This window comes from Zingiber officinale, chromosome 2A, assembly GCF_018446385.1.
Source record: "Zingiber officinale cultivar Zhangliang chromosome 2A, Zo_v1.1, whole genome shotgun sequence".
NCBI classification, from domain to species: Eukaryota; Viridiplantae; Streptophyta; class Magnoliopsida; order Zingiberales; family Zingiberaceae; genus Zingiber; species Zingiber officinale.
The window spans coordinates 157,527,829-157,599,917 of NC_055988.1; the positions used below are offsets into that span (position 1 = coordinate 157,527,829).

General features: G+C 37.5%; 3 protein-coding genes across 11 annotated transcripts; 1 reads left to right on the forward strand and 2 right to left on the reverse strand.

The window, feature by feature from the left end:
• Positions 1–6,567: 6,567 nt before the first annotated feature.
• Positions 6,568–9,237, reverse strand: LOC122042880 (pentatricopeptide repeat-containing protein At1g77360, mitochondrial-like). Its single transcript, XM_042603260.1, has 2 exons — positions 7,619–9,237; positions 6,568–6,851 (listed from the first exon to the last, which is right to left on the reverse strand). The coding sequence occupies exon 1, from the start codon at positions 9,128–9,130 to the stop codon at positions 7,619–7,621; it is 1,512 nt and encodes a 503-aa protein (XP_042459194.1). The 5' UTR covers positions 9,131–9,237; the 3' UTR covers positions 6,568–6,851.
• A 19,027-nt stretch (positions 9,238–28,264) lies between these two features.
• On the forward strand, positions 28,265–39,795 carry LOC122042881 (wee1-like protein kinase). Of its 9 annotated transcripts, none has more exons than XM_042603261.1 (10): positions 28,265–28,586; positions 28,672–28,732; positions 28,805–28,886; positions 33,529–33,792; positions 36,995–37,050; positions 37,170–37,279; positions 37,354–37,394; positions 37,470–37,615; positions 38,457–38,810; positions 39,414–39,795. In XM_042603261.1, exons 1-10 carry the CDS (start codon positions 28,381–28,383, stop codon positions 39,549–39,551), a joined length of 1,458 nt encoding a protein of 485 aa, XP_042459195.1. In that variant the 5' UTR covers positions 28,265–28,380; the 3' UTR covers positions 39,552–39,795. The 9 variants fall into 9 exon arrangements, with proteins under 9 accessions (XP_042459195.1, XP_042459196.1, XP_042459197.1 ...); XM_042603262.1 differs by having other exon boundaries at positions 28,805–28,883; XM_042603263.1 differs by having other exon boundaries at positions 28,820–28,886.
• A 17,678-nt stretch (positions 39,796–57,473) lies between these two features.
• LOC122042883 (pentatricopeptide repeat-containing protein At5g39680-like) lies at positions 57,474–59,922 on the reverse strand. Its single transcript, XM_042603270.1, has one exon. The coding sequence runs from the start codon at positions 59,739–59,741 to the stop codon at positions 57,654–57,656; it is 2,088 nt and encodes a 695-aa protein (XP_042459204.1). The 5' UTR covers positions 59,742–59,922; the 3' UTR covers positions 57,474–57,653.
• Between the last annotated feature and the right edge of the window lie 12,167 nt (positions 59,923–72,089).

The following is a 72,089-nucleotide window of genomic DNA, read 5'->3' on the forward strand; positions in this document are numbered from 1 at the left end:
TTAAAAAACCATGAGGATGGTTAAAAAGGGAAAGTTTAAAAACTTTCTTTTAAACCATGTGACCTAATTCAAATAAGAAAAATTTTATAATTTTAAAATCTCTCTTTTAAAACTTGTAGATATCTATAAAGAGAAAATTTTAAAAATTCAAAACACCCCTCTTAATTTGAATTATGTGGTCAGCCCCTTCATGAGGCATACGGTTGGCCGCCTTAAGGAGAACATGGCCAACCCCTTTGGCTTGGTCACCAAGCCATGGGTCGGCCCCTTCTTGGACACCAAGATGGGCTTTACATGGGTGGATATGAGGTATTAATGAGGCTACGACAGGGACCTAGAGGAGAAATTGGTTTTGGCCTCCCGATGAGCTCAAGTATCCTGTGTTCGCCCCGAACACACAACTCAAGTTCATCAATAATAACTCATTCCACTAGAGAGTTATTATTGCACTACCGCACCAATCTCAAATTACAATATGGGCTTCTTCTTATCGTGAGTGTGTTAATCTCCCTGTGTTTAAGATATCGGATGCCCACTAATTAATTGAGTTACTGACAACTCATTTTAATTAATGTCTTAGTCCAAGAGTAGTACCACTCAACCTTATCATCATGCTGGACTAAGTCCACCTGCAGGGTTTAACATGACAATCCTTATGAGCTCCTCTTGGGGACATTATCAACCTAAATTACTAGGACACAATTTCCTTCTATAATCAACAACACACACTATAAGTAATATCACTTCCCAACTTATCGGACCTATTGATTTATCGAGCTAAATCTCACCCTTTGATAAGTCAAAGAAATAAATACTAAATATATGTGCTTGTTATTATATTAGGATTAAAAGCACACACTTCTATAATAACCGATGTCTTGTTCTTTTATTTAGTCAGTATAAAAAGAAACCGCCTCAATGGTCCTACTCAATACACTCTAAGTGTAATTATATAGTCAAGATAAACTAATACCTAATTACACTACGACTGTTCTAATGGTTTGTTCCTTTCAATCTCGGTCGTGAGCTACTGTTTATAATTTATAAGGAACTGATAACATGATCTTCTATGTGTGACACCACACACCATGTTATCTACAATATAAATTAATTGAATAACTACACTTAGCATATAAATGTAGACATTTGTGACCAATGTGATTTTTTATTTCAAAATAAATGTTTACAAAAACTAGGCTTTTAGTATACATTCTAACATGACTGTCCGATTCTGACTTCGGATTCCCGACCGAAAACCCTAGGTCGAACCGACACCTACTGTTCTCTCACCGGAGAACGCGTCCTCACCTACTCTACTCAGGAGAGTTTACCTATTGCCAATTGATCCTCCAGACCAACTGGGCTTTTGCTCAACGCCCGATGCTCCAGGACTTTTTGTTGGACGTTCGCTCCACGATCCGCCTAGACTTTCACCTGGTTCGCGACATCAGGACTTTCCACCTAGAGTCCTCGACTCTAGGACTTTTGCCCGAAGCTCTCGACCCGCCAAGACTTTCCGCCTAGGGTTACCATCCCCTAGGACCTAGGGTTACCACCCCTAGGGTTTTCCACCTACCTAGCCGCAGCTAGGAGTTTTGCCTAAGTACACTTAGAACTTTTCTGCAAACTCATTTAAACATCTTAGATCACAAATGAGCTTAACTTTGAACCCTTTATCATTATCAAAATTTAAATTCGATCGTCAGATGTGACGATCCATGTTATAGCACCAACAAAAAAGACAACATAGTGTTTGGTAAGAAGCAAAGCTCGATTAGGAGCTACTAAGAAATTAAGTCTTAAAATCAACTATATATTCTTATGGGGAAGAGGTTAACCCATAATTGATTAAGAGTAATTGGAGCACTAAAAGTACCACGATTGGTATAGAAATGCAAGTGCATATTCTTTACAAACTGATTACAAGTGAGTTTCTGGCCACCAAGTTGTGTACTAACCAATGGGGTATTGGTCTATTTAATCAAGGCAGCCGAAAGAAAAGAACGTAGAAGGGCTTCATCTTTAGTTGAGACAGTGGTTTCACTATCAAGAAAAGCATATAGAATTAATTCATGACCTTGAATATTTAAAGAACATTAAACTCAAATATTTATGGAATGTCTGGAATTACAAATACTAGTGTCTTAATAAATACCAGATTTGTATCCTCAATGTCTTTAGAGATAACAATGCCTTTTTGTTTGCCTAAGGGATTAACATTGCAAGTATTTTCCTTAAGACTGGTTGTATCAGCCTCAAGTAAGTTCACTCGAATTTTAAGAATTGACACTTTAGTTTCAAGTAGCACATTTCTTATACTACCTCGGACAAAGTGAGCTATAGGAATAGTGATATTAAAAATTTGTTCTAAGCAAACATTATAACATTATTTCTTATAAATTTTACAAGCTCCGGGGATAAAACCCACAAATACAATAAAGAATATTGTCGGTTCCTTCTCTAAGTGTCCAATTATGAGGGCAATCACGTTGATCGGATCTTAAGTCTATTAAGTTTTGAGATATAAATTAGTGGTACATTAAGTCAAAGCCCTCGGTATGCATCAATTGTTGTTGCAAGTCAGTTAGATCTTGTTGAAAGAGAGGACTAGTCATTTCATATTTCTCAACAAATCCATAAGGATGCTACATGAATGAGTTGACTAATGTATAGTCCGAAGAAGATAACACTTCTTCAATATCTTTTACTGAAATAATAATGTAAAAAGAAGACGCATTAGAAACATCTATTTGTACTATTAAATCTAAGTTAGTGCATCCCACAAGCTTAGCTTCTCCACTGTAGAGATTCTTGCTATTTGAATATGTAGAAGATAAAATGTCTTGGTTCATTAGAGGCATAACATGTTATGGTGTTTGTATAAGTCTTTTTAGGCTTATTTTTCCTAAATGTTTTTCTCTATTAAGATAAGCCTTTTTCGCATTGCTCTTTCTTAAATAATAGGTTGTTTTGTTTTGTTTTTTTTTTTAGGTTTTGATAATATAGCAGGCCTCCATCTCCTATGTGGATGATTTATTTCATATTGTTGAGAAGTATATATTTGACTAAAAAACTATATTATTGATTTTTTAATTATTTTTGTATCTAGATGCAAGTATATTTTTCTTTAAGTTTGATATATGATGTATCTATACTCCTATATTGTCATATAGTACCGGTACATTTATACCTATCCGTGATTTATGGATTTCTTTACCAAGTTCTCCTGGTAATTTACTGAATAATCATTCTCCTAAAGCTATGTTACAATAATTACATGATACTACTGTAAGTGCTAGATTGTTATTACAAAAAGACTTAATCCAATTCTAACTGAATAACTGAAGTTGTTCTAAATTTCTCATCATCTCTTTTTGTCGTCAATCTAAACTTGTGTTTGCATCCCTATATGTTAAAAGTTTATGGATGATATAATAAAATTAGGTATGTTATTGCCTTGTGAGGCAATTCTTGTAACTTCATCTGGGAATTTTAATTTAAAAGATTCTTAGGCTGCTCTAGCTACATCTCTTGAGTAATTTTAATTATTAGCTTCTACAACAATGATTTTGTATATTTTAATTTTACTTCTCTAAGTGATAATCTATTTAAAATAATATTTCAATGAGCAAACAAATGATGAGAACCTCATAACACTCACTATATTTCAAATAAATATTATTTGATCACGATCTACCATATAAAAGCTAGCATGTAGCTTCTACAATGTGTAAAAACTAGTTACTAGCTTCTATAATATGTAGAAGATAGTTGCTAGCTTCTAAAATGTATAGAAACTAGTTGCTAGTTTCTAGCACAATGACTTTATATCATTTTGATTTTGCTTCTCTGAGTAATAATCTAGTTAAAACAACATTTCGATGAGCAAAACAAATATATAGACTCACTGACACTTATTACATTTTAATAAACATAATCATTTTTAATAAACATAATCTAATCATGATTAAGCTTGTAAAAGTTAACATGTAATTTTTACAATGTGTAGAAGCTATCGACTAACTTCTATATGTTGGGGATCTTGCGGCCGACTAGAAGGGGGGTTGGATAGACGCCCCCCCCCCCCCCAATTCGATAGCTTCCTACATATTTATTAGTTATGCAAGCAGAAATACAATAATACAAACACAAATACGAAAGCTAAATACTAAAGGAAAGAATGCAAACTAATACACATCGTTGTAACGTGGTTCGGAGATAACTTGCTCCTACTCCAAGGCTATCCGTAAGGTGGGCGATCCCTCAATCCATTGGTGTCCGGCTATCTTAAATCGCTCTTGTGGGTGGAGAAACCTCACCACAAACTCACCAAGACTTCTTGGATTACACAAGCACTTGAGAACTCTTGTGACTACTAATTAGACTTTAACCAAATCTAATTTCGTCACCTTTGTCGGTCATCTCAAGCTCCTTCTTATCGAGCTTATCAGAAAATAACCCTACTGTTTTACCGTTACCAGTCGACTGGTGTCAGCCCAACAACTCTCTACCAGTCGACTACTACAGTGCACCAGTCGATTGCTACAGTGCACCAATCGACTGCTATAGTGTCGTTAACTGCTATAATACCCGTTGACTGCTGTAGCCCCCCCCGGATTTTTTCCCTAAGTATAATCTCTCATACACTCGTACCCTCACGACTCACTTAACTTTTCTTTGCAGTCTTGATCTCTTGCTTTCAAGCCTACTTCCTTTGGCTCTCATCCCTCGAATGTATCCAAGCCCGCAGCTCGTCCTCAATGTCATCATTCGCGTATGCCTCGAAGTCGCTTCCCTTGACCCTTGTCCTTGCTGCTTTGTCCACGATCCCTCGGATGCTCTATCCTTTACCAGACCCGAAGCCAACAAACTGAGTTATATGTGTATCCTGCAAATCTACATACTCACATACACATATTAAATAATGAGAATAATCTTAACTTAAACCTTTTGTCTAAATATTAAATACATAGTCGCATGAAGTATTAAGATTACTTCAATACTATAAAGTGTAAAAGCTTATAGCGCTGAATCTATAAATATTTTTGGAATAAAATCATAGGAGAGATTCTCATTTAACTTTGTTTGACTTTTTTTAAGAAAAAAAAATACTAATATCATGTTTCTTTTAATTTAGGACCCCTTTTAATTTTTACCCAAATTTTAAATCATCAGCATTAAGGAGAAAATATAGATTATAAAAAAACTAAAATTTCAACAATGACCTAAGAGACAAAACAACTCTGTCAATAACAAGAAGTTACTATTTTTTTAAAAAAAATATTTTTAGTCATAGAGTAATGAGAGACCGAGTCAACTTTTTTTATTTCACTCACTACCAATCTAATATGTGTAAATCGAGAAGATAGGTATAATATAATGAGATCTAAATCCTTATTATTTAAAAAATCAGCCTCACATCTTATCATCATACCAATTTTCTACATCTCCTTTAAATACGGCAAAAAGATAATTTATTTATCTCAGTACCCTGTCAATCTATTTTTAATAAAAAAAAAATTACAAATGATTACTAATGATTAATACAAATGATCAAAATATAAAAAACAAATATACTTAAATACATCAAATTTTGATCCTAAAAATTTATATAACAATATCTCATATTTTAATTACCACATCATCTTAAGGAGACTTTTACGTCTCCTTTAGAGCTTGATGTTGAACTAAATAAAATAATGAAATTCTTCCAAATCAACACCCCGTGATAAAAATTTACAAAAGACATCAATTATCTTTATTATTATACAAAAATGTTTTTTATTATAAAACGATATTTTATATTAAAGACATTAAAAAGACATCCTAAGATTAAATTGCTATATAATTTTAATATAAGATTACCTTCAATTAAATTTAAAATAATTTTAATTAAATTAGAATTCTTTAATTATTATTAAAGTAATTTTACTTTAGGTTATATAGTAGTTTTAAGTGAAACTGTTAAAAAGTGATGGATTAAAAAATATTTTTTAAAATTAAAAATAATATGAAAAACTCTTTTTTATATAATAAAAATAGGAGATAACCTTTTTAATTTCCCCCCTATCTACATAATATACACTAATAATACTTTTTCATATTGTTTGCTTTGTGCTCTTGTGTTTTTTTTTTTTTTTGTTAAACGGGATACCCTCGAATCTGAGACGACCAGTCTGACCGGCAATAATTTCCGACCAACCACCAGTAATCCAGAAAGCACTCACATACTTTGTGCTACTGTTGTCATGAGCCCCGGAAGTTATGATTCGATTTTCAAAAATAATCTCTTGTAAAAAGGATAAAGTGGCGTTTAATAGATCTTTCCCGAAACCCATATTAATGGGTATATGGGCTGCCCTTTTTGCTTTGGGCTGTTGCTGCTCTGACTGCCTGATATTGGAAGAATCAATCTTCCACATAGACCCAACACTGCCCCATGTTGAGACGACTTCGCAGTGAAGATCTCTGGGCCTTATTTGCGAAGTAAAATCTAATAACATGTCGATCAAACATGTCATGTTATATATTAAATGAATATAACATCTACAATGTAAAGCAAGTACGATCGTCTATCATTTTCATCCAAACTTTCTCATTGACTCAAATAGGGTATCAAATTATTACTAACCAAATAACGAGCTCAATACAGATGTTTAAATCATGTAGCCGATTCTAACTATATGATAGGGATCAATACTCCTTGATGTGAAATGGTTAAAAAAAAACATGTAAACTTTCTGCTCACGGGTAACGTTTAGATCTTATATGAAGAATGGAGTTCCCCTTGCATTTACCCTCAAGAAGATGCACACAATACTAAAACGGTTGACCTGGATGACTGCTTCAAACTATAGTTGGAAGAAAAAAAAGTTTCAGAAATGAAACCAGCCATCTTATGAAATTTAGAAGCAATTCAAACAGACAGTACAGTACAACATTTATGTAGTTAGTCATGCAACAATATATTTAGGCAAAAGGATAACTGGATAAAGAATCTTCTCATTTTGCAAGGACGGCCAGTTACTTGCTTACCAGAGTAAAGATGATAGCATTTGTAACCAGTTTAACATGGCAATATAAATGAAGTATCCAGTATCACCACACAGCAGAAAGCATAATTGATTTATAGAAAAAAAAAAAAAAACCTAATGGTTCATTTTGTGATCAGCATACAATTCCACTCCACCAGGACTGATCAAGTTTTAACTGATACGTTGGTTTTCAATCATTTCACAGCTCCTGGAAATCTGCAGTATCTAACCTTGTGAGAAAATCTCTAATGCTAAAGTGAGATTCATTTGCATTGGTTTTAATCTTATGCCATGCAACGGTTTTTAATCTGAGCAAAACAAAGATTGCTGGAGTAATCCTTAGATTTTATAATTTCCATGATTACATCCCTGAGATAGGGGCAATGCTGAAGGATTGTGAATTAGCAAACAATTGGAATCCTTAACAGTTAACAATCAAGGAAAGATACTAAATTAATCAATCAGGAGAAAATTGAGAAACAAACAGTTAAAAGATGCAAAATAAAGAATAAAGTATCACTATCAAGTTAATTAGAAAACAAGATATGAGAGCTTCAAATAACTTGAGAATGCATTTTGAGTACCTAAGAGTACAAAGCACACTGACTATGAGATTTCCATTTCTTGAGGAGAGAATCATGGATATTCCCCTTACCAATTTTCACTAAACTCTGCCTCAGCTTGGACAGAGTAGACGAGTTCAACTTAATACCTCTATCAATCATATCCTCAGCATATTTACAGGCTTCAGGAAGCATGTCAGCATCCCGCAATTTTAAGACCAACATATTTCCAGTCTCCTCCAATGAAGGCAAGCCATTCTCAGCCATAATCTTCCAGACCTTCAGGGCCATATTGTAATATGATAAATTCCCGAAGCCGGCATTCATCAAAGAAACACAATTAGCTTCTGTTGGATAACACTCATTCTTAACCATCTCAGTGAATACCGTAGAAATCTCGTTCAGCTTCTTTTCCTTAATTAAGTACTGAAGCAAGACATTATAAGTACGTGAGTCCGGGAATGCGCCATAATTCGTCATGTCATCAAAGAACCAAAGTGCCACATCAGTCTGATTGTTGGAGCATAGTAGTGAGATCATTGAGTTATACATGGAGATATCAGGATAACATTCATTCCGTCCTATCAGCGCTTTCCAGATATTTAATGCTTCACGAGTATCATTCTTCTCAATGAGCACTTTGATGGCATTGCGGAAAAACTTCATCCCTGGAAAACACCTCTTTTGCTTCATCTTCTCTAAAAACATGAAGGATTCATGAAGATTATGAGAGCCAGACCGCACGAGGATAGTGAGAAAGGAGTCATAAGCCTGGACGTTGGCTGGATCCCAACCGACGGTGGCAATCATATCGTCGAACACCTCACGAGCAGACCGGTGATCAACATCAGCTTCACAACCTTCAAGGAGGATTGCAAAAGAGTCGACGTCAGGGGTCACGGACGTGCGAGCACGGTCGAAGAAGAGACGTGCTGTGGCGACGCGGCCATCGTGACAGACGGCAGAGAGGAGAGAGTTGAGGGCGGCAGTGTCCCTGGGCACGCCGTAAAGGCGCATGGTATCGAACGCGGAGAGGGCGTCATCGGGACGGCCAGCAGCGCAGAAGGAAGAGAAAATGGAGGCGAATGTGGCAAGTGAGAGAAGGCCCTCGGATTGCATGGAGCGGACAGAGTTCCACATGGCGTCGAAGAGGAGGTTCTTGCCGAGGAGGTCGACCACAAGGTTCCACGCGTAGGGTGAGTGTTGGTCGCTGAGGCAGCGGGATCCCGCCCAGCGGAAGAAGGCGACGGCGGCACCCGGCTGAGAGTAAGAGAGCTTGAGCACGGCCTCCACATCCTGCGAGGAGACGCGGACGCCAGCGTCGTCGAGGGCGCGATCGACGGAGGAAGGGTTGGAGGAGGCGAGGATCTCGCAGAGAAAACGAGTCTTAGGGTTCAAATCGGGGCCAGCGTCGAGGTAGGAAGGGAAGGAAGGCCGTGGCGGCGATCTACGATGATGGGCTTCGACTCCTCCGTGGTACCTCTTACTGGATTCGGGACGGTAAATTTCAGTCGCCGCCGGTCGCTTCGACATGGCTGTCCTCCCCTCGGCGCTCGCCCCTTCTCTCTACCTTCGCCTCCTTGGTCTTCGAAGCCAAGAGAGTCAGTGTTGGCTGGGACAGGGTCTTGGAGTGGAATCCGATCAACAAAACAGGCCCGATCCGATCTCAATTTTTTCAGTTAATAACATTTTCTTTAAATGCCGCCAATAAAGTCTTTCATTCCCAATATACCCTTAGCCACTTTTAAAAAATAAATAAATAATTGAGTGCTTAAATATGATTTTTAACAAATATTTAATATAGTTAATAAAAAATAAAATTCAAGACAAGTTAACCAACATTTATTTTTAAATATTACTGAGATAAATATCATAATGTTATGCTTGATAATTGCTAATAATCATCCAACCATGAACCTTATTTAATTTTAAATATCAAGCAAAGTATTTTAAATGCCATTGTAGTCACCTTCGAATATAGTTTTTCCTGGGTTGAGAAAAGGTTTAAATTAGATTTATTTATTTTTTCAATGTATGTTTACGAATTTAATGGCACATTAAAATTTAGTGCAGCCAAAGTAGGTGATTAACTCAATCATTTAAGGTCCCTGGAGCTTAAAAAAAATATTCCAAGGCATTCAAGAGGCCTTAAGATGAGTATTAAGGTGATAACTTAAGTAGAGAAGGCTAACTATATAGGTGAAAAGTGACGGAGTCACCTAGACAATGCTAGGAGCTCAATGCATTCATGAGACTTGCGATCTAACGGGAGACAGCCTCATGGGCAAAAAATGAGCTATAAAAACGTAAGCTCATAAGTGCATTGTGAGAGTCAAGATACCTATACCTTGGGTTAGGGTAGTTCTCGACTTAAGCAAAAGTTCAACTATTAGAATGATCATAGTTGTTGATCCAATCAAATAAACTTGGTTTTAGTTAACCAATGACTAAATCAACTAAGCATAGTCGACTCAATTTGATAAGCCAGCAAATAAAATATTTTGATCATAACTGAATTTATTAGGTAGTTAATGTTGGTGCAGGGAGCACTAAATGATCGAACCTGAATTTTGATAATGACAAAGGGTTCAAAAATTAAGATGTCTTGTGATCTAACAAATGTAACTGATTTTGTAGGAAAGTTCTAAGTATTTTTAGGCAAAAATCCTAGTGGATTCTAGGCAAGTGGAAAATCCTAGGGGAGGTAACCCTACGTTATGGAAAGTCTTAGCTGTAGTTAGGCAACAAAATCCTGGTCAAGGGGACTGGGCGAAGTCTTGGCGGGTCAAGGATATTGGACGAAATCCTAAAGTCGAGAAATCTAGGTGAAAATCCTAGGGGTCGCGAACACCAAGTGGAAGACTGGATTGGTCGGGATCGGATATTCAGCATGAAGTCTTGACGTCTCGGACAGTGAGTAAAAGTTTAGACTGTTTGGAGGACCAATCTGGCAAAAGGTAATTTCTCCTGAGAGGAGTAGATGAGGGTGCGTTCTCCTTTGAGGGAACAATAGGCGTTGGTTTGACCTAGGTTTTCGAAAATCTGAAAGTCAGAACCGAACCGTCTATAGACTGTCAAATAATTTATTATTCATATTTTATTGTGCTAGCTTTGTTTTGCAGGATATGTTTGATATTTTGGACTAACGTATCTTGCAGGGAACGAAAAGCACATAAAAGACTCGGATGAACAGTATTCAAGGCGCCTTCGGGGTTGTTGGAGGCATCTCGGGTGACTTGGCCAAAGGCTCGTGCGGAGAGGCGCAGAGGCGCCTTCCATGCACCTGAAGGCGTCTTGGATGTTGGTGTTGGTACGGTTAGCACTAACGGTTTAACTCAGGTTTTGATGAATGACAAATTAGGTTAAGTTAGGTTTGTCGTGATCTAACACTCTGACCGAGTGTGCAGGCGAAGTCCAGACAGGTCGACGGGCTGACCAGACGCTTGTCACGAAGTCCAAATGGGTTGACGGGTTGACCGGACATTTGGCACGAAGTCCAAGCGGGTCGAAGAGCTGACCGGACGCTTGGCACGAAGTCTAGCTAGGTCGACGGGCTGACCGAATAGCTCGCGAGAAATCTAGATGGGTCGAAGGGCTGACGGAATCTAAATCATACTCTTTATATTGAACTGTTAAACTGTGCTAACACTTTGTTTTGCAGGATACATATTATATATTTGCATCGGACTAACCTTGTCTTGCAGGAGAAGGAATTTCTGGAGAAAGGAGGTTCGGGCGCCCGGAAGGGATCCGGGTGCCCGGAGGCAAATATTATCCATATCGAGGAGTAGACACGTGGAGCTCGCTGGTTGGGCCTGCCACGTCACACCAGGGTGCCCCGAGCCTCATATAAAAGAAGGGTCAGGGGTGGAGCTTCTACAACAATGAAAATCTCTCAGACTGCTCTACTGTGCTCCTGCAACGCCGCGAGGCCACTCCGACAAAGCACTCTCTTCAATTTAATTCTTTTCATTTTGTCGGTATTTTCTTTTCTATCAATTCTTGTACTAAATTTGTAATTCCATTTTTCGAATTGATAGTGATTGTCCAACGAAAGTACTCAACGAGTACGGGCCTTGGAGTAGGAGTCGACACAGGCTCTGAACCAAGTAAAATTGGTTCTGTGTTAGCATTGTTTTACTTTTCCGCTGCGCTTACTCTTATCGACGAATTTTATAATCGATATTCACCCCCCCTTCTATCGAACGATCACGATCCAACAGTTGAATGGAAGGCATCTTCCACGAGCTTGAAGGTGCCTTCGAAGGGATAACTTTCACAGATTACGGAAGTTATCGTCTCCGATTTCAATTATTGTAATTAATTATTACACTTGTGATTCTCTGAATTGATAGTGAATTGCCTAGAGTAAACACTCAACGAGTGTGGGCATTGGAGTAGGAGTCATCACAAACTTCGAACCAAGTAAAAACAAACTATGTTAGTGATTGTTTTACTTGACTTATATTCCACTGCATTTTACTCGATTGTTTTTAAAAGAGTGAAAAAGTCACGAATGTTATTCACCTTTATTGGGATCTTTGTATTGGTGCAATTTGAGCGTGGGCAGAATGATGGTATACCATTGTTTTGGCGAAGTCGAGGTTAGAGTTAGACTCTATTTCTTTAAGACGAATTTGCCCCGCACACGATGCTCACGGAACACAGTAATCGTCTCCTAAGATACAACAACTTTATCTTGTGATAGCAGCACTGCAAATCACAAGACCTTCGAACTGAAGAAGCTTCTCGAACTCTCCAATGCAAGTATGGAATGCAATGCTTGCTTTGCTTGGAAGGAATTGAGTGAGTAAAATGAGGATGTGAGAGGCTTTATTTATACTAAATGAAGGGGATATAAGAACCTCTTGGTTCAATTAGATCTCATCCATCCATTTTGAATTGGATGATGTAGATCACATCTTTTCCTAAGAGGCACACTACCTCTTCATAAGATGTCACCCTTTAACTATCCAAAAGGCACTTAAATCTTTTAATTTCTCATTTATAATTTTTAACAATCTCTCACATAAATGAAATTTAATGCATGCATGTTATCACCTAAAGAGAGTTCAATCGATAAGTTAATGCATCGGGAGAGTTAGCTGTGGTTTTGAAACTTCCGTAGTGGAATGCTATCGAGCATACTAGGATGCGCAGTGAACGCGATGTCTTAAACTGCTCAGTTGTTTGTGTATACTAAGACAATAACACTCACACAGAGACTTATCTCACCTACTTTTGGTTCTCATGGTTGGTTCTATTTTAGCCATGGACACTATCTTGGATTCATGAGTGTTTCATTGAAGCGGTCAGTCTTCACACTCACATAGTTGACACTTCTATCAAGAGTTTCCTACCATACTCTACCTTATAAAAGTATAGAAGTCATTAAAAGCATACGCTTAACCTCACTACATTTGGTAGGATAACACAAGTTCATCCTAGGATTGGAATAGAGATAATATATCTCGTGTGCTATAACACAACTTCTGTAACTTTGTTGTCCCATTGAACTAAGATCTTGGATCTCTAGTCAACAAGATTAGGTTACTGCTACAACCATTTTAGTTGTAGATTTTTAGTCTCATTTCTCTCGATAAGCAGTATACTTGATCTCGACTTAGCCCCTTCGTAAGAGGGTCTATTAAGTTATCTTTTAACTTGACATAGTTGATTGCAATCACTTCGTTCGAGATCAACTGCCTAATGATATTTTGTCTGCGACGTATATGTCGAGACTTACCATTATATGTATACTACTTTGTGCCCTTCCAATTACTGATTGACTATCACAGTGCATAATTACGACGGACACAGGTTTCGTCCAGCTCGGAATATATTTCAAGAAATTCCTTAGTCATTCAGCTTCTTCTGCTACTTTGTCTAGTGCTATAAACTCAGATTCCATAGTTGATCGAGCAATGCATGTCTGCTTTGTGGATTTCCAAGATGTCACTTCTCCACCAATTGTGAATGCATGCCCACTAGTGGATTTGAAATCTTTTGTATCTGATATTCAATTAGCATCACAATATCCCTCTAAGACAGTGGAATACATTCTGTAATATAATCCGTAGTTTATAATATATTTCAAATATCTAAGAACTCACATCAGTACTTTCCAATGAGCGTCGTTTGGATTACTCATAAAATGACTCAGCTTGTTTACCACACAAGCAATATATGGACGTGTGCAGTTTGCGAGATACATCAAACTACCTATTATCTAAGAATATTCCAATTGCGATATGGGCTCACCATGATTTTTCTCTAAGTGTTGACTTAGATCCATGAGAAAACCACATCTAAATGGTCTAAAAGATGTTTTCATGAGATATGACCATGTTAGGGTCATGCTAGAGCCATGCCAGGGTTAAATTTTTTTCACATGTGCTTCTTCCAGAGCTACATCAAGGCATGATCGTGCCAAATGGCACAACCATGCCACATTTCCAGAGAAGAACCAGACATGTGGATCCACATGGTTGTGTGAGATTTACAAAAACTAAGTAGACCTTGGCCATGTAGATCCACACTGCCGTGGCAGGGGTCGTGCCAGCCTATGCCAAATGCTATAAAAGGGGTTTTCTTTCCTTTTTCACTCATCTTGGATCTTGGGGAAGGACCCCTTAGGGATGCCTGATAACCATGATTTCACTACATTATTTTGATTCATATATGCATGGTTTGATGTTAATTTCATAGTTTAAATCATGGTTACATCACATTTTGTGCATAGTGTGTATTTTTGGACTTAATTGCAAATTATATTATTTTTGGTATTATTTGATGCTAATATTTGATTCTTATTTTGTAGACATCAAAGGATCTTGGATTTGGATCTATTTGGACCGAAATTGGGCTCGAATCAGAGTTCAAACGAGAAGATAAAGCTTTGAAGCATTATGGGCCGTTTATCAAGAATAGGAGAGATCTGAACCATCCGTTGAAGATCTGGCCGATCCAACCTAATGGGGAGCAGATCTGAGCCATTGATGAAGATCCAGAAGTTTTGATGCAGATCTGAGTTCATCTAGCTATTGATCCAGCCCGACTTAATCTGGACCGTTTATTGAAGACTAGGCGGATCTGGGCCATCCAGTGATGATCTGATCGATCCGACCTACGGGAGGGTAGATCCAGACCCTAGATCAACATCAGTACCTTCGGATCAGATTTTGGGCAAACTTTCACCGTTGATTTAGCTCCAAATTGATCCCAGCCGTCGGTTCAGATCTGGAACAGATTCAAAACACAGAAGCTACAGTGTTTTCCAGTGTCGATCTCCTCCACAGCGCAGCTTCGTCCCGGCGCACGTCTTCTTCCGGATTTCGATCCCTTTCTCTTCTCCAATCACTCTCCCGAGCTTCAATCTCTGTAGTGAGCATCTCGGCGGCATCATCCCGATCTTCTGGAGCCATTGGAGGGTGTTCTCTCCGGTGGAATTTGGCTCGCGGCATCTCCCTGTTTCACCTCAGATTTGGTGGTGGTCCTCCAAATCTGAGCTCCGATTTCCATCAGCAACATTCGGAGGTGGTCTTCCGGTGTTCCTGAGCTTCACTCGACGTTCATCCGCGTTCCACAGCCTTCCATCAAATCCAGAGGCAGATTTCCAGATTTTCGGCACTTGAGTGGGTTCCGGCTTGTTCTTAGCTCGCCGGGGGTGGTCCGTCGGTGTTCTTGAGCATTCCTTGAACTGATACGCCACTGAGATGCTCCACTGAGGTCCAAAGTTGGGTGGTCTCGACTTTGACACTCTTGTGTGACGACAAGAGTGTGAAGTTTGGTGAGATTGGTTGTGAGTTGGATTGGTTAGGGTTTAGTTCACTTTTATTATTGTTTTGTAACTTAGAACAGATTACTTTTATGTTTTGTTATATTTTTATGCAAGTAGTTAGCATTTCTTTCCTTGTTGAAGCTTAGTTTAATTTTAATTTGTGCTTGGTTAATTGTTTAGTGTTTAGGTTTCAAATTAGGGTTTAAATCTTGCTTTAGATCAGATTTATTTGAGTCTCGTAATTTCATCCTTAGTTTGATGGATTTATCACAACGTAGTGTGACAATGCGTAATGATTTGTTCATTGGCACATAGTTATGTTTCACTCTTGCTTTAGATTAATTTCTTAATTGTTGTGTTTTTCCTCTGTTAGATTTAGATTTAAAGTTTTTAAACCTCCAACTCCATTTTTATATCGAAAACCCCAAAAAATAGGAATAAAAGACAATCCTAAATTACATTCTACCGTTGGTTCCTCGGATCGATCCTGGGCTCGTTACTACAACGTTATTGTGAAATTAAGGGGTTCAGTGGAATTATACATTTGTACAATTTGATTAGCGGATGTGACAGATTCGCTTATCAAATTTTGGCACCGTTGCCGGGGAAAAATATGCAATGTTTGGTAATTTTCGGATTGTTTTTATTTTGGAAAATTTTAAAATATTTGTTGTTTAATTGCTTTCATGATTATATATCCATGTGTTTGATTTTATTTGTTCCTGAGTCTTCTGACTTATTTACTAGTGTTTCAATATAAGAACAGGAAATTTATGTGACCATGGATCCATTTTATCCGTATTTTGGAGATTGGAGTCAGAGTTATTACTATCAGACTCAGTTCTATCAGTCCTACCTACCTATGGAGCAACGGAATAGGTATGAGGATGCACAAGAACAAATTGAAGAATCAATGTGGAAATGCAATGAAGTTATGCAACAAATGAGAGAGCATCAAGAGCAACAATTTGCAAGGATACAGAATATACAGAGTCAGTTAGATCAGATAGCATCATCTATTAATCAGTTACAAGCACAAAGAGTCAGTGAAGAGGTGGATTGTGGAGATCTTGTCAGGCCTGACACTACTTCTATTTCTTCACAATCATTTTCTATTTTTATTTGTGATGATGTAGTTGTTCAGATTTCTGATTCTACTAATAGTGTTGTTTTAGATGTTGTGAATGATGCAGGTCTTATTGCAAAAGATGATTTAAGTGTAGGGGATTGCTTACTGGAAGCATTACCTCAAGAATCACCTGGATTTGATGAAGTTGAAGATGTAAGTGTAGGGACTTGTGTTATGGAGCCAAGCACCCAAGAATCACTACATGAGGATGTACAATCACCTGAACCATCACTTGAACCAGAACTTGAGCATTCACATGATGAAGAAGAGGTAACAATCACCACTCCAGGTACCTCTCAAGATGACAAGGTGAGTATTTTGTGTAATTTTTCAGAAAATTTTATTGAGGTACCAATTGTTGATTTTATTAGTTGTGATGCAATTCTTGATATATATTTTACCCACACTAATGTTCTTCTATTTTCTTTTTACCCCACATATATGTGGGAGGTGTTTTCTTTGATTGATGTTGTAGGAGAACATAAGCTTCCGGAGTGGATGCTTACACTGAACCGCCTCAGACCTCCAGAGAGAATTTGCAATGGAAAAATGATCAATAAAAAGAAGTTAATTGCAACCAAAAGTACTCCATTCCCGGTGTGGATTTTGTTGCTAAATCTTCTTCGACCGCCGGAATTAAAGGGGAGTTGGTTCTAATTTTGCTTAATCTTTCATTTTAATTCATGTTTTATTAATAAATTCTTTTTTATGAGACTTTCTTTAGTTTCATACTTACATTTGCATTTTACTTCCACACTTTGCTTTCATATTTTGCAATTTTGTTTAGTACATAGCATTTTATTTTTAATAAATCCTCCATGAATTGTTTAGTGATATTTTTAAGATGGTAAAAGCTTCTTAAATTTGATCATCAATTTTAGGTTATTGTGACATGATTGGATGCTTTTCTTACATGATATTGGTTAATGAGGTAGTGGATTCCATTTTGATTAATTGAGCTTGATTGCATAAAAATACCTAGAGAGGACCACTTTTAGCCTATACTTCATTATTTTCTTTTGTGTGATATGCACTCATAGCAATTGAACTCTAGAACTTGCTTAGCTTCTTTTCAAAATCACAATAGCATTTGTATGCATGAAAAGGAAGGAAGTTTGTCATTCTTGTTTCATCATAAATTCCAATTTCTTTCTCCACAATTTTCTTGAAACATTCTCATCTCACATTTTAACCTTTGATTATCCTTGCTTGTCCTATTTCTTTTATTTCGTTGAGGGTTTTGGATTAATTACTTAATGAGTTAGAATACCCAAAATTCTAAGTGTGGGGGAAGGGATTGCTTATTGGAAGATTTTGAAATCTTGGGTGATGTTGTGATGTTTTAAATCTCTGATTTCTGAGCATATTTTGGGAGCTTGGTACATGCTATGTTATTGTGAAAAATTATAACAGATAGCATTCCTTGGATGTATTAAAGCATTGCCTTGCTATTGTCACTTGATGTATTGTGAAGTTCAGTTTTAAATCAGTATGGCACAGCAGGGGCTACTGAACTTAGAATGTTATTACATCTTATGTATCAAGTTTGTACCGAAGGTCTGTTGGCAATACTCAATTCAGTGAGAGATAAGTGAAGATTATTAGTTCTTTAAACTCTCTTAAGCTATACTCTTTAAGTCTTAACTAGAAGTTCTTTGAGAATGTGAGCAAGGCTGATGTAGGTGATGAAATGTCAAGTGTCTCAACAGTGCTTAATCCGGATGCCAACAGAAGTTGCAGAATATTGCTGTTCAATTCAAATGATCCAAATTCAAAGTTCCATGAATGGAAAGCTTAAGAAGTTGCAGAATATGAGGTGAGAAAGCAGTATTGTATCAACAATTGGAGTGCAATATTCAATGAGGGAAGCTTAATTGAAATCTAAGAGTAAGCTGAAAACAAATGGATGTTGAAGCGTCAAGTTGCTGTCTGATTTCAAATTACTGAAAAGATGCAGTGGGCTGCAAGAATTGAAGTGCTGCTACTTAACTTGGAAAATATTCTGCTAAAAGTGGATTTTTGAATCTGAAAATTGAGTTATAAAATTTCAGTGGTGCTGGAAATCAGGAGCAACCATTAAGCCAAGTTCAGTAATCAGTGAAGACTACAGAAATGAAGGATATTAAAATTGCTGGAAATGGAGCAGTGAAAGACTTTCAGAAACTGAGACTGAATATGGCTGTTAGAGCTGGAATTTAGCAGATATGCAGGAATTCAGAGGTGGAGGTTTAGTATTTGTGAAGCTCTGTTAGTATTTGGAGATTGAAATCAGAAATGCAGTACACAGAAGCCAGACAAGGTACAAGAAATCTGTTGCTGAAGTTGTGATCACAAGCTTTGAACTGCAGTAATGATTCTGAGCTGATGAATTGTTTAAGAAATATAATAGGTTCAGAATTGTTAATCTATTCATGAAGTATGGAAGAAATTTTAAGTATGGGAGATTGAGAAGTTGTGGCGTAAGTAATAGGAAACAAGTTGGAAAAATTAGAAATGCTACAAATGCTGAAATGCAGTAAATTAGCCAATAAGCCTGTACTTGATGTATCAACCTTGACATGTTGCGTGCCAAGTCTTGGTTATTAAATCTATTTAGTGAGAGGTCAACGTGAAGTTGATGATCTTCTATTACCATTTGTTATTCTAATCTCTTTAACTAAAATTGAATTTGGAAGCTAAGTGCTGACATGGAATTGTAGGAATGAACCAGCTCGACAACCATTTACTTATTGCAGAGAAAGAAACAAGAATCTAACTTAATTGCTGATCAGGAGAAAGGAAATAAAAAATCAGAAATAGACATTGACCTGAATTCTTAGAGTCATGCAATAACTACTCCAACAAATTGCCTCTGTTTTTGATGAATTCGAATATGCAGAGAACAGAAGTAAAGTACAAAATCTGCATATTGAAAAAATTGCTGAAGTGGTTGGAGCTGTGCTGATTGAAGCTGAATTCTGAAATTAGCAGCTGCATTTCAATTCTGGAATCTGTGAGTTCGGTTGAGTTGCAAGCTGGAATGTGAATCAGGATCCAATCCATTAAATCAGAAACCTGCAGATTATTGATAAAAGAAAAAAATCAGAGAGCTTGAAGGAGATTTCTGAAATTGACAAATTCAAAAATATAATGGATTGTGCTGGTTATTAGATTGTATCAAAGGCTTTGAAAAGGAAGTGGCACGTTGTAACAATAAGCTGATATATGAGAATTCTGGAACTTTTCAAAATTTGAATCTGAGTGTGCTTTTTCCAGAATACAGAATCTAAACTCAAAAATTTCTGCAACAATGGATTCTGTTTCTGCAGATATGGAACTCATGTACCAACAAGTGCATGTTTAGTGCTAAATCTCTATGCTATTTTTTTTTAGTAACATCATGAATTCAGTTTATTTTCGGTTTGGACAAGAACTTGGTATGTGCTGAAATGCTTACTGGCATTGATTTATGAAGTTATAAATGATGAAGTGCAGGAATGCATTGGTGCAAAATTTTCTCTGATAGTGACAATCTGAAGAGCAGAAATAAGGAAATTGCAGAACTGAAAATTGACAGAGAACAGAATGTGCAGCCAAATGCAGTTTGATCCTTCATGTATTGAATTCTTGGTGCAATTCTCTGATAATTGAAGTGTTGTGATGTGCAGGAATGGAAAATGATGTAAGTTGCAGGAATGAACATAGTGCAGAATGCAGAAATGCAGAAACATACAGCACAAGTGATATGGCAATGCAGAAATTAGAAAATATAATTCCAGATTATTGCTGAGCAACTGAAGATGGAGAACCTGCAGCTTATTGAACTCTGAGTCCTATCTTTTCTAGTTCAGAAATTGCAACTTCAGTGTGCCTGAATTTTTAGTCTGATTTCCTGAATGATTCACCTTATACCATGAATCTAGTTTCTGTTGTTATAAACTAATTCAGTGATAATGTTTCAGTTCTTTGAACTCTTGTGGATATTAAATCTGAAAAATCAGAAACATACACAGAAAGGAAAAGTTGCAGAATGTATACAAGAAAACAGTGACTTCAAGTTTTGGACACATGTTGTGTTGTATTGTCCGAGACGGACATTATTTTAAGTGTGGGGGAGGGAGCGATTTTCCATTAGCTAATGTGAGTTTGTTTTTGTTTCAAAATGCTAGAATTGAAGTGGAAGAACAGTGATAAAAAAAACAGTGAAGAAGAGAAGAGAAAAATGGCACATCCAAAGAGTGTATCAAAAGAGTATCAAGATTCTTTGTTTGCCATCAAATTGAAGGGGAGGTTAGCTTGATATGTTGAATTGTTAAAAACAAATGGTATTCATCTCTTTTCACATCAAATGGTCAACTCATCAAGTATATTCTTCCCATACTCTCATTCTCTTATTTTCTTCATTTAAGCCTTTTCCTTTGCCACTTCATTCACTTAAATTGTTCTTATTGCTCCATTTTCAATTCTTCATGATAAATTCCTTTTGATGCATGTATGCTATGTTTATAGTGGTGGAGAATTAGAAAGTAAGCAAGCTTATGGTAGTGAAATGTTGTGAGTTGCATTGAGAGAGCTCCACTTATATGCAATTTTGAGTGTGAGAGTTAGAATAGGTAAATCCCTTGTGAGAGTGCAACTTGCTTAATTTTTCAATTGGATTGAAACTACCATACCTACTGATTATTGTTTGGATTGTATTCATGATCGTTAGTGATCTTTAGATGGTCTTAGTTAAATTCTTTTTACTATCTTTTAGGTATTGCTAGGGAATTTTCTATGGAGATGATTTTTAGTTTTCTTTACTTTCACGGGACGTTCAAGACTAAGTATGGGGGATTTGATAACCATGATTTTACTGCATTATTTTGATTCATATATGCATGGTTTGATGTTGATTTCATAGTTTAAATCATGGTTACATCACATTTTGTGCATAGTGTGTATTTTTGGACTTAATTGCAAATTATATTATTTTTGGTATTATTTGATGCTAATATTTGATTCTTATTTTGTAGACATCAAAGGATCTTGGATTTGGATCTATTTGAACCGAAATTGGGCTCGAATCAGAGTTCAAACGAGAAGATAAAGCTTTGAAGCATTATGGGCCGTTTATCAAGAATAGGAGAGATCTGAACCATCTGTTGAAGATCTGGCCGATCCAACCTAATGGGGAGCAGATCTGAGCCATTGATGAAGATCCAGAAGTTTTGATGCAGATCTGAGTTCATCTAGCTATTGATCCAGCCCGACTTAATCTGGACCGTTTATTGAAGACTAGGCGGATCTGGGCCATCCAGTGATGATCTGATCGATCCGACCTACGGGAGGGTAGATCCAGACCCTAGATCAACATCAGTACCTTCGGATTAGATTTGGGGCAAACTTTCACCGTTGATTTAGCTCCAAATTGATCCCAGCCGTCGGTTCAGATTTGAACAGATTCAAAACACAGAAGCTACAGTGTTTTCCAGTGTCGATCTCCTCCACAGCGCAGCTTCATCCCGGTGCACGTCTTCTTCCGGATTTCGATCCCTTTCTCTTCTCCAATCACTCTCCCGAGCTTCAATCTCGGTAGTGAGCATCTCGGCGGCATCATCCCGATCTTCTGGAGCCATTGGAGGGTGTTCTCTCCGGTGGAATTTGGCTCGCGGCATCTCCCTGTTTCACCTCAGATTTGGCGGTGGTCCTTCAAATCTGAGCTCCGATTTCCATCAGCAACATTCGGAGGTGGTCTTCCGGTGTTCCTGAGCTTCACTCGACGTTCATCCGCGTTCCACAGCTTTCCATCAGATCCAGAGGCAGATTTCCAGATTTTCGGCACTTGAGTGGGTTCCGGCTTGTTCTTAGCTCGCCGGGGGTGGTCCGTCGGTGTTCTTGAGCATTCCTTGAACTGATACGCCACTGAGATGCTCCACTGAGGTCCAAAGTTGGGTGGTCTCGACTTTGACACTCTTGTGTGACGGCAAGAGTGTGAAGTTTGGTGAGATTGGTTGTGAGTTGGATTGGTTAGGGTTTAGTTCACTTTTATTATTGTTTTGTAACTTAGAACATATTACTTTTATGTTTTGTTATATTTTTATGCAAGTAGTTAGCATTTCTTTCCTTGTTGAAGCTTAGTTTAATTTTAATTTGTGCTTGGTTAATTGTTTAGTGTTTAGGTTTCAAATTAGGGTTTAAATCTTACTTTAGATCAGATTTATTTGAGTCTCGTAATTTCATCCTTAGTTTGATGTGTGTTGATGGATTTATCACAACGTAGTGTGACAATGCGTAATGATTTGTTCATTGGCACGTAGTTATGTTTCACTCTTGCTTTAGATTAATTTCTTAATTGTTGTGTTTTTCCTCTGTTAGATTTAGATTTAAAGTTTTTAAACCCCCAACTCCATTTTTATATCGAAAACCCCAAAAAATAGGAATAAAAGACAATCCTAAATTACATTCTACCGTTGGTTCCTCGGATCGATCTTGGGCTCGTTACTACAACGTTATTGTGAAATTAAGGGGTTCAGTGGAATTATACATTTGTACAATTTGATTAGCGGATGTGACAGATTCGCTTATCAATGCCCTAGGCTTCATCCTCACTGGTCTTCATTGATCCGTCCACCTCCAGAGCAAGGGAGCTCTTCCAAGGATGCTACACTTCAAAGATAAACATCTCTTCTCTTTATCTCCATGTATTGAGTTGTAGTTTGCTTCTCTCTTCATCTTTGGATTGTAATCCCTTGTAATGGAGTAGATTCACTAGATCTAGAATGTAAGAAGTAGTTATGATGTGATATAATATATGAACTTGTATTTGAATATTTTTCTATGCAATGATGTGTTTACTACTTGTTCTATGTGTTATGTTTTTTATGTATTTGACGAAATGTGTGAATGTTGTAAATATATAGATGAGAGAGGTTTGCCTCTATGTTAAGGTTGCTACTAAACTAAATAATCAGGGGATCTTTAGTGACAGAGGATACTCATTCAACCAGACATATTATGCCCTTAGTGCCAGAAGATATCAATATTTACCCACTTTCTAGAGTCAAAAAATCTTAACACAAAGACTAATTCTTGTTAGGACATTCTAATTGAAGTGGATACTTCAGTGCTACCATTAGAAAGTGACTGTGTAATCTAGGAACATATGATCGGGGGGTTCCAGTGACAGTGATTCCCTCTTAACCGGACTTTTTAGGTTACCTCTCTACTTAGTGGCACTAGAACTTAGGTAGACTCTCTGGTGCAACCTACGCGGGCGTTGTGCTAGATTTTAGTTAGAATCTCTATACGAGTGTAAGCATGGAGTTATGTAGATAAACAATGCATAGGGACATTAATTACCATCGTAACGAAACCGAAATCCTAACATTTATCATCCATCCCCAGATCATCCCTTATTCCTTTTCTCTCTCCTTCTCTTTACTATTTCTCTTACTCTCTCTTTTCCAACCAACCTTTCATCTATCTAGAGAATTCGCTGTGTAAAATCAACTAGTGTTTAATCAACAGTCCCTATTGAATCAATATTTTTATTACTGACAACGTAGCCATGCACTTGCGGCTTCATAATAGGTAGTGGTCTTAGATCGGTTGGGATACACTTGTACTTCCTCCTTTTCTTCATAGACCAGCGTAGGAAGGCTCTTCTAGAATCACATTTACCTCTAACCATTGGGCCTTCCGACTCAGTTTTTACCATTTCCATGTGACACCGACGAACCGCTAGCTGGTCGCCCTTAATTTCACTGACCAAGTTATCCACAAGAAAGTTAATCTTTTGGCATAATGTGGAGGTGATAGCTCAAAATTTGTTCAGCATCGGTCGACCTAATATAACATTATAGGCGGACGAAACATCCACCACAATGAAGTTCATCATTCTCATCCTCTTGAGCGGCTCCTCTCCAAGTGATATAGCTAGTTGGACCTAGCTAATTGGCAACACTTCATTGTCTGTGAACCTATATAAGGGTGTTGTCATGGGCTGCAGCTCGCTCCAATCGATTTGTCGTTTATCAAATGCCTTTTTGAATATAATGCTCACCGAGTTACCTGTATCTACAAAAGTACGGTGATATTATAGTTAAAAATTACCACTCAGATGATCAAGAAATCGTCGTGAGGGACTTCTACTCTCTCCAAATCCTGAGGGCCAAAACTAATCTTTAGCCCCTCTGTTCTCTCTTTGCTGCATCCGACAACATGGACTTTCAATCGCCGATCTTGTGACTTTCTAACCCGGTTAGAATCACAGTTGTTGGACCTCCTGCGATCATACTGACATCGCCTTGAGTGGCATGCTGCGATTCTCTTTCCTGAGTTGACGGGCGTGACCACTTGGCTGAGGCTCAAGCAACCCTCTTGTAATCTCTTCGCTGGGGTTGCTGCGAATGCTGCTTGAATGCCGGCCGAGCCTTATCGTGCTTTCCTCCCGATCGACAGTGATGGCGGCGGTCAAGAGACGGGGATCGACGGTAGAATCTTAGAGGAGTCAGTCATCGCGGTTGTGGCTTAAGATGGTAACAATCCTTAGTATTGTGAGTTGTTGAGAGGTGATAAGAGCAAAAGAATGGCGTCCATGGTCAAGAATCAGTGAACTTCAGTCGTTCTGCCTCCGCATGCTGGACTGCATGAGCTCTGGTCTCATGATGTTGTTGAGTGGCATCCGCTTGGGGCTCCTTCGGCGGCTGGTGGACGTTAGCCGCTCGGTGCTCCGTGGCTACCAACGACTCGGGAATCACTTCTTTTTTTCGAGCTGACTGCGCCTCCTTGACATTAATGTACTTGGTGGCCTGTCTGAATAGCTGGTCGAAGTCTATTGGGGGATTTTGGAGGAGAGATCAAAAGAAGTCACCATATGTAAGTCCCTGGGAAAAGGAACTTACCATGATCTCCGAGATGACCGATGGAATGCTCATGGCTACCTGGTTAAACCTCTTGATATAGGCTAGCAATTCTTCCTTGGGTCCTTGTTTGACCACGAATAGGTTGACATTCATCTTCTGATAGCGGCGGGCGCTTACAAAATGTCATAGGAAAGTCGTTCGGAAGTCTTTGAAACTACAGATGGATCTGATTGACAAGCGCCTAAACCACCTCTCTGCCGATCCAAAGAGCGTGCTGAGGAATACTTAACACTTTACTCCGCTTGTGTACTGATGGAGTATGACCATGTTATCGAATTTGATGAGATGGTCTTCTGGGGTTGTCGCCCTCATGTTTTCTCTAATTGTCGATGGTCTGTAGTGAGATGACAGTTGATTGCCCAGGATCTCTTGAGAGAATTGCCTATTGATATGCTCGGCAGAGTTGTTGAGCCGGGGTACTTTGCCTTTTCGCTCATCCCGGATAGGGATGGCAACGGGGCGGGGTGGGGCGGGGGTGGGTTTGCCATTCCCATCCCCGCCCCGTTCTCATTTTTTCGGGTTCGGGGATTCCCCGAACCCAAACCCACGGGTTCGGGGATTCTCCATCCCCGCCCCATTTCTAAATTTAATTTATATTATTATTATTTAATAATAATTATTAATGATAATATTAATATTAATATCAAGTGTACAAGTCACAACTAGATGAAAAAAATGAAAGAAAGAAAGAAAGTGTACAAGTTACAACTACATCAAAAAACAGGGCCATTGCTTGGTTATTCCAAAAGTATGTTTTCTCTCTTTCAGTGCGTAATAGCAAAAGGACTCGCCATGATGGAGTAAAGCAAACAGAATCTAAACTCTGATGAACTAGGCGCCTAAGTTAGTTCACAGGAGCATAAGAACCTCGGTTGTCCCTACCATATCCGCTTAACCGTCGTGCAAAATTACCTAGCATATTCTGCAAGGAAGATAAGCAGTCATTGTAACTGCATCAATTGTAATTTCAATAAAAAATGACGAGCAGAAAATCTCAAATTTTAGGATTAAACTTGATGCGAGCTTGGTATAGTATAATTTTCATCAAGATAAATAACTGTATACACTTAATAATAATAATATTCGGGGCGGGTTCGGGGATGGGGATAGTATTCCCATACCCGTCCCAAACCCGCCCCATCCCCGAAAAATCGGGGATCCCCATCCCCATTTCGGGTTTTCCCCGCGGGGCCCCAAACCCGCGGGAAAAATTGTCATCCCTAATCCCGGATGAGCACATCCTCTGAAAAGGACACTTGTGTCATTTCTGCTCGGCCTTGCTCTTCCGAGGGTGTGCAGAATAATACGTTGTGGTAGGGGATTGGCGTGTTCGGTACATCCCGGAAGGTGCGGGTCGACTTGTTGTTTGGCTTGCAAACGACGTCATTTTCCACTCGGCCTCTGGGATTAGCTTGCTGTCCTTTCATTGACGCCGCAGGGTCGTTCGCTTAGCAGTCAACTGTTGTCTGTTGCTGCTCCACCATCTTCGCGGCTCGTGCTTGTATCAACATCTCCAAGTCTTTTTGTGTTAGCGTTATCGTGGTAAGTTATCCAACATCCTCTATCTTCACGTTTCGGATTCAAGTAGAGTTCCCCACAAATAACGCCAAATATGATCTTGTCTAAAAGCGAAGAAGATAACAAGCTGAGGACGTGGTTGTGGGGTTGACTAAGTGGCAACTCCGCGCGGTCTTGCAACACAAAATACGTTCGTGCCGAGCTGGAAAGGGGTTCCCGACATTGACCTTCCGACGCTCAAGTTAATTTTTGGCACAGTGGAGAATAGTAAGAATGCTGTAGCAAAGAGCGTGTCGAATAACAAAGTTGCGCATACCTCCGTCTATAAATAGGAATCCCCTTTTATAGTATCACCGTAGTGTCTGGGCACGCATCCTAAAGTGTACACATATTTTTCAAAGCATCATAGGAAAATACAAGTCAAAAAGTGTCTCTGACACCTTTCCTTAAGTGAATGTGCAAATCTCTGATGCGACAGACAAGAAGATTCTAAAGTACGATTTGCCTATTGGACATGCTTTGTTGTCAGTGACATTAACCTCTAAAAGGGTACGATGAGATATGTAGTTGGGTCCCACTGTAGGTCGACTGAATCTCGCTCGGACTAGCTGCCCCCGTTTGGTCGTGCCATTCGGAGCTACTAGCTTGTCCCCTTCTCTGCTTTCCGACTGTTAGTGGTTACCTTTGTTCGATTGACTATACTACTCGATCGGCGAGGACTGCCTGTCGTGGACTGCTGCTTAGCCTCTTAACTCAGTCACCACTACCAGAGGATGGCTGCTCGGCATCCTCGCTTGGCCGACCGAGGGCTCCCGATAGCCTAGTCCGATTGGTTGACCGGGACCTTTGACTATTTTTAACCATAACTTTTACATTGGAAAGGCTTTGCCCCTTCTTTAGTAGGGCCCCTTTTCATTACTATATCAGTCACCCTTTTAGAATCCAACTGTAGATTGTGTTGTCATAATGTAATTGCTCACTTGTTAATGATAAAATTTAAATTTCAAAGTGCATTTTGTATCAATGGAAATTTAGATATATTTAACAAAAAATAATTTCTATGTGGGCCTTTTTGAAAAAAAGTTAAATTTATTTTGAATTGGATCCGAAGTTTTGGTTTTCTCCACCCTAAATCAGTCCGATTCCGACATAGCTCGACCCGGTTCAATAAAAGTGTTAAGTGTCCAGGTATTCTCTAATTCACATTTACGCGGATTCATGTTGATGAAAAGAAGGGTAACAAAGTGGGGCTGTTTGTTTGGTAAGACAAAGATCGAAATGTTTTCTCCCGCCAAATCATTCGTCCATATTCTTTAGTATTTATAAATTTAAACTCTTTGTTTTTTTTTGTTTTTAATTTTGGCGGAGTCGGCGTAGTAAAAGTGGGGAAGTGGGAGGTAGGACGAGATCGAGAACCCCAAGGTCGGGAGTTAGGTCGGGAAGGGTCGGGCGGCAGGCGGAGGCACCAGGCATGGAAGGCAGTTCTGCAGACGGTAGTCTCAGCTTCCAGCTAGGGCACGTCAACTTGTCCCCCTTCCCAGGATTCTCCTCCTCCGCTGACTCGCCTCTCCGCTTTGAGAAGATTTTGGAGGCCGAGGGTGTTGAGGACGTCCCTGTCGCTGACGTGGAGGAGGAAGGCGAGGACAGGGATCGCATTCTCAGCCAAGACTTCTTCTGGTAAGCGATCGAAATTTCCTATTTCAGATTAATTGACGATTTTTGTTCTTCGTTGAGTGTAGATGTATTTTGTTCGCTTTTTTAGTACTCCAGATTACATCACACCAGATGCCCAACAGATTGACAACGGGTTTCAGTTCGATAAGGTGAGCTGGAGGCCTATTTCTTCTTATTTTGGATTTCGGTGATTATTAACCTTCGTATATTCGTTTTTAAAGTCGGGTTCCACACAGGAGAACATTCCGTGCCCAAAATCGCCGGAAAAGACAACGAATAGCAGGAACAAACGTCATAAAAGTGGTATTCTTTTTTTGAATGAAAGTTGTAAAAGTGGTATTGCTTGGTAGTTTTAAGGTTTTCTTTTTGTGCAATCTCTTTTTTTTTCCCAGTAAATTGTTAGTTCGTTATCTGATCGAGCAAAAGCAGCCTATGATATAGCTCGTGCAAGTTTACTCTTATTTGCGTTGCTAATCAAGCTATTTCTGGTACTCTTTAACCTTTTCCATTGACCATGGATTTGATTATCAGTGATCCAAAGATCTTTTCTCTATTTCCGTTTTATATTTTGTATGTTTTAACTATTGTGACCCCTAAATACGATGGACCCTGTAAAGAATTTAAGTTATAAGATGGATTTCACATTGAACAAAGTTTTAGCCTTTTTTTTTAACTATGGAGGAAAATCTGTTACTTTGATTTTTGTAAAGTAAGCAGAAAATATTAGGAAATATCTTATATTGATCTGTTCCATTATTTATTTATAGTGTAAATTAAATTATAAATTCCGTGATTATATATCTTATATTGACCTTATATATATATATGTATATTAGGAAATTACTTGGCCTATGATTTTTGTGTGTGTGTGTGTACACACACACGGCACAATGATAATAAAATAGACATCTCAATTCCTTTATTGCTTATTCTTCTATTATTTTTATCATGGTATCAATGCCAACCCTAATCGTCTCTCCAAACCATAGCCATCACACCAAACGTAGCCTCCTCTTCCATTATTGATTGATGTCGGCAACCCTTGCTTACTATCATTGCTAGCAAACATTTGTTTACTCAAATCAGTAAAACACCAACAACGTCACTTCAATCATGGATTCATCCAATCTATATTTCATCCATTATTCAGATCAACTTGACAACTGACAAGATCAATCACAACAACAACAACAACAATATGAAGTTCAACAGATTACAAATAATGTAACAAATTTCCCTCAATCTACACATGGACTTCATCCACAGGACAATAGAAAAACAAGCCAAATATCAAATCTGGTCAATGTCTTGCAACGATTTTCCACAGAGCTACTTCAACAATGTCCTCGTGCTTTATCAATGATGATCCCAAACCATAATGCTAGTAATAAAAATACTCATGTGAGTGTGACAAGTCTGTTTCCTTTTCTTGATGCTTTGATTAATTTTGAATTCATTAAGCTTTGAATTTGGATAGTAGAGCCACCGATTGTATCACCTTTAATTCCACACTTTTCACTAAAACACGATCATCATCGCTATTTATTGTTAATTTACCAACCGTATCTAAAGCTTCAATCACTTCAACTAGCACTTACCCTTCAATTCTGATATTATTTTGGATGATATTATGTGTGTTTCTACTTTTGAACAAAATTACCCTAAATTGTTGTCATTTTCTGGCTCACTTTTTGTATCCTACGCGACTTGACTAGGGGAAAGATAATTGACTCAGGTAACCAACATGATGGTCTCTATTATATGCATCCGTTGCAAAGAACACCAACCTGTCATTAAGCTTCATATCATTCCAATTTGTGGCGTATGTGTCTTGGACATCCATCATCATTTCATCTTAAATTATCTTCAAATTCTTATGATAATAATTGTACTATTTGTCCCATGTTAAAATCAACAAGACTTCCATTTTCATCAAGTTCCATATCAACTCATGCTCTATTCAAATTATTACATTGCGATATCTGGGTCGGTGGGTCCTCATAAAGTATCCACACACTCAAGGGAACAAGTCTTCCTTACCATTGTAGATTACTTTACAAAATGCACATGGATATACCTTATGCAACATAAGTCTAAAACCCAAAATATTTTAAAATCTTTCATTGGTTTTGTCCATACTCTATTCCATGCCCATATCAAAGCAATCATAGTAGACAATGGTCTTGAATTCTTATCTATGAGATTTTCTTTTTTAAAAATTTCATGGCATTTAATACCAACACACTTGTGCATACACTTCACCACAAAATGGAGTTGTTAAAAGGAAGCATCACACATTCTCATTATAGCACGAGCATTTCTGTTTTAGTCTCATTACCTTTGCATTTTGGGGTAAGTGTGTTTTAACTACAATTTACCTCATTAATCGGTTACTATCTTCATTGCTCTCTAATAAAGCACTTTGTGAAATTCTTACAATTACCTACCCTCACTTGATCATTTGATGGTTTTGGTTGTCTATGCTATGCAACTGTTGTATACCTAATTTATAAATTTGAATAACGTGCCAAATGTTATATCTTTGTTGGATATCTGATTAATAAAAAGGAACAATCTATATGATATGAAAATTGAGAAATTTTTTGTTAGTTGTGATGTGAAGTTTCATGAAACTATCTTCCCTTTTTCATCCACCTTAACCCCATCAAATTCTAATTTTATAGTGCTCAATTTTCTTTTTGAGACCACAAAAACATGACATGTCATGTCATAATTTCCTTCTATTTCTCATTCTTACCAACTTGAGCAAACAAAAACAACTAATACACATGAACCCATCTCTTCCACATATGCAAACCACACCTATTGTTCCTTCTAGCACTACTCACTCTTCCACATCCACACTAGAAACTGAAACTACACAACTTTCAAACACTTCTTTTGAACTAACCACTGTTGTCATTTCACCTCCAAGATAATCAACATGACCTAAGCAACCTCTAGTGTGGCATAAAGACTTCTTAATATCATCTCAAGCTAATCAGTCTACCTTGACATCAAGTTCAATAACGGACTTGATATCCACTCTCCAACTTTCTTTCTATTTGTAGGTCTCGGTGAGGTTGACTAGGGGGGGGGGGGTTGAATAGCCTTGCAAATCAGATTAACACTTTCTTTTGCTTTCTTTCTTAGCAATGACCAACACACGTTAGTTGAACAATAAAAACATAAACTAAAAGAATAAGAGGCAAAGAACTTTTACTTGGTTACCACCGGAGAGGTTGTTAATCCAAGGCAAATAACAATTCACTAGAAGTTCTCTTTCGGTGAAGGCGGAGTAGCCTCTTACAGGTGTTGACAGCGCAAAATAAAAGAAATGAAATCACAGAGTTGTAAACGAGTGTTGTTTTTAAACTACACGGACCAGAGTTTTATTTATAACCTGGTCGGACGTGGGAGCTCTAGATGCCTAGATTCGATTTCTTCGATCCACTCTGCAACGGCTAACTGATAAGGACTTATCGGTACCTGAGCGCTTGGATGCAGTCTGGGCACCTAGAATCTTGCTGACGTGGCTTGTCTGATCCTCAGTGCAATGGTCATTTGTCTTGGCCCGTACTGCTTCGAGCACCTGGACCCGGGTGCTTGGACTTTGGTTTATGCGCTTGGACTTGTCCGGTTGTGGCTTTGATCGCTTGGGTGATTTTTCGGCCATCCAGGGTTGAGCTCACCTGAATCCAACTCCAACCTTCTCCTTGAGCAGACTTCTTTCTCGACTTCTCGTCCCTTGGAAGTGTTGCGCGGGTCCTTTTCGTCCGTCAGTGTACTCTTCCACAATTTTTCGTCCCTCAGATGCACCAAGCTTGTCGATTCGCTTTTCGTGCCATCCTTCTTGCTCACTGTATCTTCCTCTTAACTTCTTGTGTTCCTAAGTCCTTGCACATTTAGACACAAGACATCAAATACGCAGAGTCTAACTTAACCTGGTTGATCATATCAAAGCCAATTCGGGGTATTTATACTATTCACATTTTTTCACCTTCCCATTTTGCTTTTCTAGTTACTATCACAAATCACACAGAACCCAAAACATACACTCAGGCCGTCCTTGACCCACATTAGCAACAAGCTATGAGGTTGTCGTGTCACAAGACGTCACAAGAAGATCAGTTACAATATGTTGCATTTTCTTTAGAGATTCTCTCATCTCATGGAAATCAAAGAAGCAAGCTAACGTCTCTAGATCACTAGCTGAGCCTGAATATTGAGCCATGACTAACAAAAGTTTGGAGCTAACTTGGTTGCGTTATATGCTAGATGACTTAAAGATGCCTCAAGAACTCCTATACCATTGTTTTGTGACAATCAGACAGCTTTACACATTGCGGCAAATCTTATATTTCATGATTGAATTGTTTTTTTGGTAACTTCACAGCCACTGCTAGTTGATGTATTTCCAAAGGCTTAGGAAAGGATCAGCTTGCGAATCTGTGGAACAAGTTGGAACTTGATGGCATTCACTCTTCAACTTGAGGAGTATTAGGAAATATCTTATATTGACATTTTTCCATTATTTATTTATTTATTAGTGTAAATTAAAGTTTAAATAAAGAGGCTTAACCTCTAACCCTAGACTTAGTCTATGATTTATGTATATATATACTCCACAATGATAATAACACAAACATCTCAATTCCTTTATAGTTCATTCTTCTATTATTTTTACCAAATAAATCAGTAAAAGCTTATAGGGTAACATTATTTGTAAAAATACACAGCAGGAGACATTTATTTAAGAAACATTCGAGGAATTAAGATTAATTGTCATCCAAGCAGTAGTGCTTACTTCTTCCAAACAAATTTTTAAACGTATTTCAGTGACTCATAGTAGTTGAATGTGCTATGATAAGTCAAATGAAGCCCCATCTACAAATATATGCCTATATAGAGCTAATTTCTGTAATAATTTTCTGTGTTCTTTCAGAGTTCTCTCCTAATAAACCCCTCTATGTCAATGTTCCAAGCCATCAAGCTGTGGAGAATCGGTTAAATGACTATGATTCTGATATAAATATGAATAACAAATCAGTTCAAATTGGACAACAGAAGAAGAGAAGTTATGTTTCTCAGTCAGCAATTGTTTTGCGGAGTAGAGTCACACCACCACCCTGTATCAGGAATCCATACATGAAGGAAACATCATCAAAGGTTCTAGATATTTTTGGTGACAGAAGATTTAAATCCACAGGTTCACCTTCTCTTGGTTTTTGGTTTTGAATTTCATTATGCCTAGGTGTTTCTTTTTAGTTATTTCTGTAATTTTTCATTTTCATGAGGACAGAATGCTTATTCTATGTTGTGAGTTTCATTGATCTATAGTTTCTATAGTTGGCATCTAAAATCATTATTGTTGGTTAGTCATAAGAAAATCGTACTTGTTCCACTATACAAATTTTTTTTTACAAGTGTCGAACCTTTCCTTAAATAATCTATTGTGTTCTTTAGAAGTTAAATTAAGAATCGCAGACGGAACTTAACATCATTGATTCCAAATTTAACTTATCTGTTCTTAATGGTTTAGATTTGAATCGCAAGCGGAACTTAGCACTATTGATTCAAATCTACCTAAGTTATTAATTCCATAAATATTAATTTCTAAAATTGGCTTCCAGAACTGCATGGCGAGGCACATGACCTTCTTGGATATGGGAGCAACCACCACCGCCTAGGCAAAGCCTTTTAAGGAAAGCTAATATTTATTTCCTTAAATAACTCTAGGTTAACCAAAAAGAACAATCGAATCACAAATTCGAAAAAGAAGAAAACACAAACTCGAAAAACTATTTCGAAAACTCTAGAATCATATGCCTCTTGTGTTTGGTATTTCCAAAAATAACAATACAAAGAAAACTAGTATGATGCGGAAAATAATTACTAGTTATACCTTTCTTTGTAAGCAAAAATAACCTCTTGATCTTCTACTGTATTCCTCTTCTAACCTCGGACGTTGTGTGGGCAACGATCTTCCGAGATGAGAACTACCAAGCACCTTCTTCTTCCTTCTAGGTTTCGGCCACCACAATTCTCCAAGAGAAGTAGAGGTCCGGCCACCACCACCAAGCTCCAAGGGATGCAAGAAACAAAACCTCCTTTCTCTCCTTCATCTCCTAGCTAGAACCAGCCACCATCAAGAGCTCCAAGAGGGGTTGCCGTCGGCCACAAGAAGAAGAGAAGAGAGAGAAGCTAGGGCCGACCACCAAGGAGGAAAAGAGAGGAGAAGAATAATAGAGTCGTTCACACATGAAGGCACCTCTACCCCTTCTTTTATAATCCTTGGTCTTGGCAAATAAGGAAATTTTAATAAAAACTTCCTTAATTCTTTTGCCATGAAAAAGAAAAATTATTTTAATTAAAAACAATTTTCTTCTTTTAATAATAATGGCCGACCACTTTCTAAACAAGGAGAGTTTTAATTAAAATTTCCTAATTTGTCTCCAGAAATTTATAAAAATTTCTCCAATAATTTTAATCCCTTCATGATTGGTTAGTAAAAAGGAAATTTTATAAATTAAAATCTTTCTTTTAAACATGTGGATAAAAATAAAGTTATCTCTAAAAATTAAAATCTCTTTTAATCTACAAATAAGGAAAGATATCAAATCTTTTCTTAATCTTTTGTAGAAACTTATAAAAGAGAATATTTAATTTTTAAATTCTCTTTTAAATTATGAACATGGTTAAAAAGGAAAGTTTTCTCAAAATTAAAATCTACCTTTCAATCTACAAATAAGGAAAGATTTCAAATCTTTTCTTAATCTTTTGTAGAAAGCTATAAAAGGAAAGATTTAAATTTTAAACTCTCTTTTAAAACCATGATATCCACATAAGAAATAATTTTAATTAAAAATAAATTCCCTTTTAATATGGCCGGCCAATCAAGCTTGGGCTCCAAGCTATGGCCGACCAATTAACTTGACTCAACCTTTGGGCCTTGGCCGGCCCTAGCTTGGGATCCAAGCTAGCTTGGCCGGCCACCAAAGAGTGGGTAAGAAGGTGGGTATGCGGTGGGTATAAATCTCTATATACAAGAGGCTACGATAGGGATCGAGAGGAGGAATTGGTTTTAGTCTCCTGATGAAATTAAGCTTCCCGTGTTCGCCCCGAACACACAACTTAATTCCATCAATAATAATTTATTCCATTAAAGAACTATTATTGAACTACCGCACTAATCCCAAATTACATTTTGGGCTCCTTCTTATTATGAGTGTGTTAGTCTCCCTGTGTTTAAGATAATGAATGTCCACTAATTAAATGAGTTACTGACAACTCACTTAATTAATATCTTAGTCCAAGAGTAGTACCACTTAACCTTATCGTCATGTCGGACTAAGTCCACCTGCAGGGTTTAACATGACAATCCTTATGAGCTCCTCTTGAGGCATTCTCAACCTAGATTACTAGGACACAGATTCCTTCTATAATCAACAACACACACTATAAGTGATATCATTTCCCAACTTATCGGACTTATTGATTTATCGAACTAAATCTCACCCATTGATAAATTAAAGAAATAAATATCAAATATATGTGCTTGTTATTATATTAGGATTAAGAGCACACACTTCCATATTAACTAAGGTCTAGTTCTTTTATCAAGTCAGTATAAAAAGAACTTACCTAAAATGATCCTACTCAATACACTTAGAGTGTACTAGTATAATTTATTAGTCAAGATAAACTAATACCTAATTACACTACGACTATTCCAATGGTTTGTTCCTTTCCATCTTAGTCGTGAGCAACTGTTTATAATTTATAAAGAACTGATAACATGATCTTCTGTGTGTGACACCACACACCATGTTATCTATAATATAAATTAATTGAACAACTACATTTATCATAAATGTAGATATTTGACCAATGTGATTCTTATTTCTAGATAAATGTTTATACCAAAAGCTAGGCTTTTAGTACACACTCTAACAATTATATCATTGGGCCTTTTATCTCTGACATGAACATAGAAGATGCAATTAATCTGCTTCTATATGTTCGACTTATATTCAATACTATCCCGCTTCTATATGTTTGGCTTATTTTCAATACTATCCTGCTTCTATATGTTTGATTTATATTCAATATTATCTATTATATACATTAAATGCATGCATAATGCATCGATCCAATTTAGTCATATCATGACACATTAATGATAAGTATTTTAGATATTCATCAATGAGATTTTGATTTAATTGGTAAAAACATGATCGAGTATTTTACATAAAGGATTTATCAAAGGCTGTTATGCACTATATTTCTTTTTGATTCCATGTGGCACATGTTTGTAATTTTCCATGGTCATGAATGCACAATGAATATATATATTCTTTTGCTAATTGTTGAGGTTGTTTTCTTCAATTTCACGCTGCTATTTTGTGTAGTCTCAATTGGTGGAGATGGCCTTTCACGATATCACACTGATTTTCATGAAATTGAGGTATGCAATGAAAACATATCAACCTCATTCTAATGGTGGATTTCTTAATTTTTTTCATAATACTTCCTAGACTTTATTGCTTGCAAACTATATTTAACATGGGTTACATTGTTCTCCAGCAAATTGGTTATGGGAACTTTAGCAATGTGTTCAAGGTTCTCAAACGAATAGATGGTTGCTTGTATGCGGTGAAGCAAAGCAACAAGCAATTGCATCATGACATGGAAAGGTTTGCTTTAAGTTTTTGTTATTCCCTTGCAGCAAAGATTGGCTAAATTTGCATTTTAAAACTATAATATTCAGGAGGTCTGCTTTGATGGAAGTTCAAGCTCTTGCCGTCCTAGGTATACTCATTTCTAAGAAGCTAGTTTTCTTGTTCTTGATTCCACTGTTGACTATATATTGTTTTACAATTTTAGGATCACATGAGAATGTAGTTGGATATTACACTTCTTGGTTTGAAAATGAACGACTGTATATTCAAATGGAACTGTGTGATCGAAGTCTTTCCATAAGTCCAGGTCAGAATATCAAGAGAGAAGAAGCTTTCAAAATAATATATCAGGTTCTTTAAATCTTGCAGTGACTATTACTCTATACTACTAGTTGGTAAATTGCTTTTGCAGCACATAGTTGTTTCCATCTTATTTGAGAGTAAGCTCTTTGTGCATACTAGAATCTAAAGTGAAGAATGACTGATAACATGTCATGCATTTTGAATCAACTAAAGTAATGTTATAAGGGCAGAAATCTCTTTAATGTAACTAAGATATTTACTGAAAGCAGCGACTGAGGTGTCATAGTAGAAGACAAAACTAATTTAATTGGGAACTTTTGACTATACAAGCAGCTGATCAGGTTGTTAATATATTCATGTCAGTGATGGAAATGAACTAAGAAGTGCTCATCCTTCTTATTGACTGTCAATCTTGATAGTGATAACTGATAATAGAAGTTGCAAGACCAAGTGTGGCTAAAAGTTTTGAAATTTGTTGCATTGCTACCAAAATATCATCAATCAATCTTAACTATTCTGATAAAATCTGATACAAATGTTTCTTGAGCCTGTATACAAGTTTATGTTGAAATGTTTATCTGTTGCCTTTTGTTTTAAATGAAACAATTACAAGATTGGGGTTACCTTGGTTTATGTTGGTTTAAGAAAACATGGGTTTGCCTGTGTATAGTTCATATATGACCCTACAACATACAATGACGGATAACTTAAAACTTGTAAAAAAGATACGTTCTTTAGAGAGTTTTAGCAGTTTATCCTGATGGACATGACATTAGGCCGTAAGTGCATGTAAGATACTATTAGGTTCAACTCCAGTCAGTACGCAGACCTTGTGGTGAATAAAGTTATTCACTACACTAACTCCATAATTGTCTTTCTAATTTTACAGATGGCTAAGGCACTGCACTTTATGCATGAAAAAGGAATAGCCCACTTGGATGTCAAACCTGAGAATATTTATTTTAAAGAGGGCATTTATAAACTTGGTGATTTTGGTTGTGCGACACTCATAGACAAGAGTCTGTGTGTTGAAGAAGGTGATTCGCGTTACATGCCTCCTGAGATGTTAAATGACAAGTATGAGCATCTTGATAAGGTGGATATCTTCTCTTTGGGAGCATCTGTCTATGAACTTGTGAAGGGTTCCCCTCTGCCTGACTCTGGTCCCCAGTTCTCCAACCTTAGAGAGGGCAAAATCCCTTTGCTTCCAGGATACACCATTCAGTTTCAAACATTGCTTAAGGTACTTAACCAAGGTTCTTTATGAACAAGTTGAGTTCTCATTTTGAATCAACCTTTCATACTTTTCCTGCAAATGATGAGTTAACGAGTACACCCTGTAGCTCAGGATAGATTATCATATACTTTTCAGGAGATTATCTTTTCAGTGTTTATGTTAATGTCTTTGTGACACAAGTGAAAGATGAATCTATCCTTCTGGTCTTTCCAATGCTTCAGATTTCTAATAGGGGCACTTGATTATGCCTTCCATACATTTTCTTTTTAATTTTTGGCAATTTAAGTTTGCTTTGTGGCTAATGATTGGCTAAGTGAATGGAAATTTCTTCAATGATATTAGCAATTTTAGTCTGTCTTCTGATCATTGGGTAACTAGATTTTTGTTTAATTTTTAACTTATCATGTAATAACTAGATTTGTTTAAATTATTTTTTGCTTATACACCATAAATTTTACTTCCAAGTGGAAATATCCCATTAAGGTGTGCCAGCTTCTACTGAGCCCCACAGTATACTGAGCCCCACAGCACAGGGCTCATTCCTAACAAAAGAAATTGTTGTTTATAGTGATGTGCCATCAACTGATTGCTTTCCCTGAATTTGTGCAGGCTATGATGGATCCTGATCCTTTGAAACGGCCATCAGCGAAAGAGATACTAGAACATCCTACATTTGAGAAGCCAAAGGTGTCGTTGAAGCACTCTTCTTCTAGGCAGTCCTGTTCTAGGCTAACCAAACTCCGGTAGTGGTTGAATTCGAGTGACTGGGATATAAACTGTTGCATCAGGTAAAGGTGTGGTAGTTGAGCTCTCGGTAATGGCAAGCAGGATTTTTGCATTTTCTTACCACGCAGAAAAAAGAAATGATGCACAACTTTTGTATAAATATGTTGCAGGCTTTTTGCCTAGCCAAGATGGTGCATCCTTGTATTCCCCGTGGGGTCTTCTGTAAACTCTATCATTTTACCTGATTAAGCCCAGCATTTTTCATCTTGAGGATGAACGCTTCTCTAACTTAAGCAATTGCTTATCTAATCGTTGCAGGATTGTTTTTTTTTTTTCTAAAGAAACACTTTCGTAATAGGGTTTAATAGTCAAATGTATTATCAATTATTTGACAATCATTGTTTGTTTGAAGTTTTTTTCAAAATAAAAGGATTTCTCAAAATATGAACAAGGGGTAATTCCTAATTTAGTTTCTCATTATTTGATGTAGTCCTGATTTCGTTCCTATTTTTTCAATTGACTAAGTTTAGTATTCTAATTTTCGAACATCTTCTCAAATCAATTTTTCCGTCCAAATCTCTGTTAAAGTAGACGGGGCGACTTGTTTAACTGGTGGAAGTGACCAGTTACTTTTAGATCTTGCGTTGTTTTCCCTAATTCTGGAGTTGTCCTAAAAATCGCAGAGGCTCACGCGTTGTTCATCGATGCAAGGAAAGGTAGCGTATTTTGTCAAGCTTTTGTCATTCTTTCTCCTCGTTACTTCCATTTCACCCTCCTCTAGGTCTCCCCTCCCCTCCCCTCCCCTCCCACCTCTCTTTGTTATTTTAATTTTAACTTATCATTCATACAAATACAACTACGCAAGTACAGCTAGATCAAAAACCCCTCCTTTGGTACATACTTACTGGAGATTTTGGAGCAACTCTGACAAGTGAGGGCAACTTTTGTTGTGTGTTTGCTCTTCACGATAGGTATGCTCCGCCAATTCTGTAACATAGAAGACAAATGGTTTCCGACAATAGCATTTCCAAACTTCGTTTGTTGAGATTATGTAAAGTAAAAATATAAACTTCATTCACTCAATTTGTATTTGAATGAAATTGAATTTGTAAATGATTCTAGTCATGCTCAAAGATATGAAGGGTAATGTAATTCCATTATTTTCTTTTCCAAGCAGAGTGACAAAAGGCTAGTGAAGAACTCAAGCTAAGCTTCCATACATTCTAGAATATTTTAATTCTCCGTGAAGTAGATTTGTTGATATCACACTCGCTCTCCCCTTATTTAATGACTCAACGTAGTAAAACTTGCTTGGATCACACTCCAAATTATGGTAAGATATACACAAATGAAGTACTTAATATTTTGCTAATTTATTATGTCATAATTTTCATTAATTCATTGAGTTATTAATTATTAATTGTGCATATTTTTCTAGGACTTTGTGGGGAACCAGATTTCCTTACAATTAAGTTTTATTATAATGGGGAGATGAAATCTAGTCTTCATGACAAAAAATATATCGGTGGACAATTCGATTATTTTGATTATGTTGATAGGGATGATTGAATTGTGGGGCTATGTAGAGGATATAGGCTATAAAGACAAGCAATCTATCAAATTTTGGCATAAATTTGGAGAAACATTGAAAGATGGAAGATATTTGGAAACTGGCACAGATGTTTTGGATATTATCCCCCATATTCCTAGTAATTATGAGGTTGAAATATACATTGAACAGAATGATGGTTAGACGGGGTTGGGGAGAATACTGATTGGGATGGAGAAAGATGTCAAGGAATCTGAGATAGATAATATCAACAAAGCTGTTGATGAATTTGAAGAAAGTGATTATGATTTTGATGAAAATGATAGGTTGTTTGAAACTTTTGTGGATTATGAGGCAGGAGTCAGTAAAGAGAAAGACATGACTGGTGATGGACACATTTCTTATGAGTTGCTTCATATGATGCAACAACATGAAGGGGATGTTGATTGTGTGAATGATGATGGTTTTGGAAATCCATTAACTTCTGATGATGAGGATGAAATTAAATACGGGATTTCCCTATTTATGATAAAAATACTAATTCCGAAAACCCACAATTGAAGCTTGGGCTGATTTTTAATTCGAAGAAAGAAGCAAAATTTGCAATTGAGAGTTATTGCATCAGAAAAGGAATGCCAGTTATGTTTGTAAAGAATGATGGCAAGAGACTTAGAGCAAAATGTAGAAACAATGATTGTGGATGGTTAATTCATGTTTCGATGATGACCAACTACACGTGTTGGCCAGTTAAAACTTTCGAAGAGAAACACAACAATTGCGTTTGGACGATTGAAAATAAATGCATTACCTCAAGTTGGTTAGGGAAAACATTGTCAAAAAATTCATGACAAATCCCAAGTTAGGAAGCCTTGAGTTCAAGAATGAGATCCGTGAATCGATGAATGCAGAGATTTCTAGGAAAGTGGCTTACCTAGCGAAGAGAAAGGCATTGAGTTTGGTCGAGGGAAGTGTTGAGGAGCAGTTTGGTAAAATTAGAAATTATTGTGCTGAGTTGATACGGACTGATAGAGATGCCACCGTTATTTTGAAGTTAACTGAGGATGAAGTTAGACCGAGGTTTCAAAGAATGTATGTTTGCTTTTCTGCATGCAAGTTAGGATTCCAGGATACATGTAGGCCTGTCATTGGTGTTGATGGTTGTTTTCTGAAATCAAAAACAGGTGGATAGTTATTGTCAGCTGTTGGATTGGATCCAAATAATAATATATTTCCAATATGTTATGCCTTAGTTGAGGGAGAAATAAAAGATACTTGGATGTGGTTTTTGCAGTTGTTAGCTGTTGACATAAACTTAGGAAATGACTGTGCATGGACATTTATGTCAGACAAACAGAAAGGATTGATTCCTGCTTTGGACAGTTTGTTTCCGAATGCTGAGCACAAATTTTGTGTACGACATATGCATAGCAACATGAAAAATGATGGATATAAAAGTGTAGCCATTAAAAATGCTTTATGGGATGCTGCAAAGGCGACAACAGTTCAAGAATTTCGTAAGAGGATGCAAGAGTTGAAGGAGATTGATCGTAATGCATATGAGTGGTTAGCAAAAAAGCATGAGAATCATTGGAGTAAGGCATTTTTCAGCACTATCCCCAAATGTGATATATTGTTAAATAATATGTGTGAGTGCTTCAATAGTTTGATTTTGGATGCAAGAGAGAAATCAATAATTGAAATGTTTGAAGCAATCAGAAATTTGTTGATGCGGCAGTTTCAGTTAAATCATGAGAAGGCTGAAAAATGGAATACAAGAAACTGTCCAAGGATAAGAGCTATCTTAGCTAAAATTTCTTTGGAGGCTGCCAAACTTATTCCTATGAAATCAGATGATATGCACTTCCAAATTAAGGCAACAAGCAGTCAAGAGCAGCACACGATGGACCTTTCTACAAATTCTTGCAGTTGTAGACAATGGGATTTGACAGGTATTCCATGCAAGCATGCATTATGTGCACTTTGGTGTAAACATGAAGACGTTGAGGCTTTTGTTAGTCACTACTACAAGACTGAAGCTTACAAGAAATGTTATTCAAGATCAATAATGCCGATTAATGGGCCTAATTTGTGGCCAGATTGTGTGTTTCCACCTCCACTTCCTCCAGTTTATAATAAGAAAAAAGCTGGAAGACCGGTCAAATTGAGAAGAAGAGAACCTGACGAACCTCCAGCAAAATGTCATACCAAATTGAAAGCTCCACATAGACAAAACAAATGCAAGAGATGTGGCCATTTAGGTCATAATCAAAGGACTTGTACAGATGATAGAAACACACAACAAGAGGCAACTTCACAGTAAAGTAGTGTTCAACCAACAAACATCAATTCGGTACTCAATACAAGGGAGAAAGTACAAGTTAGTTAAAAACATTCTATGAAAATAGTTTCTTAAAGTTTTGTTAATAATTGTAATTTTGATACAGGTGAAGAGACCAAATAGAACTAAGATACAGATTGGAGGGAGCTCGAACACCTTAACAAATGTGAATGTAAGTTTACTTAATTTCATTTTATGCTTTTGCTTCCATGTATTAAACTATTAAACATATTGTTGACAGATGACAGACAGAAACACACAACAAGATGCAACTTCACAGCAAAGTAGTGTCCAACCAACAAACATCAATTCGGTACTCAATACAAGGGAGAAAGTACAAGTTAGTTAAAAACATTCTATGAAAATAGTTTCTTAAAGTTTTGTTAACAATTGTAATTTTGATACAGGTGAAGAGACCAAATAGAATTGAGATACAGATTGGAGGGAGCTCGAACACCTTATCAAATGTGAATGTAAGTTTACTTAATTTCATTTTATGCTTTTGCTTCCATGTATTAAACTATTAAACATATTGTTGAAATGAATTTAGGTGGATCAATCTACCATCATTCAAACACCAGTGTTTGTCAAAGGTGGTAGAAATTACACCACAATCTCCAAACTTCGATCGATGTCAAGTGATTCAAGAAGACAAGTTCAATCAATGTCTCAACCAGTGTTAAAGCCTAGGTCTGACCCAAATATTTCGAAGAAGAGAATAACTTCATCGCAATCTTCTGTCATCAAGAAATGATCAATGCTTGTTGTATGAATTTTGGATTTTTTCTTTTGGTACTGGTGTTTGTTGTGTATTGGTAATGGTGGTTGTTGTGTATTGGTACTGGTGGATATTTTTGGTTCTTATGGTTGTTATGTTTTGGTTAGGCACGATATTTTAGTGTTGGAGTTTATGTTTTGGAACGATGGATATATGTTTTGGTGAGTACTTTGCATGGGGAACTTGTTCATTATTAGCTTTCTTCCAACCTCATTTGTATAAAGGTAAATAGTTTCTTTTAACACACTTGCTCATTATTAGTTTTCTTCCAACCTCATTTGTATAAAGGTAAATAGTTTCTTTTAACACATGTAGATTGCTCCTTGATTCAAGCAATGCTAGCACATTAGTTTTATACAAACCCATTTTATTTAAATTCATCAAGAAGCATAATCTCACTTTGCACATGCTATCGCAAAGAGAACCTATCGCATAGCCTTCTGGTTCATTTGTTTAAAATACAAAAAAAAATCCATTTCTATGGTAATTAACAGTTTAAAAAACACCATATCACTTGCTTATTTCCTCATATAAAAGGGACCATTAATATGAAAACCATAACTAATAGATCATTCAGTTTGGTAATGAGTGATACAACACAAAGGGTTAATATCTGAGAATAACATTAACTAATAACTAATAACACAATTGAGTAGTAACAATAACAAGTTCCATCGTCATCACAAGTGCAAGGATTTAAATATTGTATCAATCTTTTCATACATCTTTGCAACTCTTGTTGCATGATCGCGATTCTCACGTTTTAACTCCAGTTGAGCATCTCATAGCTTAGCAATTTTTTCAGATTTGTTAGGTGTTGTACTTGAACTGGAATTTGAAGTTGAAGTCACAGAATTGTTGTCACTGAAAGCAAATGAAGCAGCTGCGGGTTGTTTCGACCGTGTCTTTAAAAATGCACCATAAGCTTTCTCTGCCTCTTCTCTACTCCAATATGACTTGTGTAAAGCACCACTAAATTTATTCACTTCATTATGTGTTTCTGCCCAACTATCATAAATACTAGGATTACGTCCAACAAATACAATATATGTTTTGCCCTACATCATAAATAGATTTAAAAGCACATTATTTCCAATGAGAAAAAGTATAAATTGCGTTAAAAGATTAAAATTTTCAAAAAGCTCACCATTTTAACACGAGTCACCTTAACAAGTTCAACTATGTTTGCATAATATAGTCAATATTTCATAATTAAAACTTTTAAATGTAAACACAAAAGCTACAACAAAATAATTAGCCAAAATTAGTTGACAGTGCTTAGTGAGGGAGTATATCTGTATATGACATCGTGATCAAACTTCCAACTGTACAAACTTTTAAAGCTTCCCTTTTGCACTTCGAAAACAAAATAACATAACAAAGTAGCATATTTTTTCTTTCGCAAAGTAGGGCACAGAAATTTAATCGGTGTAGCCTCATGGAGGATTGGAAAGAGTAAATCTTTTTGAGAAACGGAGAGAAAGTGAAACTCAGTGAGATTAAATTCTACCAAGTGCCTATAACAATCAATCATTGACGAAACTCGGTGACAGATGAATGCTAAGCTTGACAAAACTTGGTGACAAATGAATGAAAAGCTAGAATGTAAAATAACAGGATGAAAATGGTGGAAGGAGAGGGGAGACCTGTTGAAGGATGAAATGGAATTAGAGAGGAGAAAGAATGGCAACAGCAGTAAGAGTCTGCTACCTCTCCCAAAATCGCTGAACAAGGCGATCACTGAAATATGCTACCTCTAGGTCATCTCTAGAATGGGGAAAGAACGCAACAATAAAAGCAAGACGATTCGGTCACTTCCACCGATTAAACAAGTCGCCCCGTCTACTTTAATAGAGATTTGGACGGAAGGATTGATTTGGGAAAACATTCAAAAATTAGAGGGCTAAATTTGATCAATTGAAAAATGAGGGATGAAATCAACACCACATCAAATAATAAGGGACTAAATTGAGAATTACCCCATATGAACAATAAATAAAATTTTTAAGCTCATTGTGACTTTTGCTTGATATCTAAAACTCAGGAAGAATGGGAGGTTAATGCAAATTTTTGTACAAAGTGATGTTTTGAAAAACAATGTAGATTTGATAAAGGCACTACAATACTATATGTGATCATTTTTACATCATCCGTATAAGTGGTGTGATACATTGTACCACCTCAGGGAGTGCGGTAAGTGTTGATGTGATCCATGTAGGTGTAGTTAAGTTAGTAGTCGGACAAGATTTATTATCTGAGAGGTATAATTCGAGTTCGGTAGATGTAAATATTATTTCGAATTATCTCGTGTTTCCTGTCTAGAAAGGTTACTTAGCTAAGGTTGAATAAGTCTTTATGATTTATCCTCTTTTAGAATATATGGGGTAGCTTTGAAAAGGTCGTTAAAGTGACGACTTCACCTTTTTACCATAAGTCTTAAATGTTGATGTGATGTGTGAGACATGATATCTTTTTTTTTTGTTGTCCTCTATTTTTTTTTGATAATTTAGATATCCATCTCTTTGAATCGATTTATTCCGGAGGTAATCGATCCAATACATTTTCCACTGATCACTAACATAAATCAAGAAGGATTCATAGAAATCCATCCAAGTGGCTAGCATTTTTACGATGATCGCCCCATAGGAAGAAAATTTCTACAATACATCGCAGTTGAGATTCAATTCTTAAATACTTGATTAGTCTCTTGGAGGAGTTAACAGTTATATCGTAGCCCTTGGACAATCATGTGTTTGGAAAAAAAATTGATCTTTATGTAAGGAAATTGATGGATAATTTGCTTTGACAACCCCTAATTATATTTATAGCACTTTCAATTTGAAGTAAAAAAAAAAAAAAAAATTGCTTTGTATTTGTTGGGCGGCACAACGGGTTTGGCTTTAGCAAGAGCAATAGGTTGAGACAAAAGTTTGGAGTTGGGAATAAGTCTTGAGGTCTTGGGAGTAGGGTGAGATATGTAGGATCATTTGCTGAATTGTTGAGAGGTTAGAGGGGTGAGAAGCCGCTCGTTTGCTTGCTTGTGTCTATAATTATCCTAATATAGTAGAATATCAAAACATAATCACAAAATACAAACGCACTACAAATTTATCATTTATGGGTTTGAAATTCTCGATTTCTATTCCACGTTGGATGATTTGTTAGTGACTCAATTTCAAAATTTTAGTATATCTCTCTCCTTTTCTGATATCTTTCGGAGATAGAAAAAACATCTTATCACCTTTCTTACAATAAATAAGAAGACAAGATTATTGGAGGATCGATGTGCAGTGATCCTGAACCTGTAAATATATTCTACACAAACTCTTGCGTGATGACAATTTTACACAAATAATTAGCAACAGAAATTAACATACAAGAATAAACACTTGCTACAATCTCCAACATGTTTATTTAATGTGGTTCATTAATTAGCCCCAGGCTCTTACTCCATGATCTATAATTCAATGGTGGATCACTCCTAGAGAGCTCTCAAACTTTCTCCCTCTTGGTCAATTTCTGAAGGTGGATAAATCTAAAAGAATCAACCTTCTAAGGTTGAGTCTACTAATATGAGTTCTACGGTCATCTCTCATGGGTACAAGTCACTTAACTTTCCTTGTAACTTAACTTCACCTCAAAGCCCTCCTTCAGGTCCCATATCCCTTAAATGCACTCTAAGTCCATGACTTCCTTTGTGCGATCCTTCGTGCCTTTGCTTTTGAAGTCCATTTTCCTTAGCCATTGTCATCGTTGATTCTATGCTCATGTCAGGTAGTTCCTTAGATGTCTCATACCATCTTTCTTTAATCTTGACAATAGTGTTTTTCCATGTGTGTTCCTACAATATCTATTGTTAGTAGATACCTCGAGTACTTACTCTAATATTAACTAAATAATTATTTAAATAAATTAAAATCCTAAGATGCAAAAGAAATAAAAAATCTTAACAAAAAGAAAAAATCCTAACGGAAAGAAAAAAAAATCTTAAATTAAAAATCCTAAACAACCTACAAATTAAAAAATGTAAAAGAATAAAATCTTTTAAAAAAAGATAAAATCTGTATATCCTCCCGCATCAGAAAAGTAGTGAACTATATAGGCCTTGGACATAGGAACCTAAGGATTGTGAACTAAATAAATCTATGAGTCTCTTGGTGTACTTTTTTTTTCATATCTTTTATATGTTAATGTGTGTATGCCTTTGATAAGTACGTAGAAAGACAAATTAGATGTTTAATTTGTAAGTGTGCTATTTATCCCATCCCCTCTAGTGACCCTATTGTCCTTCCATATCACACTATCAATTGGTATAAAGATTGCCTAGAAGGACTAATCACTTATTGAGCATTTAGATTGGGAGGAATGAATAACGCTATGATTGGATCGAACATTCAACTATCTAAATTTAAAAGAGACTTTGTGCTTTGGAAGTGTAAGATGAAGGTTTTTTTTTATAAATGTTTTGACATAATGGTACCTATCAAATATGACTTTGAGTTGCCTAGGGACATCACAGAAGAGCTTGAGGAACAGCGATGGATGAAAAAAAGAAAGGAAGATTTCACAACTTTACAACTAACGGGTAAGGCAAAATATCATCTATTGTGTTTTACTTGGGTAGGAAATAAATAGGATTAGAGTGTATAATTATGCAAAAGAGATTTCACAGAAGATCATAATCCTTACGAATGCACTTCCTAGGCCAAATGGAACTTGCTAAGAAGCCAACTTAGTAATCTCCAATTAGAAAAAGAAGAATAAGTGACAAAACTCCACTCAATTTGTCAAAAGATCATACGGTCAATCCTATAACTATTTATATATAGGTAAACCTGAAAATCGAGTAGAACATCACATTAAACGGTATTTTCTCCCGATTTTATTGGGAATCAACCCTTACTTAAATTTGATAATTTTATCATGCAATGATCAACTCAGCCAAGCCTGGAGGTGACAAAACTTCACTCAAGACTCGAGGAGATTTTGATGGAACTAGACAACCTTAGAGAAATGATGACCAATCGGGACATTTTGTGAAGCACCATCAATGTGTTTCCTAAAATAATTAGTCAGGTTGGGTAACGTCAAACCTAGGGTGACTGATCAAGTCCCACAGAAATTTTCCACCGGCCAAGAGCCCAACATCCTTTAGTTGCTTGTCTCATTTGGAGGAAAAATTTCTACGGCTCGAACTATGAGTAATTGTGTACAACCTGAATACCCTACCGTTATATCATAACTCTAGAGGCTCAATGTGTTTCCTAGGACTATATAATGGGTGTCAATAATTGACTCATTCGTATCTTCAAGAATTTAGGGGTATGTACCATTTTTTGAACTACGGAATTGAATGAATCACATATTGCAGGTTTAGAAGATACAGGAAAAACAAACTACAATGTGTTCTAGCAATAGAGCAAAAAGAGTTAAACTCAGATTCATTGATGGATGGCAACCACAAAGCCTACTTGGTAAGAAGAAGATTTTGAATTGTAACGATTTTGACCGTAAACATGCTGTTAAGGAAGAAAAAGAAGAATAAAAATGGTAAAAATGCTTCAATTGTAACAAAGAACGTAATATAAAGGACCAATGCCTAAAATTGAAAAAGAAGAAGGGCAAAGAAGAGAACCAAAATTGAAGGTCCAAAATTTAAAGGTGACTTGGGATGACAGCTCTCAAGAGGAAGTTCACCACAAAGCAAGAGTCATTTTGCAAAACTAGGAGTTTGTACATCGATTTGAAACAAGTCAACATGAATCATGAAAAAAATAACTGTCTTGCTAAAAAATTGACTTAGAAATTTTATCAGCTGAAAATATAAGATTAAGCGAACAGGTAGCTTCCTTAAAGTTAGCTTTGAATAAATTTTCTATTAGTTCTTCAAATTTGGACTTATTGCAAAAGAGGTTTAGCCTATGGAAAACCTAAATGTAAAATTAGAAATCCTAGGGTCAAAATTAGAAAAGTTTAATTCCTAAAAATTATTTGATAAATCTTATTGGCACGAATCTGTTTTGGAATCCAATATCAATTTTAAAATTTTAGAAAAATCCTAGGTTAGTCAACCATCGAAAATAAAGTGTTTTAAGAAAGATGGTTGATTCAATCTGAGAGCCGTAGCTTTAAGTTGAAAATTTTCAAAATTCTATTTGAAAATCTCGTGCTAATTATTTGTTATGCCATGTCTAGATATTCAAAGTTTCATGATATAGCAGAATTCAGATTTTTTTTTTTTTTTTGACAAAAATCATGTATGTCAAAGTTAGATGTGTAAATTTAAAAAATTATGATAAGATTTTTTGAGTTTTTTTTTTCTGTAAAAGAATGACATGCTGACTATTCATGACTTAAATTTCAAATTTTTAAAATAAATTTCTACAATTAATATGTCTGGGTTTCAAAATTCAAATTTAACTTCATATTGAGTATGAAGTTGGACCCATTTTTGACCTAGATTTTTTCGATGTTGTTTGGGGAGCAAATAAAAGGGGGAGAAGCGAGAAAAATGCTAAGTCACCTTGTTTTAATTAAATCTAAGGGAGTCTAGGATTAGACAATTAATTTTTATATTGTATTATTCTATGTTTGTATTGATTTAACCTAACTTAACCATTATTTGACAAATATAAAAGGGAGATTTTTGTACCCTTAATGGTTGAGGGGGAGATTATTTGTCGTTAAGTGGTTTTATCATGATTTCGATGTTTGGGAAAATGAATTTAAGTTGGGCTTTACCTTATGATTTAATATGTGTGCCTAAGTATGCAGAGATTTAGGGGAAGACGTAAGACCACCTGATAACTTAGGGTTCGATGTAGAAGGTGTAGAAGGGTGATATGGGACACCAAGAGACCAAAAGGACACAAAGTAGTAGAGACAACTATACTTAGAGGAGAAAACATAAGATGAGAGAAGGATGTCACAGGAACAGAGTTGACAGACTAAGTGCATATGAGAAATCAGAGGCTTTATGGAAGAGTATACCAATGAAGTGAGAAGGAAGCATGTGGAGTGAACTGAAAGACTAAGAGAATCATAGGGACAAGAACTAGGTAGAAAACTTCTTGGGTAAGTTGTTTATGATATGAGTTGAGTGAACATGTATTTGGGATGTAGTGTTGAACTCATCATAGGCGAGAATTCAAATATAGTTGACTTGAGTCAAAGTTTTAGGAGACCGAAATGGATCTGATAGACCTATGCACAAGATATTTTTTATCTTTAAACAAGTTTGAAGTCTACTGATTTGCGAGTTGCCAACGATCGAAATGGATATGATTGATCGAAATACATGTGGACCACAAATCTTGATAAGATAGCCAGAGATTGGGTCGATTGAGAATTGAGGCGACCAAAATGGATCCAATCAATTGAAAGGTTGTCACATCAATAACTATTGATAGAAGGAGACTTGTTTGTATATAAGGTCAACGGGATGACGACAACATTCGATCGATAGGAAGCACTTTTGGTCGATTGAAATAGTGACATGTCAACAAACTCAATTGTTGGAGGCAGAGGTAGCAAAATGGAACCAAAGACTCGAGGACAAAATACCGGAATGGGATCCTCTGGACCACCTTTCCTGGTCCGCTCCTGGACCAGGAAAGGTGGATTGGTGGGAGGCAACGAACCCCACATGTTAAATAGGTGAGGGCCATTGCCTCTCACCAATGCAAATGCTGGACCAGGGGATGACCTAACATTTACGGACCAGAGGATCCCTTCCCCAAAATATCACACTCAGATACAATAGTTTAAATTACTATTTCTTCATCATGCCTCTTAACTTTTTATTATATTATTGTTGGTAGTCTTTTACCAAAAAGGAGAAAAGTAATGGATTCTATGTGCCTTGGACACAATCACCTAGGATTTGTGAACCAAGTAAATCCGTAAATCTCTTAGTGTGCTTGTTTTCATATGTTTTATATGCTAATGTATGTGTGTCTCTACTAAGTACATAGCAAGAGTACCACATCGAACTTATGCTTTGATATATGGATAAGTTTAAAGTTAGCTTTGTTAGTGATTTGACGAGTTTGCCCAGTTTGCAGGTGCAAGTAACTTGACATGAGACAAAGTCTTGGTTGAAAAATCAGGTAATGGCTAAGACCTAGTGGGACTAAGTAATGATAGTCTTGATTGGAAATTAGGTAGCAGAAAGACCTAGTGGGATTAGGTAACGAAAGTCCTAATTGGAACCAAGCAGCAGAAAGCTAAAGATCTAGTGGGACTAGGCAGTGGAAGACTTGGTTGAGAATAAGACAAGGAAGACTTGGTTGTAAGCTAAGTAAGAAGACCTAGTTGGGAACTAAGTGAAGGGAGTCTAAGGAAATCATCTAGGAGTTGAAGACTTGACAGCCAAAGTCAGGATGAGTTAGTCGAGAGCTGAACATCTAGCAAAGTCTTGGAGATACCAAGCAAAGGTAAGTAAGGTTTCCAATTGTTGGAAACATACTTAGAGTACTACTACTCATGCTTATTAAACTTTATATTGCAGGGAGCTACTTGACAGTTCTAGACGACTAGATAGGATCCGGGTGACTACTTGGGATAAGCCCCAATTGACAGAGTTGAGAGCTTCCGACTAGAGCGAGGAGCGAGGTGACCTTGGCATTCAGCAGACCGAAGCAACTTCCAGGCGACTGACGAAAGTGGGATCCAATGATCCAGAGGAGACGATCAAGATAAATGTTTGAGCATGTTCCAAGCGCCCAAAGGGAATTTAGGCAACTAAAGTCCATTGAAACGTTATCGACGAAGATAAAGTTTATAGCCATGTCAGCATACTCTAAGCGATCGGAGGGACAACCAGTCGATCGGAATAGTGCCATGTCAGCATCAATGTATCTATATAAAAAGAGGTTTGAGGCAGTATTTTGGAACAACAATTATTCTCTCTACATTTTGTTTGTTGTGCAATATGCTTCCTTATGCTGATGTGCTACACGCGTGCTGAATAAGAGATGAAGTCCAGGCAAGTTCAGAGTGCTTGCATGCTTGACAATTATAGAAGTCCATGCATGTCATGGAGAACTAAATACTCCTAGCAATTCCAGGGTGACTAAATGCGAAGCAAAGTTGGAAGTCTTAGAGAGGTGGGTTCTAGGTTGAAATCTTAGCAAGTCAAGGGTGATTGAATGATATGCAAGAGAAATTGGTTAAACTCTTATGTTTATGTTATTCTCTAATGAATGTGGGTGTGCTTGCTAGATCTTTAACAAGAGAAATAGATTAGTTTTATTTATAGGTTGCTAGTCACCGCTCCCCTCTAGTGATCCACTGTTGTCGTCGAACCAACACATTGCAATGTAGTTATAACTCTAGCATTGACTTGAACCTTTCTTTTATTGTCACTGTTCAACTAGGTTGCCCAATTCATTTATAGGCATTTCAAAGCTCATCTTTATTATGAGATAGTTCTCAATATCATTCCTGAGATAATATTTCATTCTCCCCTTCAAATAGATGAAATTGTCGCCATTGAAGAGAGGAGGGAGTGATGTGCTTAATCCTTTCTACAAAGACATTTCTCAAAAACAAATTTGTTCAAGTTGTATTAAGGTCTAGGATAGAATTTGGATTTGGTTTGGATTTCGTATGATTGTAATTAAGTTTGGATTGGTTTTGGGTTAGACTTGAATTATTAATCAATTTAATTACTTGTTCCATTTCAAAACACAAAGTTCGCCCTATATTCTATTCTGGTTTTGCTTTGGGTTAATTGAGCAAGAGTTTTTGAAATTAACTTCCAGGTAATCGTGAGACACAAGGGTCTTATTGATCGGAATAATGACCACTTTCTAAGATAAAGCTAACTTGAAAATCTAGCACTAAATCAACTTTAATACAATGCCTTGGTCAAACTAGTTTAGAGTATGGTGAGTTAACTTCAATTAATTCCACTTGACAAGATGCACTAAGTTGGGTACTCCTTACCCAGATTAGATATGTGGCTAACCAAACTTTCTTAACGTACTATTAGCTCAACCCACTTTAATACCAAATTATAGGATAGAACTAGACACTAAAGGCGGCAGCGGCGGAGGGTTGGGGAGGGGGGGTGTGAATAGCATTACTAATTTTATGAGTAATAATAAATAAAAATAAAAGAATCAATAGAGTAGTATAGTGGAAATAAAAATTACTTATACTGATTCAATCAAGTAAAACAAAGCAATGTAAGCATACAAAAGATTTAGCTAACAATTAAGCATGCAAGTAGTGGATCAATAAAATCAGAAATGTGAACACACACAATAATTATAAAAATATGATTCTTATTTCTAATTTACCCTTTCCAGAAAGCCTCTAAAGATGGGAAAATCTTATAGAAAAAAAATCTAAAAAATTAAGCACAAATATAATCAATATAACACAAAAACAAAGGAAATGTTACTCTAGGTGTTATTGCTCAGAAATAAAGCTCGATTTGTAGCGTGTCGCAGCATAGAAGGCGAGAGAACACTATAGCATGAGCACAAGAGACTTAGAGAATGAGTGATTGAGTGATTTACAAGCTCTCTCTTGATGCCTTTTTATAGTACTCCTACAGTTGCTTAGAGACTCCCTGATCGCCTTGGGAGATGCTGACATGGCTGTAATTGTTATCCGTTATATAACATTAACGAAATTTCCCAATGACTAGAAGCCCCCTGGTTGCCTGGAGAGGGTTCAAATTTGATCTTGACCTGACTCGTTTGGATTGTTGATAATGTCATCTCCCGATTGTTTGGAAGCTACTCCAGTCGCCCATATTCTCGGCCGCCTCCACTAGATACAGTCACTTGGACCCTTTGAATTCCCTTGTCGAGAGTGATAGATCGAAAACGTGCGATAGAGGGGGGGGGGGGTGAATATCGTGCTTTAAAACTTTTCTTTATCTTTTAAAAATAGAGTTGTGCATAGCGGAAAAGAATAGACAAGTCTGTTTACTTCGTTCGGAGCCTAGCTCGACTCCTACTCGAAGGCCCGCGATCCTTGACCACACCGATGGACAAATCACTATAACTCTTCTTTCCGAAATCATTCGGAAAGAAGCAGATCGTACAGTTACAAGAATATAATATAGTAACAACCTTACTATCTTATATGAAATTAAGTGCAATAAAAAATGTATCGACGGTAATAAAAAAGGGTTGAGGCGCGGTCGATGCTTTGAACGAAGTACCTTGCTTAGCTTGATGAAGGCTTGGAACACGAGCAGCAGGCAGAAAAGAACCTTTTTGATGATCAGAATTGTTCTAGAGCTTCTGACTTCGAGCACATTTTATGGAGGTTCGGTCGACCGATCCCTCTGTTCGGTCGACCGAACCTGCTCCCTTCCTTCCTGGTTGGAATCTGAAGCTGACTCGATCTTTTGCAGTAAATGCTCATGAATGGTTCGGTCGACCGAACCCATTTTTCGGTTGACCAAACAAGCTTTTTCCTTGTTCATTGCAATCTGCCGAGATCTTCAATTAATGCAGCTTTAATGTTGATTGGATTGGTCGACTGGTCCTCCGGTTCGGTCGACCGATCAACCTTTTTCCTTTTCTTGTTGATCGGTGCTAATGAGCTGGCCAGTGCTGAGTCATCATGGATCGGTCGACCGGTCCTCTGGTTCGGTCGACCGATCAAGCTTTGATCGTACTCGGATCTGTTCTGATCTAATCTGAATGCTGTTCTGATTTTGCATGGTTCGGTCGACCGATACTACTATTCGGTCGACCGATCCAGTCGGACCTGCAAAACAGTATTAAGACAAAAATCTCCTGCAAAACAGATGTTAGAACAATAATATTATAAAACAAGAGTAATAAGAAAGACAGTAGAACTGTCTTGATCTCAATTTGGAAACCTTCCCGGTTTCTTCAGTTGGATTAGCGACCTAAGGTTGTTCCCTTCGGGAACCCGACCTCACTGTCGCTCCTCTAGTTTGTTTTCCTCAACCTATCTGCCAAACTTTGATCCTCTAGATCTAGTTTGGACTTTTCACTTAGCCTTGATCGGCTCTCCAGGACTTTTCTTTTGATCTTCGGTCCTCTAGACCTCTCGATCACGCTGGCAAGCTTCGGGTCCCCTCGACCTACTTGGACTTGCACCGGGGTTCCACGATCTGCTAAGATTTCTCCTGCCTAGCTTCCAACTAGGTCTTTTCCGGTTGAGTAAACATCCTGCACACTCAGTCAACTTGTTAGATCATAACAAAACTTAACTTGAACCTTTGCCAACATCAAAACTTAGGTTTGATTCTGGTGCAACTTGCACCAACAGAGAGTTATCACCAGCCAGTCACTCTGGACTCCCTCCAATTGCTTGGAACCGTCGAATATTGCTTCCCTACAGTGGTTACACGTAATGAGTAGGATAGAAAATGTAAAATTACTCACACTTATATTGAGTCTAGATGTTCAACCCCCAACTGGCTCATCTAGATTGAGTTGCCAAACTATAGCCTCCAGTTGATTCCATTTGGATCTGTTTGCTAAGCTTTAGCCCCTAGTTTACTCCACTTGATCTTGTCCACCAAGGTTCAACTCCTAGCTTACTCCACTTGGTTTTGTGCACCAAGGTTCAACTCCTAGCTTACTCCACTTGGTTTTGTGCACCAAGGTTCAACTCCTAGCTTACTCCATTGGGTCTTTGTCTGCCAAGCCTTTAGCTCCCAGTTGACTTCTCTTGGATTTGATTCACCTAATACCCAGCTAGGTCTTTCTTACTTGGTTTCAACCAAGACTTAGCTCATGTTTGACTCCCAATCAGGTCTTCAGTTTACCTAGTTTCACTATGACTTAATCATTGTCTAACTCCCAACCAGGACTTCATCTCATGTCAAGTAAGCTGCACCTGCACACTTGACACAAATTGTTAGATCATAACTAACCTAACTTTAACCTTAAGTCATATATCAAAACTTTGATGTTGTATTCCCAACACCAACAATATGAACACTACTTGATTGATCTCAACTACTTGAATATGATTGTACCAACAATCTCCCTAATATCCAAATCTCTTCAATGTCAATCAATTGATAGAGATTGACCACTCGGGGCACCATTGTACCAACATTAGTTGTGTCTATTTTATGTATCCGTTGTGCAACTAACAACTAAAAGATTGGTTTTAAGTTTAAAGTTTGCAATTCAATATCATGAATCCTGCCCCGACTCAAGGCTAAGCTCGATTTTGTTCTATGAAAGTTGTTAAGGAAGGAGAAGACCAGGGGTGGCTTTGACACCATATTGGATAAAATTATATTGGATGGAATATTCTAACTGTATTACTACGATAGAAAATTCACAAACTCACCATGTACATACATCAAATACATATAATACCTAGATGCTAGTCATATTCTTTTATAACATAATCTCACATGAATAATTCTATTGAAAACAAAACCTATCGATAAATATGTGAATAATTTTAGGAGAGAAGTTCTATCTAGCAAATGAATTGTATCAGTTACCAGTAGTCATCGCATGAGCATAAACCTCTTTCAAAACAATGGAAGCGGTTTGCATCTCTAACAACTAGTCTTCTGTTTGTCACCATGGAAATAAGTGTTACTGCTAAATGACAATCATCACACATCCTAAGGTTCTTCATCACATAGATTGTCGCCCCAACCGGCATGTGAAGTAGTCCAAAGGAAATAGCTAGCTTCTCACTATGATACCTAAGATATTCTTCTTTCTGTTCATCGTCGACATCATGAAGTACACTGGTAATGTTTGGGACATATCCAATCAGCTTTATTTCTGACATAAGTTCAGCTAGTTTCTTAGTAATCTGCTTCATTGCCGGGTGGCTTGTATCTTCTGAAACAAATACATGGGTCTCATTTCCTACCTGTATCCAGCTGATCCCTGGTTCTTTCTTCATGTTTCTGTTTCTCATAAGCTTACGGATCTTTGCAACACCATCCCACCTTCTTGCTTTTGAATACATGTTGGACAACAAAATGTATGTCCCCACATCACCAGGATCCCTTTGGAGAATCCCCTCAGCGATTTTATGACCAAGACTGTGATTCCCGAGTACCCGACAAGCACTGAGAAGAGTTCTCCATGCCACAATGTCCCACTCTGTGAATGTGCTTCTCATGAATCTATCAGCCTCTTCTAACTGCCCAGCTCGACATAGGAGACCAACCATGCATGTATAATGCTCTTTCTCCGGCACTATGCCCAAATCCTTCATTAGTTTCAGGTAATAGAATCCTTGATCTACTAGTCCCAAATGTGCACATGCTGAAAGCACCCCAACAAAAGTCACATGAGTTGGCATCTCTAGCATATCATGGAAAGTTTCCAAGGCTTCCTTAGCATACCCAAAATGGGAGTAAGCGTTGATGATTGAATTCCAAGAAATGATATCTCGGTGACACATGTATGTGAATGTTCTGATTGCATCTTCAATGCTACCACTCTTAGAGTACATGTTAACTAATGCATTACCAACACTCACATAAGCCTTGAATCCTGTTTTCTCAACATGGCCATTTAGTGCATCACCACTTCTCAAAGCTGACAAACCTGCGCAAGAATACAGTGCAACAGCATATGTCAGCTCATTAGGTTGAACATTATCAGTTATCATATGCATGAATAACTTGAGGGCTTCTTCGAAGCAACCATTTTTCATGCATGCAGACATTACCGTTGTCCATGAAACAACATTCTTGCTTGGCAGCACACGGAAAGCAAGCAGAGCACTCTGTACTGACTTGCATTTTCCATACATGTCTACAACCGCACTGCAAACAAAGTCACTGTAGTCCATTCCTCTTCTCAAAACTTGACCATGAAACTGCTCCCCCAAGTTCAAGCACACTGAATCAGCACAAAAGCCAAGACCAGCGACATAAGAGACATGATCCCACTGCTCCACCTCCTCCACCATTAGACTCAGTATCTCTTTCGCTCCACTTAGCTGCCCATTAGTCAAGAACCCATTGATCATAGAATTGAAGGAGAAAATGTCAAAATCTGATCCACTCTCAAAAACACCGAGTGCACCTTGCATGTCAGAACATTTGGCATACATGTGAAGAAGTGAATTCCGGACATAGGAGTTTGAAGTCAACCCAGTTCTCAAGACGTAGGAATGGCATTGTCGACCCTCGTCGAGGGCTGAGATGTTAGCACATGTAGCAAGGACCGTGGCGAAGATGTACTGATTCGGATGGAGATGCACCTCGGCGAAGGCCATCCTTTTGAACACCGAGAGGACTTGCTCAGGGAATCCAGAGTGCAAGTAACCAGCCATGAGCATGTTGAAGGAAACGACGTTTCGATCAGGCATTTCGTCGAATAGTCGATGGGCGTCGACCAGCTGACCGAAGTTAGCATAGAGTCCAATTAGATGATTGGCCTGTACGCGGCCAAGAAGGGAGGTTTTGAGAAGGCGCGCGTGGATGAAGATGGTTGAGGAAAAAACTTTGGAGTCTGAGAAGGCTTTGAGGAGATGGAGGTGAAATTGGCGAAGAGGTGAAGGTGCAGTCTGCACGAGAAGAGCGAGTCGGCGAGCAGACGGCCGGAGTGTTGACATGGGATGTGCAACTTGGGCGCCGTCGTTTGAGGCTGGAAGGCGCGAAGGAGAAGGATTCCGGCGAGCATAAAGCGAAGAGGAGTGTTTATAATCGAGAGCGCGAACATGCCTGATCCAACACAAAGTTGATGCTTAGCGGCTGGCCCTCGCAATAATGAATCGAACCTTTTCAGTTCCAGACTTCCAGTTAACCCACTCCATTCAGTCAAGAAACATGACGTTGTTTTCGAATTTGACATTTCTTTATCTTAATTACTGTTATTATTATCCCACTTTAAATTATAATTTGCGTCGTGTTAAAATAATTTTAATTAAAACTACTCATTTTATTATAATTTTAATTAAAACTACTTTATATTATAATATTTTTGATAAAGTTTTTTTTTTCCAAAAGTTAAATTAATTTGGATCAAATTAGAATATTTTAACTAATTTGTAAATGATTTTATATGATATTAAAACAGATTTAATTAAAATTATTTAGAATATTTTTTTATCATGTCATAGTACTTTCAATCAAAGAATAAATACATTTTAAACTAGAAAAATAAGATAAGTACACTTTTAATATAATTTTTTATAATAAGAAAAATAAATGATCCCTTTTTAATTTGTATCCCAGAAACAATGACAAACTTATTAGAATGGACAGATCTTTTGATAAAATAATAAAAAATAAAATTAAGATATGGATTATTTATAATTATAATCGGTGGTCGTGATCTAATCATAATTACTTATGATCTTTTCATTGTCCCTCCAAATTATAATTTAGATTGGGATAAATAGTCGAAGGTCACTCGGAAATTGCCAGTGGGGCAGATGGTCGGAGACCGTCAGTGGTAGACAAGTGGTCAAGTAGCCTGCTTGGCGCCTGAGAGAGGGGGGGAGGCGGCTTCCGAGTAGCCACCGGCCACTCATCTCGATTTAAATTATAATTTGAGGATGATGACTTCAGAAAAAGATCAGAACTAATTATGACAAGATTATAATTACGATTCGATCATAATTACAAATAATCCATCTCATGATGTTTATCATGGACCAAAAATCTGATCTCATTAGAATGTAAAAAAGTTCTATGAAACTAATAACGATCCTTCACAATCGGAGCATAGATACAGCAGCTGCTGCCAGTGCTTCAATAGAAAATGCCCCCGTTCTCAGGAATATTTTATCAACATCAATATTATTCTTAATCAACCTCTAAGCAACCTAATGCATGTTGTGCACATCAAGTTGATAACTCATCATAAGCGCCTTAGATTCGAAGGCTATGTTCTTGCATAGGTTAAATCTAGTGCCTACTTTCATAAAAAATTTGCATACACACTTGGTAGTGGAGAGGTTAATCTAAATGTTGAGCTAAATAATAGGCCATGTTCAATTCCACTATAACCTATTATTTTGGGGTACAAGAAGATGCCCTCGTAGTATAAGAGATTCTTCACGCTCTTACGGACGTATGACACATCCTCACATCAGCCAATTATGCTCGACCTCCCGAGCACCCTTTACCTCTAGAGCGATTGGCCTCAAAATCTCCCTCCACCTCTAGAGCGCTCTTTATCTCCAGAGTGTTTGGCCTCTTGAGCACCACCTTCTACCTCTAGAGCGCTTGGCCTCCCAAGCATCCTTTGCCTGAAAGAGTAGCACCTCTTCTTTAGGCTCTGCCAAATAATAGGGACATACCCTTACCAATACTTACCCAACATCCTGTCTGGTATGGCCCAGAAGTTTAACCTATAATGTGGTAAGGGGATCTCCAATGGTTATTTGGGTTTTTACTTTTTTTAGTCGCCTCCATCAAAAATGAAGAAAAAGACTAAGTTGTTGGATTCGATTTTTCAAACTCAGCTTCTTTAATTTTGATGACACATAGGAAAGTGTAAGATAAAAAGTTAGAAAAATCTTTGTTGGAGATGCCCTTTTTCCGTTAGAGATGCCCTAAGGACATCTCCTATAAAGAATATTTAGAAAAAATATTTTTCTAAATATCTTCCTCTCTCAAATATCTCCTATTGTGGAGGATATTTGAAAGGAGAATAAAAATCACCAGGCACAACTTTGTGCTTAGTGATTTCATTGTGGGTGGCATGAAAATGGGCCCCACAAGTTGTAATTGAGAGATAAAAATATTTGGTAGGTAGGTCCATAAATATTTGGTTGAGGGGATATTTTATTATGAGATTTGAGATATTTGATAAGTAAAATATTTGATTGATGATATAAAAATGACCCTATAAATATTTGAAGAAAATATTTGGTGTCATTATAGATGTTTTAAGTCTTCTAGCAAAAATAGTCACTACAAAGTACAACTCCGATAGATGGGCCATAGTTAATAAAGGCCATGACAAGGGTATTGCAGCAAGACATGTCAATCCCTAGTGGATAACAGTACCATCTGGGTAGAACTTGAGTCTGATCAGTTGACTTAGGATCAGACTTGGGTCAAATCAACAAACTCATGCCTGAACTTAGGTCGACGTCCCATGGACAAGTTTAATTTGAGTCCATCTGACTCACATCCAGGTCATTATGCAGCCCTAAGGATGCGGTCATTACACGTTAGCAAGGGGCGCGACCGTTAATTGCTAGCATCCCTTAAGTGACACAACTATTACGCACCGACATGCCCAAGGGATGCAGCTATTATGAGCTAGCAGCCTCTAAGGGAAGCAATCATTACGTGCCAACAAGAGACATGACAATTATACACTAGCAACATCAAAAAATGCTAATAGAAATCTTAAGGGTGTGTTTGATTCAAATTATCATGTATAATTTTGATTATATGATTACCAGGTAATTACATAACGAAGATTATGGGAAATAAAATATAACCAAATGTTGTTTGGTTCAATATAGGTAATGCAACAAAAACATGTTAGTTTGAAGGTTTTAATGAATAACCTAGTTTAGTATTTTACTAAATTACCCTTATTCTATTTTACTATATTTTCATATTTTTTTATATATTTTTTTATTTTGTTTTTTTAAAGTTTTTTAATTTTTATATATTTTTTGATTTTTTTATTTTTTTACATTTTTCTATTTTTAAATTTTTTTAATGTTTTTTAACATTTTTTATTATTTTTTTACTTTTTGATTTTTTTTCTATTTTTTTTCTATTTTTTCTATTTTTTTAATGTTTTTTGTATTTTTTTAATTTTTAATGTTTTTTCTATTTTTATTTTTTGAAAGTTTTTTTTACCATTTTTTATTTTTTTTATATTTTTTACTGATTTTTTTATTTTTAATTTTTTTAAAAATTTTTTAATTTAATTTAATTTAATTTTTATATTTTTTATTTTTTTCTTTACATTTTATTTTTTTTTCATATATTTTTTTTATCTGAGGGTATTTTGGGTAAAAAAATTTGATAACCCCGGAATCAAGAAAAATCTCAATTTTTTGAGGTTTTCCGATTCCTGGTTGCATGCCCCTTTTGCTGACGTATCGGGCATGAAACATTACTTGGAAATCATTAATTACCTAAACCAAATAGGATTTTTATTGATAACCTTGGATGAATAACCAAGGTTATCAAAGATAACTTCCAATCAAATATTCCCTAAGGATTATGACAGTTATAACATGTCACTAGTAGCCCATAAAGGGCATGATAGTTATAACAAATGTTAGCTATAAAAGATTAAGTGGCCCCTTCACCTTGTATAAGATAATGGCAGTAGCATGGAGAAAAGGTAACTGAGATATCAAATTATACTACTTTCCACTTTATTGTTGTCTTCCCTTCTCTCCAAATCCGAGTTGAGTGTCGGAGGGGCCAAACCAAGGAATGCCTTCGCCCCTTCTAACATCTTTAGTCCTTTCAAAGGCACACGTTGAAGATCTTCTCCTAGATCTGTACAAGTCCATAAGAATCTTGGGCGTCACTACTGTCGACTCGATGAGAGTCAACTCGATAAAAGCTAACTCGATAGGAGCTGACTCGACAGGAGTTGACCAACTAGGAGCAGACCCAGCCCCTTATCTCGGACCTGATGAAATTGACTTGTATGTGAGAAATCCAAGCTGAGATGTTGAGATGGGAGTTGTTCTAGGAAGCTAGGGAGCACAAGGATCTACCTCTGGTGATAGAGGTCGGACTACCTTGCTCGACTTTGGAACCCCAACCTTGATGGTAGAGAACTTGAGTCGGATTGCAATTGCTACTATAGAGAAGATTTTATGACAACAATTTGTACCCAATATTCCCCCAAGGAGATATCCAAGGGGTATCGATTCCCTAAGAATAATAGTCTTGAGAGTCAATGACTTGGAAACTGCCTCAAAGAGATTCCAGAAGAGGAAAAGTCGCTTTGTTCAGTGAGAAAATGGAGATGCTGACTTTGTGAGATACTCCATTTTCATAAGAAATTATGGCTGAAGAATTGCCAAGTCATTTCTAACCACTTCAAATTGGACAATACGAGATCCTCAGACCCGGAGAACCACTTATGTTGGTTCGAGAATGCCTCTCTTCTACATCAGTTTACGAATGGGGGTAAAGTACACAGTTTTCCTAGCAATCTTTGTAGGGTCGGCACAAATATGGTTTAGTCGAGCGAAGCTAGACTCTATCCAATCTTTCGAGGAGTTCGATACCATATTTTGTACCATTTCATCAGTAGTAAAGTCTTTTCGCAATAAAGCAGCGGAATATGGAAACCTTACGGGAATACACTCAACGCTTTAATCAAGTGATTTTGAATGTGCCCCTGCTTCTACTTCTAAAATCCTCATAAACACATTCTCTCGGGGATTATTGAAAGGGGATTTATTCAAATCTTTAGTAAAGAAACTCCTAGTAAATTATCATGATCTCTTGGTAGAGCCGAATAATATATCAATGTAGAGAAAGTTCAACGCGCTCAGAGAATGAATTTGACCCATCTTATCAACCTTATCGGAATATAGTGCCACAGCCACTCCTTAAGTATGCCTCAATTAAAGCTGTGAGAGAGAAGGTTGTTCAGGCATTGGAAGAAAATCCTACACCAATTCCATTGCAGCCAACTCCATCATAGGGGTTCCTAAGTCAACAACTCCTCCAAGGTATATGGTCATTCCATTCAGTCATATTATAGGCTCGCTAAAAAAATCGATAAGGCTGTACAACACTACCAACATGTCTGACCTCCTCCACAACCAACTCGCCAATCCCCTATTAAGCACCCTTGCTTGATTGAGACCAAAAAGAAATAGAAACAACTTGGAGATCTTGTGAACCATCTCGGAGAGGTCATAATCCTTGACACAGAGCCCCTAGCGATAACCTCCCCCATCGAGGTACTATTAATATGATTTAGGAGGAACAATTAATGGAGACTCCAACCAAACAAGGAAAGAAGATGAAGAGATGACATTGGAATTGGATGAGGGAAAGGGGAGGGTCCCACGATTAGTTTTGGATTCAAAAACTTGGGAGTTGTCATCCCTCATGATGATACATTGATAGTCCATGTCACCATAGCTAACTATAATATTGCCTGAGTATTCATTGATACTAGGAGATCGGTTAATATTCTATTCAAAGATGTCTTCGATCATATGCAGGTAGATCTCATTGAGCTTCTCCCTATGTCCACCTCTTTATTCAGTTTTGCAAGGCATGAGGTCCAACCATTGGGATAGATTAGCCTACTGCTGTCTTTAGAAGAGGAGCCTTTGCGATGAACTTAGATCATCATCTTTATAGTGATAAATGTCTCCTCTTCATATAACATCATTCTAGAGAGGCCGATGATGAGTTCATTCCAAGTGGTAGTATCCACATACCATTAAAAGGTGAAATTCCTAGTGGTAGTCAGATTGGCAAAGCCAAGAGAGATCAAAAGGTCTTAAGGACACATGAAAATCTGACAACTAGGACGAGGCTAGTTCGAGGTTAGTCGAGTGTGGTGGTATAATCTGACAACTAGGATGAGGCTGAAGGAAGCTCTTGAAGGCAAGTCGCGAAGGATGAGAGATATCCGAGGGACGCAAGGCTGATGGAGGATGCTAGAAGACTAGTTCAAGGTTGGTCGGGCCGCTCTTGCAATTAGGTCGTTGCGATTACGGGTTGGATGTCTAATTGTCCAGGCGGTAATGATAGTATCTTGTACCTGAACCGGTGGCTCACTTTTTCTAAGTAATGGGGAAGGGGACCGAAACATGCCACTGAAAGACTCTACTGAGACAAAAAGATGGGCTGTCAAGAATGTAGAGGAGGTAAGATGGGATCGTACATGGACGATAGTTGGAGTCGGCGGCTCCCCTAGGGTTCCCTCATCTGGGATCGATTGGGAGGCTTTCTGTTCGTGCGACACTTCTCCCCAATCGATTGGGAGGAGGCTTGTCGCGGAGACTCACCCAATCGATCGGTCGAACGATTGGGCATGAGCCAATCGATCGGCTGATCGATCCAGCTCTTATTTTTGCCCAAAAACAAGTCCAAAGTCCCCTAAACCAACATCCGGTCAACCATGACATGTTGGTACATCATGCCTAGCATCCTGTCGCCCTTGACCTGCTAGAACTCTCTCACCAAGTGTCTGGTTAATCCCTTCGACCCACTTGGACTTATCTTCACCAGGTATCAGATCAACCTTGATCCACCTGGATTTCTCGTGCCAAGTATCCGGTCAATCCCTTTGACCTACTTGGGCTTCCCAACACCAGATGTCTTATCAAACTTGATCCATCTGAATTTCCTGTGCCTGGCTTCACTCACCAAGACTTTCCATCCTGCCTAGCTTCACTCACTAGGTCTTTTACCTGGCTTCACTCACCAAGATTTACCAGCTGCCCGACTTTACTCACCGGGACTCTCACCTTGCTTCACTCACTAGGTCTTTCACCTGGCTTCACTCACCAGGATTTACTAGCTGCCTGGCTTCACTCACCGTGACTTTCCTTCTGCCTGGCTTCACTCACCAAGACCTTCCTTCTGCCTGGCTTCACTCACCAGGACTTTCCATCCTGCCTGGCTTCACTCACCAGGTCTTTCACCTAGCTTCACTCACTAGGATTTTCCAGTCAAGTATCCAGTCAACCTTGACCTACTTGGCTCTCCTTCACAATCTAACCAAATGAACAATTACACCTGTAATCTCCATGTCTTGTCTCCATGTATTGTCAAATATCGAAACTCAAACATCAAGATTCGAGCTTGACCCAATTCAAGCTTAGTCAACCAGGTCAACCTTGACTTAGGGAATATTGCACCAACCATGTGCCAAATCTTAAGGAATTATATTTGAATTAAATTGACACAATTTAGAGAATCATAAGAAATACCAGGTTGAGATTTTGATATCTTCTTAGTGATTTAAGGAAAATCTAAGTGTTAATCTAAATTAATTACTCTTTGGAAGAGTAAGTTGTGCCAAACATTGAGGAATCACATCAAAGGTAAGTTGGCACACTTGGAGAAAGGATAAGAGATGTCTAGTTGAGATATTAGTATGTTCTTAAGAGATTAAGAGCAAAATTAAGTCTCAATCTAAATGTTTGATCTTTAAAGAGAGTAATATGTGTCAAACAAATATTTGAGGATTGAATTCTTAATTTCAATTGACACAAATAGAAAAGAGGTAAAAGAAATGCCAAGTTGGGTTTTGACATTCCTTCAAGAGATAAGCAATCTAGACTTAACTTTTAAGGTTTTAGCTAAGGTTTAATGATACTTAGATAGATTATCTAGGTATATTTTATTTATGCTAAAATGTCATGATTGCTTGCTCATCATATGTCATGACATCTTATTTATTTTTACATTCATGATTATTATGAAAAATACAAAAATACCATGTCATGTTATACATACATCATGTAGTTATAAGAAAGTTTCTTTTAAAAATTACTTTTTTTTTTATGTATGCCATAACACATCATGCATTATGTTAATTTCCTTGCTATTAAAGACAAATGACATCTATTATAAATGGTAAATATCTCAACAAGTGGGATTACACCAAATGACATCTTAGGTGGATGATCACAAGTCTCATAATGCCTAGATAGATATGCATGATCCCTTAGTTTAGAGAAAAACCAAATATACATCTCACAAAGAATCATAAGGTAACTTGTATGTATTTTAGTATACATTAGATACAAGTGAGATGTTAGGATGGTGAACAAAACTCAAGATTTTGATTTAGTGCATTTTGTTGAGTTTTAGGTTCATCAAAACACATAGTTATATGCTTTCCAATCATTGGGAAAGTTAATGTACAAGTCATGTTCATCGAGCCCAAAGAACATGGTTGGATATTGGTTTTGAAAATCATTTTAAAATACTTTTGGAAACATTGGTGAAGACTATCTTTTGATAGTGATCATCATTGAATAGTTAGACACAAACTTGAAGAAAACAATAAAGTTTTTACAAGTTTTCAAATTTGTGTCAATCTTTGAAAATAAGAAGTACTTTCATATAAAACTATTTTTCCTTGATAAAGTATACCCTAAATAATGTCTACATGAATTTTCATAATTTTCAGATTTTTATAGAATTTTTGGGGAGTTTCTGAATTTTACTGAAATTGAATTTCAGGAAATCAGAAACCCAATCGATCAACCGATCGATCGGATTGGGTTCGATCGATCATCCGATCGATTGGGAAGCCAGTTCCCACGAACAGAAGGGTAGTGAATCGATCAGCTGATCGATTGACCTACGCTGGATCGATCAGTCGGGAATTAATCTTGAGTTGGGTTAAGCTTGAGTCGGGAATTAAGTTTTGATGTTTGACAATATATGGAGATTGCTAGGGCAATCGTCCGTTTGACAATGTATGGAGATTGCTGGAGCAATCGTCCGATTGTGGAGATGATTAAGGGATTGACCAGGTTGATGAAAAGATAAGTCAAGTGGGTCAGTGTTGACCGGAGACTTGACCGGGTAAGTCTTAATTGGAGTTTAGGCAATGGAAAAGTCCTAACTAGAGTTTAGGCATCTAGGAAAGTCCTAACTGGAGGTTAGGCAAGAGAAAAGTCAAGTAGGTCAAGGTTGACAGGAGACTTGACTGGGAAAGTCCTAATTAGAGATTAGGCAAAGGTAAGTCCAACAGGAAGGTTGGCAAGAGTGAAAATCCAAGTAGATCAATGTTGACCAGACTTGGTGGTGAAAGTCCTGATAAGTGAGATCAGACAATTGGAAAGTCCTAGTATAGCTAGGCAAAGGGAAAGTCCTAGTGAGGAGTCAGACAACTGGAAAGTCTAAGTGTGATCTTGGCAAAAGGAAGTCCTGGTAAGGAGCCAGACAATTGGAAAGTCCAAGTGTGATCTTGGCAAAGGTTGTAAGTGCAAGCATGTAGTCATGGCAAGGTAAGTCCTAGTGTGACTTGGCAAGGAGAACTCGATAACTAGGATGAGGCCGAAGGAAGCTCTTGAAGACAAGGCGTGAAGGATGGGGTGATATCCGAGGGACGCAAGGCTGATGGAGGAGGCTAGAAGGCTAATTCGAGATTAGTCGAGTGTGGTGGTATAATCTAACAACTAGGATGAGGCCGAAGGAAACTCCTGAAGGCAAGGCGTGAAGGATGAGAGATATCCGAGGAGCGCAAGGCTGATGGAGGAGATTAGAAGGCTAGTTCGAGGTTGGTCAGGTATGACCAAATGGTAGGCATGAAGACCCAATAGGTCACGGTTGACCGGGAGTTGGGTTTGGGAGTTTGAGCTTGAGTTTGAGTCAAGTTCAGGCTGGTCAATCGAACGGGCGATCGATTGAACCAGGGTCTAATCGATCAGTGGATCGATTGGAGTGTGCTGCGAAGGAAGGAATGACCCAATCGATTGGTCGATCGATTTGGACTATATTTCGTGAGCACAGAGCCCTTCCCAATCGATCGGGCGATCGATTGGGAGTTGCCAATTGATTGGTCGATCTATTGGGCAAGGGTGTTCTCGCGCGATTGTGAGAAGCACAGAATGCTTCTGGATTGATCCACCGATCGATCCAGATGTTTCCAATCGATCGGTCAATCGATTGAGATTCGACCGTTGCACAGGATGCAGGTGATGGATGGCTAAGATTGTGCGGATGTGACATGGCAATCGATTGGGGTCGATCTCAATCGATTGGGGTTGATCTCAATCAATTGGGAGCACTGTATATAGCCTGGGCGAAGTGTTTTCTTCGCTAGATCTTTGCAATCTTTTGTGCAACTCTTTAGCGATTTTCACCAGCGATCTTCTCCGAGATTCTTGGCAGTTCTTGAGGGTTCTTGGAGTGCATCTCCAAGATTCAAAAGGCAACCACAACAAGCAACAAGTAAGCAAGAAGAAGTGTATATTTCATTTGTATTCATGTATTTTCTTCTTGTGTGAGTGTTGTAGTGTTGTGTGGGTTTGTACGAGGCTTCTCTGCCTCCGGCTGCGACCGAGAAGGAGTGTTTCATAGTGGAGGAGTGAGTCAGTGTGTGGATCCTTGGATTAGTCACCTCATCTTGAGATGGATACCAAGTAAACCCTAGGTGTTAGCATTGTGTGTGTTTGTTTTTATTTTCCGCTGCATATCAAGACGAAGCAAGCACAAGTACGTGACGAAACACTATTCACCCTCCCTCTAGCGGGCACAACGATCCTAACAAAAATGATGTGCTTTAATTAGAAGAGAGCTAGAGGAAGGATTGAAGAGCATCAACACCAAAACTGAGGGACAACCAAAACTTATGTCCTTCAAAAAGTGCCAACTCCTGGTCAGCGAAGGGAGAGCAAGAAGAGATATAACTTGTGCCAGGTTAGTCATATAAATCACTCGAGTGGTGGATGATCTAGCCCTATAAGTCAAGAGGAAGTTGATTACCTATCTCATTTAAAATCAAGATGTTTTTGCTTGGCTAGTTTAGGAAGTTAGAGGTATATCCCTTAAGATAATTGAACATAAGTTCAACATCCTCCTAGAAGTTTGGTCGGTCAAATAGAAGAAGCGACACTTTGATCCTAAAAAGGATAGGACAGAAATCACTAAGTTATTAGAGGAAGGACATATAAAAGAAGACCAATTAGAATGTAGTACTAGTGCCTAAATCCTGAGGCAAGTGGAGAGTCTGTGTAGACTTTCGAGACATTAATCAAACTTGTCCTAAGGATTGCCACCTTCTCTCTTGAATAGATCAGTTAGTGGATTCGATCTTAGGGTGTAAATTCATTTACATGCTAGATATTTACTAAAGATACCATCAAATACCACTGACATAAGATGATCAGGAGAAGGTCAGTTTCATTATCTCGGATGAAATCTTTTGATACACAATAATATCATTTGAGCTTAAGATTGCTGGAGCCGTTTATCAAAGATTAATGGATTGAGTCTTCATATATCCAATTGGGAGAAATATTAAAGTATACATGCATGGATGATATCCTAATCCATTCTTCTCGGGAAGAATATCTGATCAATGACCTAGAAGAACCCTTCGGTACACTACGAAGGTATGATTTGAAACTCAACCTTAACAAATGCATTTTTGGTGTCAAAAGTGGTCCTTTCCTAGGTTACATGTTGATTAAGGGAGGGATTAAAGTCAACCCAGAGAAGGATTAAACTTTACAAAACATGCAGGGCTTTCAAAGCACTTGAAAAAGTCCAGAGGTTAGCAAGAAAGATTACTATGTTATGCTAATTCATCTCCAGGTCAACTGACAAAAATTTTCTCTTCTTCAATGTACTTTAGAAGTCAACTCATTTCTTATAGGATTAAAAATACAAGTAAGCCTTTGCTAACAGGGGAGCGTTTGTGGTTATACCTTGTGACATTCGAAGGGGTAGTTAGTTCAGTCATTCTTTACCAAGAAGGAGTAGTACAATGATCCATCTACTTCATCAATCAGCTCTTGAAGGAAGTTGAGAGTTGATACGACACCTTAAAAAAGTTGGCTTTGGAACTTGTCTTGACTACTCACCATCTTCATTCATACTTCTTCTCCCACACCATTATAGTGTTGACCAACAACACTTTAGGACTTGTCTTATCTAATCTAGGGGTTTATAGAAGACTGATTAAATGGACAATAAAACTCAACGAATGTGATGCATAGTACCAATCACGTACCACGATTAAAGCCCAATCTTTGGCCGTGACATATAGAAGAGAGGAGACATAGGTTTGGAGGATTTTCGTGGATGATTCAACAATATAACAAGGAAGCAGAGTTAGGGTTTTGTTGATATTACCATAAGGAGGTGAAATCTGAGTCACAGTATAACTCAACTTTAAATCATTTAATAATAAAGTCGAGCACGAGGCATTGTTGGCTAGCCTGTGAGTGACCAAGCATGTGGGAGATCAAATGTCATTCTTCACTCGAACTCTTATTTGACAACTTAGCAATTAGGAGCGTATAAGGTTA

Coding starts and splice junctions, on each gene's coding strand:
- LOC122042880 (XM_042603260.1), bottom strand. CDS start 9,130: ATGTCGAAGCGACCGGCGGCGACTGAAATTTACCGTCCCGAATCCAGT.
- LOC122042881 (XM_042603261.1), top strand. CDS start 28,381: ATGGAAGGCAGTTCTGCAGACGGTAGTCTCAGCTTCCAGCTAGGGCAC. Junction 28,587..28,671: donor CTCAGCCAAGACTTCTTCTG/GTAAGCGATCGA, acceptor TCGCTTTTTTAG/TACTCCAGATTACATCACAC. Junction 38,811..39,413: donor AGTTTCAAACATTGCTTAAG/GTACTTAACCAA, acceptor GAATTTGTGCAG/GCTATGATGGATCCTGATCC.
- LOC122042883 (XM_042603270.1), bottom strand. CDS start 59,741: ATGTCAACACTCCGGCCGTCTGCTCGCCGACTCGCTCTTCTCGTGCAG.